Raw genomic sequence first — 60,948 nt, 5'->3', positions numbered from 1 at the left:
AAAATAGACATATTTTATGTCCTTACATTTACACTTGGGAAATGTTTCAATCTGTTTTGAAATCAAAGTGATGAAACAAATGGCTTTATTTAAAATTAATGAGAGAAATATACTTACAATTTACTAAATGAAGAAAAGCGTACATCATTTGATTATTGTTTTCTGGAAAAATAATCCATTGTTTGGTTTGTAAATCAGGAAATGATAAAATAAATATTTCTTTACTGTCAAATTACTGTAATTACCCCCAAAAGAGATGATCTCTTGTCAAACTCTTCATATGTTCTGTGTGTAAAAAGCTTAATTTTTAAAGTATTAAATAAAGATGTAGTAGTATATTGTGCTTGCAAATTGGAAATATGTTAAATTAGGGGGGGGAAACCAAACCCTTCTCTGTCCCTATAACTAAAGTGTTAGTTATTCACTGTACGTTTTTTGTATTTATTTTGTTATGGTTACAATCTTTAACAAATGATCCAGCCAGCACAGCATCCAGGGAGCTCAGCTGATCACGTGATCTCGCGGTGTTTACAGTTCACTAGATGGGGGAGCAGTCACCCTGCTCTGAAGTGCGCATGCGCAGCCGTACTTAATCTGCCGAGTTAACCATGCAACACCTTTTCTGACAGCAAAGTTCTAACAAACGTTTTTTTTAAAACAACAACATTTAGCGGATTTTACTCCAATTGGGGAACAACTCATACGATACCTGAATGCTTTGGTTGTTTTTTGTTGTTAGTTTTGTGACTTTATTCGGGTCAGAAGGTAGTTAGTGAAGCTACTTCCGCCTTGTGATGGACAGCAGCGACAAGTGTCAAAAGTAATCAGGTACGGGATAAACAACGACAAAGGAGGATAACAACACGACACTTACCTTTTGGATACACACCAACACAGGATAACCGACTATACGAAAAGGTGAGTAACTTCTGTGGACCATAATGCATACGTTTAGTTGAGATCCAACAGCAAATGTGAGCTAATTTGTGTTAGCTAACTAAGCTAATTGCTAAAGTACTGGAACAGCCCTTGAAGCTGTTTTTTACGAATGAACGTATTGGCCAAACGACGGTACTACAGCTTGCGTGACGTCGTTTTAGGTCAGAAAGACTTTTCCCCATTGATTTAGAATAGACAGAGAGACAACATAAACAATATATACATATTCTCAGTAAAAAATACGTATGTAAACCTTATAAAATATACAGAATACAATATAATACTGTCTAATATACCAATCTGCTGAACATATAAACATAGTGTACTTTATACATAAAGAGAACCTTTTACAGTAGCTTGAAATTAAAAGTAAAATACCTGTACCTTGGGAAATTAACGTTTATACATCAGCGTTTAAGACATTTGAACTACCCATTTTGAACACTTTTATAGCCCTTATTTAAATCATTATCGTCTAAAAGTCGGAGAGCAGGAGATAAGGGAAACCTCTACTGCGCATGGTCTGTGGGCCCACATCCGGGTACTTTCTTGATCTCCAGTCGCTCTATTTCTGGCTTCATGCGCCACTGAGTAACTCTCATATAAATGAATGGAGCCCCGCCTCTCTCTCTCTCTCTTTATACATCCATCAGCTACCTGTTGCTGCTCTAATTTACCCAGGCTAGCAGAGGATTAGCATTATGGCAGTGCGTCTCTATCTTTAGCTCCCACACCTAGATCTAGTGTATCACATTAGTAAGGAGAAGAGAAAACCGAGAAGGAAAATGACTGGATTCAGACTTTGGTAATAGATAACTTGTATTTACAAGTACCTGCTACCTGTATTGTATAAGCTTGCAGAGGTGGAAGAAGTAATCAGATATTGGAATTAAGTAAAAGTAGAAGTACCAGAGTGTTGGAGTACTGTGTTACAAGTAAAAGTCCTGCTTTCAAAATGTTACTAGAGTAAAAATAGAAAAGTATGAGCATTAAAATATACTTAAGGTAAAAGTAATCATTCTGCAGATTGGTCCATTTCAGAATAATATGATTATATTTCCCATCATTAATCCAAATCTGTAAAGTAACTAAAGGTATTAAATACATGTAGTGGTGTAAAAGTACACAATTTACAAAGTAGCAAAACAACAACAATCAAGTAAAGTACATGTATCTGAAAATTGTAGTTAAAGTACTTGAGTATGTACTTAGTTACTTTACACCACTGCTAGGTTGTTGGGTTACATGTAACCGTAGTTAAAGCTATGTTACAGCAACAGACATTGTACAGGAGTTAGAAAATACGGTAAACATTTGGAAATTCCTCATAGGGATTAACAAGGTCACTCTTATCATATTCAATAATTGAGTGTTATTATTAAGACTAAACTATAATTGCTAAGAGGACTTCTGATTCAACCAAATGCAACAATTTAGCAGCTTTTATTGCGAGTCTCTTGTTCAGTATTAAATATATTTAGCTTGCAGGTTAAGAACAAAAAGTGCCTGTCTCTTTAGCATTCACTGCATTCCTTTCACAGGCCCGTCTACTTGTTCCAACAAGCAGACATTTCTTTAGTACTGACTGAAAGCACTAATACGCCCTATAGGACATCACAGACTCTTTAAAAGAGGAAAGACAAAGGGAACTGCAGCTATTTGTTCTAGATAGGCCGCATTGTAATCAGGTCGGTCGTGTTATTGGGCTTTGTATTCAGATAGTGGGTCGTCACATCTGACAGAGATACAGCCTGGCGTCCATGGAATTGAAGACATGATGGTACATTTCATTTTCAATCTGAGTTATGTAAAAGCAGGTGGTATTTCAGGTTGGTGGTGATGTGGCATGTTGCAGCCGGATTGGTATTGATTTCTCAGAGGATTCGAGTGGTGACCCTTCATGGCTTAAACCGTAGTCTTTTTGTCAAATAACACCTTCTAGTGCAGCTATCCAACTTTCAATGCATGAGATACTTTATCCTCAGCTGAAGAGGTATTGCTTTTGTCTGATGGAGAGGAGCGAGTCTCAAGAACTTGAAACATTTTTACGGAGTGGCACAACAACACAAACTTTTTTCTGGTCAATTTGTTGAAATGCTAGTTGGAAAAGAAATATCCAAGACACACATTGAGGTGCTCACTAGTGTGGTCTATTTACATCTGTAGATGTATCAGCTGACAACAAGTGAGCGTTACATAATGCTATTTTAACATGTAACACTCAACATAATATGACTTAAGGTAAGTAATTAACTGGAGATATTTCATGATATTAGTACAATTTCCATGGTTACTTGGTTTTACTCTTGTAGTATCTTTCAAAATGTGTGGAGATTGACCATACATACCTTCATCGTCTTTTTTTTAATGAATATTCAAGTAATCTGTATTCTGAAGTTTGTTTTTACTGAGCCTTTTTCTTCTTACATCATTCATAGCCTGATTCAAATAACTTAAAAACCCACCAAACATCTTTTTGTATGACTTTTAACTACATCTGATTTAAGTAATACAAAGAGATATCAGAAATCACCTCGCTAAATACCTTTGACTCTAATATGTCAACAACATCCAACAAGAATTTTCAACGTGGTTGAATTCAATGTTCAGATTCCTGTTCAAACTTTGCAGAGGAACTCGTTTTTGGTGCATTTCTAGGAATATTCTTACCAACATTCTAGTTTCTGCTAGTTTTTCCTGTACTTCTGCACACCAAGGAACAATATCTGCCACATATTTTCTGAACCAAGATATTCCTAAAAGTATTACAAATCAATTTAGCGAAAATGAAGGCTATTAAAAAGTATTAAACGGCATTTCCCAAGGTATTACATTTTGTAGCTTGTTTTCAATAAGTATATAAATTGTCCAGAGAGGTTGTGTTCTACAGTCTGCCTGAATGTAATCACTGCGTAGGTGTGTCGTGTGATTCTGTGGAGTTTATTGATGGCATCCCGTTGGGTTTGACGTCACCTGAACAGGACATCGCACGCTCACTGCTTGATAGCGCACGAAGGTCCGTTTATGCCGGTTGTTAAGCAACATCGTTATGGGGAAATGCAAGTCTGCGTCCAAACGGTTGGAAGATAAGGAGGAAGGACAATCAATACTGTATATAGTCAATGTGAGGTAAAGTGTGTCGCCAAGGTAACCGGTTAAAACTCGAAGTGGCGATGAGGTCTTAAAATGTATGGAAAGGATCTTAAAAAAGGTCTTGAAAGGTCTTACATTTGACTTCAGGACTCCTGCATAGACCCTGCGAAAGGTTTTCTTTGTTAAACTAAAGCTTATAACAGACGCTCCTGCAGATGAATGCTCTGATTTCTAGTCAATTTTGCATTGTAAATAAACTGTCAAAGTTGCTAAAACAAGCTAGTTTGAATAGTCATGAATAGAAAGCAGAGATGTGTTCAGAATGGAGTTGCTTGAGTATTTGAATGTTGTGGTTGTCTGTGTGGGATGTTTGTTGTCAGCCATAGCGGCTGACAGAGGCCTCTTTGAGATGCATGCATCGTTCCCAAACAAACAGCCTCCTGGTTCTTCATTCAGTCTGAGCCAAGTGTGCAGAATGAGCCTGACGCTGATGAAACCCTCTCAGCCCTTCATCCAGAGGACTGCCAGTTCCCGACGAGCTAATTAGGAGCTCATTGTGAACAAACAGGATTGTGTCGAATGTATGAACTTTCAGAGTAAACAAAGAACAGCTGATTTTAAAATGCTAACTTTGTGAAAGGGATATTATGTCAACTATCGATTATCGAACTACCTCGGACATTTCCTACAGTCAATCATTGGAGTTATTTAGTTCCTTTGGCCTTGAGTACAATCTACATTTTTTTAGATTTGTTTACAGTTTAGATTTAGAAGGGAAAGTGTCTTGGAAAAATGCAGAATCTAAATGGTATTGTTTTGCTTCTTGCCCAGTATGAACAGTTCATCTAAACAGTATTTGGATGTCTTTGACCAAGTATTAGTTTACCTGCATGACAGTTATTATGCAAACAATGAAAGACCTACAGTAACCATTCTCTCAAAGCATTTTCTAGATGAATCAATTCATCATTTGCTGTTTAAAATGTGAGAAAATAGAGAACTACCCATAGCAGTCCAAGCGTATCTCTTTAAATGTCTTGTTTTGTCATTAAAAAAAACAAAGATATTCACTTTATCATGATATCAAATAGAGAAAAAAAGGAACTCTCCATTCTTTAGCGACTGAAACCTAACTTAACGATTTATTAAAAGAGTTTCTGCTGATTATTTTTCTGACTGTATAGACTAATCATGCACCTATAACTATCAAACACACATATGGACTAACTATAAATGGACTGTACTTATATAGCGCTTTATCCAGTCTTTAAGACCCCTCAAAGCGCTTTACATTCTCCCATTCACACCCATTCATACAGAGCAGTGTACCTTACTCGAGGACCTAACATTCACACACCGTTGGCCATCGGGAGCAACTCAGGGTTAAGTACCTTGCCCAAGGATACATCGACCTGTTGACTGCATGGGCTGGCATCGAACCCACAACCTTCTGGTTGAAAGACGACCGCACTCCCTCGACATTTTTTGTAGACTTTATTCATATTGCAATACCAACCGTTATTTTACGTCGATTTAAAGGGTTAGGGTTAGTCTTTATATGATTGCAGGCTTTTTGAATAATGCATAAGAGGCGTCGGAGCTCGACTCTATTATGGCGCGTTTCCACTGCAGCGGGTAGCTCGCTTTAAGCGTGCGGGGCCCGTTTTTGGTTGCGTTTCCACTTGGCCTCGTACCGGCTAGCGGGTCCTAATTCACAGTTTTTCTGGCCCCATAAAATCGTGGTTCTAGGGCCAGGAACAACCAGGCTGAGTCGGGCTGAGTATGCTAAACTAGAGAGAGAATCGCTGGCAAGGGGGCTACAACTACAACAAGATGAACATATTTGACCGTGATTTAATTGTAATACACGTTTCAAAATGATGCCGAAGTAACAACATACTGATACCGGTTAGTAAAAACCAGGCAGGCGAAAACCCTTTTTAAAATGCGTGTTTTCTAAATGGAGCTTGGCTAAGCTAACGTTATATATGCTCCGACCGTCCACACTCACAACAACGGCCTATACAGACATAAATAAACCAGCGACTGTATTCGCCATGACACAGACAGTCTGTGGTTTGTACTTGTTTAACTTTTGTCTAGTTTCTGAACAGATATGAAGAGCTGTGAGCTCTGAGTGCTAAGAGCTAACGGCTGTGTTGTTTTTCTGGCGCGCTCATTGAAGATGACGTCACGGCTCCGCCTACACTGCGTTACTATAGTAACTACCCCAGTTCCTAAACTGTAATGGAAGCGCAGCATTAAAGTGAGCCGGGCCTAATAAGGCCTAACTATACCGAGCGAGGCCTGCAGTGGAAACGCGCCAATAAACAACAGAATAAGGCGTTCACACTTGCACTCGTGTGAAAATACTAAAATACCGCGGATGGATCTTGTTACAAAACCTGTAAATCTGGCTGCCGATTTGCTTACAGTGATTTAAATTGTACTCTGTGATTGTGGAGATAATTGTCACAGAGACAACAAAGACTTGAAACCGGACATGAGGAAACTCAACCTTTGGATTGTGTGTGAAATGATGAGGACGGTGTGTGTGTGTATGTGTGTGTTGTGGTGTTCTCCATATTACAATGCAGGGACTGAGTGTAATAGTTGGCTGAACATTAACTCACCTGTTTGCTTTTCGCCGGCTCCCGTTTTATTTCGAGCTGGAGTGCTGTGGAGGATACTTGAGACCAGACTTTATCTCGTCAATTATTTGTGCGTTGAAGTGCGGATCAACTTCTCTCCTTATGGGCAGGTCGGAGGGGGTGAATAATGCATGGATAAAGTAGCTTTTTTTTAATGAGTCGTCAAATTTGTTGTTATTCAGCTATTTTATTGGATTGATTTTCAGGCTGAAAAAATAACTGTTCCAAAAAAAATTCTTTTACTTGTGCGTTGTTGACAATACATGGATGTGTCAGGGTTGGTATGGTATGAGATTTGTATCGGGTTAATACACTATTATTATCATTTGTTCCGTCAGTAACAATGACCCCTAAAAATAATGTATTTGCGATTTTTCTGACAGATATTGGGATTGCGATATTTGTTTTTAAGCGACCCAACGGAAGTTTATTGTAAAATGCGGCCATATCTCCGGCTAGGAAGGTCGTATCAACGTGCTCCCGTCTCTAGCACCCCCGCAGCCCGAGCTACGCGTGAAAGAACTACACTTACATGAAACTTCCGTTGGGTTGCTTTAAAGTCAAGCTTCAGTTTAAGATTCATTACATTACATTTAGCTGACGCTTTTATCCAAAGCGACTTACAGTAAGTGCATTCGACCAGGAAGACACAACCTTGAAGAAAACAGAATCATAAGTACATCAGGTTTCATAGAGCCAAGCATTTCAAGTCCTACTCAACTGGCTTTAGATAAGCCAGTCCTTTATTAGTATATAAGTGCTCTGTTAGCAGTTCTTTGTTAGTAATTCTATCGATCGAGGTGGAGTCGAAAGAGATGAGTTTTCAGTCTGCGCCGGAAGGTGTGTAAGCTTTCTGCTGTCCTGATGTCAATGGGGAGCTCATTCCACCATTTAGGAGCCAGGATAGCAAACCCACGTGTTTTTGCTGATGGGAACTTGGGTCCCCCTCGCAGTGAGGGTGCAGCGAGTCGTTTGGCTGATGCAGAGCGTAGTGCACGCGCTGGGGTGTACAGTTTAACCATGTCCTGGATGTAGGAAGGGCCAGATCCATTCACAGCATGGTACGCAAGTATCAGTGTCTTGAAGTGGATTCTAGCAGTTACCGGAAGCCAGTGGAGGGAGCGGAGGAGCGGCGTGGTGTGGGAACATTTAGGAAGGTTGAAGACCAGACGAGCCGCTGCATTCTGGATGAGCTGCAGGTCGGATGGCACATGCAGGTAGACCAGCCAGGAGGGAGTTGCAGTAGTCTCGGCGTGAGATGACGAGAGCCTGGACCAGAACCTGCGTCGCTTTCTGGGTCAGCTGGGGACGCATCCTCCTGATGTTGTAAAGCGTGTATCTGCAGCAGCGGGTTGTAGCAGCGATGTTTGCAGCGATTCACCCTGTAATAGAAACATGTGATGGAGCATTACTAACCTGACTCAGATGGTTTGTTCCTCCAAGCCATCTAGGAAAGCTCCATTGGAAGCCATTTGGAAAGGGCAGGCACTTTCAAAAATACTTGGCAGGTGATTGGATCAATCTGTCTATCACCTTCTATCATGGGCCACTTCTGATTGGTTAACAATGGCTAGTACATGTGGAGCACAGCACTTCTGATTGGTGTGGATGACTGACACACAAGAAAAACGCTGCCTTTGCGATTTGATAATCGCATCATTTCAAATCGCGATTTCGATTTAAAATCGATTAATCGTTCAGCCCTAATTCAAATATACTTTAGGTGCTCCTATTTTTACTTATGTAAGTATTTTTCAATACTGAAGATAAACACATGTACACAGTATGATAACCATCAACTTTAATACTCTGGCATGCCACGATACCATTTACCCCTAGTGTGTATTTATTGGAAATGAATGATTTGATCGTACCAGTAAGAGCTCAGTTACCTAATAAGAGTCACGTTTTCTGATTTAACCCCACTTTATTAAATACTTCCTGCTGTGAGCAGTTACATTATCTAAGTTTTAAAGTAGATCAATCTTTCAGGATTAGCTTTAAATCGCTCTTTATTTGAGTATTTCTGTGGACATGTCGTGGACAACCTGATGGACATATTGCACATTAGAGCAGTGGACGTTGTCTTTTAAAGAACCCTTTGCATGAGTTTACAGTGCAGACATGTGTCCCCGCCTACAGCTGTTGGACATGTGCTGTGTACATTACAGCAACACTTGTCAGACCGGTTGGACCGAACCAAAGCGGACCAGACAGAGGGGTGTCTGAAGTTAGCAAGCTAAAAGAAACTGCTTTGATATTGTTTTATTAATTATTTATTGCACTTATTAATTGATATCCTCTTGTTAGTGTCTGTATGATAGACCTCCGTCAGGTCACTTTTAAAAACCCACTTTTATAGTATTTCTTTGTGATTTTTATTAGGTTTCATTGCTTTCTATTTGTTTAATTTCTTTGTTTAGTTGCTGTCTTTAAGTATATTTTATTTCTTTGTTTGTTTGTATAAAATGTTTAGTTATTATGTGAAAGCACTTTGAAACTGTTCGAATGCTTCTATATAAATAAAATGTATTATTCATATTATTATAATTATTAATAATCTTTGTTTGTTTACCTTACAGGAGTTTCCTAATTGTGCTGCTACATTGTCCCACTGCCGACAGATTTCAAGGACAGCATTTCGAATCTACGATCAATGATCTCAAACAAGAGTACGTTTGTGAAACAACACAACATTTTACAACTGAATAAAGTCACGTACTGTATTGCCATTTTCTTAACACACATACATTTTAGTGCTGAATTCCCCAGAGAAACAGTGCTTTATCTTTCCATCTGAGCAAGGCCTAGTCCACCTGGTAAGGAGGTCAAATAGTTGCATTCCACTCTCCCTTTCTCTTATGCAGCACGCACGCACACACGCACGCACACGCACACAGTTTGTTGTCAGAGGTCTTTTGACACTCCAAAGGTCAGCCTGATACCGCTGAAGGACCCTCCCCTGTTAGCGTTAGCATGTAGCCACACCTGCTAATGTTGACCAATCACAGGCCGGGCTGTGATTTAAACACAGACCGTCGTTATGTTGGTCGATGCCAGCCTCTTATCTGTGCTGGTGATCCTGATATTGACACTATTGATCCTCCCTTCCCCGGCTGCTCTGCCCTGAAGCTACAGGACGTTTAGTGTTGGTGTTGGATTCATCACTTCCTCCTTCCCTGTGCTTTGACATATTGATTTCCTGTTTGAAGGCACCTAGTTAGGAACACAACAATTTAGACAGGACTGCGTAGTACATATTTAAGTGTCAAAGTGTGCATTTTTATCGCAGGAATTATTAAAATATGGACATAATAAAGATAAACAGTAAATCACAGCATAGAATTTTTCTATGTGAAATAACCAAATGTAAAGCATAGTTATATGAATTTAAATAAGGAAAACATGATATTAAGGGTGACTTTGGCTGCGAGGTAGTGTTGAATGATGACTTGATGCTGAATCAAAATGTAATATATCCTTAAAAAACTCATCAGATTTTCTGCTAAACATTATTTAAGTATGTGCTTTTTTTACTTCAGTTATGTGTATATCATATTTGTTTGTATTTTTTTCATTTGATCTTTTGGACATTTTGCGATGTGTAATATTTTAATTATATCTTTGATTTATTCATATTTGATTTAATTTCATTCTAAGACACGATTCGCCCCTGGATATGTAACGTATTCTGATTGTTTTGCTACTATTTCTGCAGCTTTGTGCACAGTTGGCCTCACTTCATCTCAGCCTTGTCACACTGTGAAATACTGAGTGTGTTTTGTTACTCATTGGATTGTGTGGGATTGATTTGGTGCTAAAACAAACTGGGGTGATTTGTCGGAAGTGTCGATTGTCCCTCAGTGTTCAGCAACAACACATCAGAGAGGCTGCTCTGCTGCATTTGTGATTCAACTTGTTCAAACGTTTCAACAGTAACTTCACTGCTGCTGACATCTTGAGGACATTTGCATTATTCACATGCTCAAGTTGTGACCGGACTTTAAATGTTTTTGTTTGTAATTTTAGATCTTGTATCACAAATAAACCCATAAACAAAAACGTGATCATAGATCAAGCTTTCTGTAAAACATGAGGATTCTAGACAAATGTGATTTATTTGATTATTTACAATTAATCTTTAAAGGGGACCTATCATGGAAAATGCACTTTTTGATGTCTTTCATACATAAATGTGTGTCAGGGAACTCACGCAGCGTCAAGAAATAAAACCCTCTCTCTTTTCCAACGGAGCTGATCCAGATTTGCGTCCGATATGACGTAATATCTGAAATGTGGACCCACGGCCCAATCAGAAACGTTGCTATCAGAAACAATGCCCGACTGTTTTGAACGTAATATGGTCGGTGTTTACATTAGCATCGCTAACACTCAGAGCTAACCTGTACTGGAGAGCATGTGCGTGAAGAAGCAGGAAGTAAAAAGGAACTCACCTTGTGGTGTAACCGGCAAGAGACAAAGCCTTTGAGCTCCAGACTGTTTCAGAGAGAATCCTTGATCTAATAATTCTTGTTTCATCACCACAGCATTTTAGACGGTATCCTTCAGGTCTCGCATGAGCCGACGTTGGCTCCGCCCCCTCTTATTTTTATACAGGTGAAAATCTCATTGAGACACGGAGGGTTTATATCAATGTCGAGGAGGCTTGCTTGGTAGCACATGTACCTCCGAGTCAGGTCCTTCCTAGCCTCGGAAAACAAAGAATGGTGGAACAGGCTAACAGGTGTGCGTCATATGCGAGGCCCCGCCTTAAATGGAGCGCGATTTCCACCAAAGATTTGAAAATCCAAGTATCCTGGACATTGGAACAGTCCTTCGGCGGGCACTCAATGACGTAGCATCCTTGAAATAGTGGCTCTGGAGCAGCCATCCTCGACATTGAGAAACAGCCAGCGTCTCATTCTCAAGAGAGACCTGTTAATACCCCAAATCAGCACTTTTGAAACAGGAAGTGGAATAGAAGGATATGAGGCATGGCTAGAATGGGTGATCCGTTTGGTTTTTTGAGCAAAACACTTCATAGACATGTTTTTTATATATTTGTATATATCTGAGACCTATTCTATTGCCTAAAAATAGCATGACAGGTGACCTTTAAATTCAGTCAAAAATGTTCCATCTATTCGAATGTTTGTATTACAATAGTATTTTAAACAAGCCCAATAAAACGATAATTAGAAAGTGCCATTATATGCTCACAATCAAATGTTAAATAGACTTATTATAATGAAGTAATACGCTGTGTTATTTAAATGTATTTTAATAAATAAATGTTTTAATGATCCCGTTGGTTAATTTGTTTCAGGAGCTGCTGACTGCTGAGTTTTGGACACGTGATGGAAAATCCTGGTGAGACGCTTTCCTACTTCTTTCATTTCGCTTGTTGCATACAAGTTCCAAAGCAAATCTATTTGAAGACCTAGAGCTGAGGTTGATAGCATTTAATCTGAATGTTGTATCCATACATTTGATCTCTATCTGTAAACCATTGCATAAAAGACTTACACAAACCTGTAGAAACATCCATGTGATTTGAGGTTGATCTGATTTGAAGGGTGTAAAATAAAACAATTTAAATCTAAAATGTTGTTTTGCCAATAGAAAATGATAAAAATAAAATATATTAAACAAATGTAAGCAAATCTTTACATCATTAGGTTTAAAAAAAGAAAGAAATACAAAACCCTACCTTTTTATTTGTATTTGTTTTATATAAATCAATTCATCAATGATCTAAATCAAATATAATATATGTTACTTGTATTTAATTTGATGGCATACCATCATAATTGTATCTAACTTAATTCATATATTTTGTCATTATTTTTACATTTTTCATATATTCTTTGAACATACCATTGCATCAGAGGTGTAAAAATACATTATGAAATAAAACAAACATTATGCCATCTCTTATAAACCCAGTGAGACTGCTGTTATCTGAGCCGTAGTATCGTGATGACGGAAAGTGGTGAGTCAACAAACAAAAGTGTGTGGTTATGAATCTGACTGTTAAAAGGGCGTCCCTGTGCTGCGATCTGATTGGCTCTCACCCAGAGGACACACCTGTAGGTTAGCAGTTTCTCTCGCTGTCACTACCTTCAGTATCATTGACAGACACACTGCACGAAACACCAGAGGATTATTAAACCCAGACTCAACTGTGTAGTGACATTACGAAAATATCTTGGATGGCTGTTCACTCTGAATATATTCGTGAGTAAAGCTGCTTTTCTATTTCAGTTAATATCTCTATTTTCAGTTAAGTGTTTACATTTTTGACTGACAACATAGCTGTGGTTGGTTTTAAATCTGACATAAAGCTGTGTTTAGTATTTAATGTTAGTTACATTTCCTTTTTAGGTGTTTTTAGCTTAGTCTGTTTTTAATGTAAGATATATTTGAAATCCTTTATATTTAGTGTCTGAGCCCTAGTGCTTTGGTACTGGGTATTTGTATCTGTTCATGAGTACAATGTGTTGAATAGTTATCAAATCAAATCAAAGTTTATTTATAAAGCACATTTAAAAGCGATTTTTGGTCGGGCCAAAGTGCTGTACATGTAATAAATACTACAATCACATACAAACACATTACTGCAATCACAATAAAAGACAATAAATAATTACAATAATATATATATATATATATATATCATTTGATTGAGACCGTATTGAAAGCAAATGATCACTCATTGCTTTGCTGTATTTAAACGCAGACAGGGCATGGCTTTAGATCCCTTCAGTCTTTCGGGTCACTGCAGGAACAGATTAAGGAAGCTCGATCTGCTCTTCCCCACCTGGACCAAAATAAACCAGACTTCCTCTTTGTCCTATCCTCTAAACAAACAGATGTGTTTTCAGACAAGAAGACATGGCAATTCAAGAACTCGACTTGTTGTGTTTTGACCAGATTTGGCAAAGTCCCCCAGTATGTTTACTCGTGAATGTTTTTTTTGGGTTGTCATTATGACACCGTGTGCTGGTATTTGTGTGAGTCATGTTTTTGTTCAGCTGGGATTCATGTTCTCATGTGGATGAAAAATGTGTTTGTCTCCATCTGCTGCTGCTTTTTGGAAACGGATTTATATGTTTGGGTTTTATCCCTTTTTGTTTACCTGAGATGTCTTGGGTTATTGGCCGATGTGCCGTCCTGTTTCCAAATATGCTGGATTTGCATTCCCGACGTTCCTCTGTCAGTGAGGCTGCAGGGGGAGCCACAGTGATGTGGCAATGCTTAACGAGTTAGCCGTTTCATGATAGACTAAACACATTCATAGCTCCTCTTTCACTTAATACTAATTTATTAATTTTACCTTTTTAGTTCTGAGATTAAAGTAAAGGAAAAAAAGTCAGAATTTAAGGAAAAAAAGTCCAGATCTTGAGGGGAAAACAATTTCCGAATGTTTAGAGGAAAAAGTCCGAATTTTGTGGGGGAAAAAAGGCTTAAGTGTTAAGAGTCCGATTTTTAAAGGAAAAAAGTAAGATTTAAAGAAAAAAAATATGATTTTCAATGAATGATGAGAAAAGTAAGACTTTATTTTAAAGAAAAAAAAGTGGGACTTTTCAGAAAAACACATTATTTCCCCCAAATTCTGACTTTCTTCACTACCACATCATTTTTCATAATACGTGACAAAAAGGTGTTTTTTTTTTACTTTTATGCAATATGAACAGTTTCAAGTAAAATCTAAAAGAAATTCCCTCCAAATATTTCAACACATTGCCTTAAAAATTAAGTTATTTGCTTTTTTTTAAATCCATTTAGACAAATTCATTGTTTGGCATGATATCTCGATAAATATATATCATTAAATGCCATCAATTATAAAATCACCCAGGCCTAAATACCGTACTCATATTTAAACTGCTCCATAAAGCCCAGCACCTTGAAAAGTCTAATTTTAAAACTCATTTCATTCTAATTTAAGACAATAATAACCTCCCAGCCTTAATCCATGCCCATATAGTGAAAGGGATCAGGTGTAGCTGTACAACACAGTTGCTATTATCTAATAAAGGTGTCATTAGTTCACATGTCAGTTGAAAAGGACAAACCCTGGGGAGTCACTGGACTCCGAGTCACTTCCTGCTCTCTGGCTTTGAGCTCCACCTTTGCTCGGCTCACCTTCCACTTCTCCGGTTACCTCCACCCTGCAGGGCCCTCCCCCCCCGCCCTATACTGTTGAGTGTGTGTGTGTGTGTGTGTGTGTGTGTGTGTGTGTGTGTGTGTGTGTGTGTGTGTGTGTGTGTGTGTGTGTGTGTGTGTGTGTGTGTGTGTGTGTGTGTGTGTGTGTGTGTGTGTGTGTGTGTGGTGTGTGTGTGTGTGTGTGTGTGTGTGTGTGTGTGTGTGTGTGTGTGTGTGTGTGTGTGTGTGTGTGTGTGTGTGTGTGTGTGTGTGTGTGTGTGTGTGTGTGTGTGTGTGTGTGTGTGTGTGTGTGTGTGTGTGTGTGTGGCACTGCATCCAAAATCCCTCGATCCCTTGATGGACTGGTGGCCAAACCTCAAAGCTCTCCGTGAACTTTGCCCCTGAAAAATGTGCTCTCAGGAATGACAGGCATGTGGCCAGATTACCATATCGGCGTACCTTATTTATGAAGTCAGCGCTCCAAGAAGGAAGGAAGGAAGGAAGGAAGGGGAGGGTTTGTGTTTTAAAGTGTAAGAAGAAGAAGAAGAAGGAGGAGGGGAGGAAACGGGAGGGAGAAAACACAGGCTGAAGGGAGAGAAGGGGTAGACTTTTAGAGAGACAGGAGAGTAAACCACGCAGTGTTCAGTTACCGGAGCTCCGATATGTCTGGTTTGAGACGAGCGAGGTGGCTTTAAGTTTTAGGACCTGCCGCCGACCTCGGGGGAGGAAGGGCCCGGCAGGCCAGTGGGGACGGGAGCCATAGCATGGGACACAGTGCTAGCAGTGAGACAGTGGCCCAGCAACAATCTACACACAACACCGGTGAGTTGAGACTCTCTGTTTGCCGTGGATTCAATTCAAGCTTCAAAGGCTTTATTGTCAAAAGCTCAGGAGCTATAGTGTTCTTATGGCAATGAAAACCTTAAGTTGTTGTTGTTTTTTTAACAAGAGGGGTTGTTGTTGTTGTTGTTGTTGTGCACAGATTCATTTATCAATTCTTATGCTTGTTTATATATTCAAACACTGTACTCTCCCCTGCTGTTTAAATATCTTATTTTTTGTTTCATCGTGCAGCACATCTTTTGGGACAGGACTTTTTTCATGTATGTCAGTTTATGCTAGTTTTCATGCTTGTTAATATTTAGGTATGGAGAGTGGAAACAATAGGACTCCATTGTACAGTGCAACAGCCTGTTTATTATGTGACGGTAAAACAGCTTGAGTCTTGAATGTTTTCGAAGGAAGGTAAACCCAACAAGGGGCGAGTGTCTCCAGGTGTTTTTGAGAGAGCGGAGTGAGAGAGAGGCGGCAGGCACAGACAGGTGGAGAAGTATGCAAGCAGATGGAATGTGGTGATTGTGAAATGTTGAAACAAACTTCTCTCTGTTTGAAACACGGCTGCACGATTTGAGAAAAATAACAAAGTTGGGATCATATTGGCTGATTTCACAATTGCGACATGATTCCAGTATTGATCGTCTTTGAAACATACGTCACATTGTGATTGAAAAACGTTGTAACAATACCAAACAAAGATGCCGTTTGTAGGCCGGGACTCATTCAGAAAGATATGTGTAGCTTTACTCTTCTATATATTCAACATGTTGCCTTCTTTTATTGCTTGCCTTTCTTCTGCCATGTCACCTTTGCTGTAACATTCCCTGCTGTAGGACTAACAAAAGGAATTCTGATATTATATATATTGCTCTTACTACAATGTGGTTACAACCCTAGTCCATATTGTGATTTCAATAGCATTAAGAATACCCTTTTCTCTGCACGTAACGCTCCTTCCCCCAGAGATTTGGGGTAGTGTTAATTTCATCAGCTATTTTTTTATTTACTTTTAGTCTTAGTCCTGTGTTAAATTTCCTTTTTAGTTTTAGTCATATTTAGTCACCTTCATCCTGTTTATATTTAGTCAAGTTTTAGTCGACTAAAAGTCTGAGCATTTTAGTCAAAGAAAACTAATTATTGTAGTCTACTTTTTGTCAATGAAAACTGTTGAGTCTTTTTTAGTCATCAGATTATATCGAACATTTCAGTCAAACTAGTCTAGCCAAAACCAATAATAAGGGGGGGGGGGCGGCCCTGTTGTTGCCATTTTATTTTCTGTTAAATAAGGTTAGTTAGACCATGAGTTAGACCCGAGTCTTCCTGACAGTTCATATTGTGCCGCTGCCCGGTGTAATTAAAATGTACTGCCGCGCGCCCCACAGACACACAGCTGCTGCTCTGCCGCAGCACCGGAAATGGAACTGCTGGGAGAAAAACTGACTATCAGAGATGTAACGTTATCTTTGATAATATTTCGTCTCCTCATTTTTCGTCAACGAAAGTAAAGAGAGATGTTGTCATAGTTTTTATTTAGTAAACTACATTTTCGTCTCGTCACTTCTCGTCAACGATATTGCATGATGATTTCGTTAGTTATTGTTTACTGCCGTCTCGTCATGGTCTCGTTTTCGTCATGGAAAAAAAGGTCGTTTACGAACATATTTCGTCATAGTTTTAGTCAACGAAATTAACACTAATTTGGGGGTACAAGGCACCGACTGACACCGGCTCAGCCCATGTGCATCACTCTGTTTTCCTACTAAAACGCCTTTCTCGTCATACTTAACTCCACCTAATGTCTCGCTGACTAAGCTAATAACAGTGCAAACTTTAAGAACCTGTTTTTGCTGTCAAAAGGAGAGTCCTCTCTCAGGTTTGCACACTTGCTCGATTCCCCCCTAATAACTCAGCACGCAGCTTAAAGAATCCTGCATCTATGTCGCATGTCTGTCACCGCTTTTCTGCCGTGCTGTTAGTTTAATTAAAGGAACTTTTTGTCGGTCAATATTAGCTCTGTTAGTTACTGAAGGGTTGAAACACTTCTCGACACTCGTGCCTGAATGAAACACGATGACATCCTCTTCGTTGCATATTGGCACTCCATGCAAACTGTATTTTTGTCTCTGGTGTGCTATTCTGTGGCGTTGGTGTTACATTGTCCTGTGATTGGGTGAGTCATATGGGCTGCGTGGAGTTACAGTCCATCAGTGCAGGTTTAAATGGCTCGACAATTACCCGAACAATTAATTGTATTCACCAACGGTTGAAAAAACAGGTAAATGCAGATATGTGGAAAGGGACACCTCAATAAGCTATCTGAAGATTGAGAATAGGGGACTGACACTAATATATCTCACTAACACATCTAGAATTGGAGATATACAGAACAAAATGATACAGAAACCCCTTCTACAAGCTAACTAAACCCCTGACAACCCTTGAAAACGCTAACCAAACACCCCAAAAACAGGACTAATCTATCAATAACTACTAAATGATTCCAAATTATATATTTGATCAGCTTTACATCGGTTTACAATAGCTACAGTTCAATAAACAAACACGTCGGCGGTTAACAAAGAATGGTTCAAGCCCATGTTGTTGCTACGGTCTTGCTTCACTTCTGTTGAAACAAGCGTTGCTGTTTGGAGTCTCTTTATAAATGCATACCTGCGGCCTGAGTGTTGGTGTTTGGTTTAAGCTTTGGAAGACTTTTCCGCTCTTGACTATCTTTTACCTCCAACACGGGTCGGTGCCTTTTTAATTCTCCTGTTGGTTCTGTGAAAAACAACCATCTCAGGTTGTCATGCAACGTCACCACATCACACTCTGCTTCTGTAGTGTTCTCCCAGTTCACCGCCATCACTCCTCCCAGTTTAACACCCACTGGGTTATGTGTCAGGAATAGCTGAGAGTTCACTGACCTCTGTTTGCCTGCATTTCAGCATGGGGTTTCACACATACATGCAACAGCCTGCATTGTTTCTTACACTGGGTTGATACCAAAGCATGTTAGCATTTTGCAGAGGGACGTCATAAAACTGGAGATGTAGTACACATTAATCTTGAGACCGAAGTTCAAACAACTCAAAATGCACTCCTTTTGCACCATTTGCAAACTTGTTATTGTTGATAAGTTGAACAGGTCATATTCCCTCTTTAATATGCATATTGCTGTGAAAGCACTTTCATCAGCTAACTGTATTTTTCCAAGTTTCCCGCCAAAAATGACATTTTGAATTTTCTTAGTTTTTGTAAAGATCTTGATACATTTTTTTATGTGTTCTTTTTTTATCTACATCATGATTTATAAATGACCAATAATCTTTTTTAACTGAATAAAGCTTGAACGCACCATTATGTAAAACAATGCAACCACCGTAAGCGTTAGCTTTGTTATTTACCTAAGGATTGTGCTGCCGTCTAGCTGCTAACAGTTAACAAGTATGATCAGTGTTTTAACACCGTTTGGTACTAAAGTATAGTTTTTTTTTTAACGTTAGTAGTTGCAACTAAATAGCATTAATCAAGCACTTAGATATTTCTGTGACTAAACTGTCGGTGTCTTGGTAAAAACAATCAGCAATATGTTTGATATGTGTAGCTAAACAGCCTCAGCTCATTAGCATTAATGCGATGTATGCAAACGAAACTAAAACTAAACCCAGAAAAAACAGTTATCCCACATAAAAGATCACAAACGGGGCATAAACTAAAGCCGACAGACACACAGCCTAATTTAAACCTTACTTTGTGAAGCTGTGACATGTTATCAGCTCCCAGTAGTGTAAAGACAAAGAGTCAATAATAAAAAGGTCAAGGCTGAAGAGTAAACATCTTTCTTGTGATATATGTCTCACTGCAGCATTGCAATCGTTTGGAAATATCTCGTGTCAGGTTTGTACCTCGAGTAGTAATTTATCTGCCAGTTTATTGACGTGTTGAGCTCTCGAGAGATGCCTCTATTGCCAAAGTGATGGTGTTTACAGTGTCAGGGACAGTACGGATGTTTTGGATTGGTCAGCAGTATGCTCTCACACATTTAGGCATCCTATACTACTATACTGACGGGGGATTTCTAAATTGGTTATGTCACCAGTTTAGCCCCGAGCCTGTTTTTCAGGCCTCAGGCTCGAAAATGACATTCCCAGAACAAATGACTGCATCTTCCCTTCTAAAAGGGGAACATTAATAATCTTTTTTCTCAAAGCAATGATAAACCTGTGAGTTGGATGTAGAAAAGTCAGAATCAATATAGAATTTTTTTATTTTAAAGTAAATTCAGATTGAACATAGTAAAAAAAAATGTAAATTATAGTGTCCGTCCAAAGAAATAATATATTTAATTTATATAGCGCTTCTCATCTGCCAAGACAAATCTCGAACATAACAAAACACATTACTTATAGTGAAAACCACCCTTGAATGATGGGATGGTAGACTAAAAGCTTTAGGAATCCACACTATAACAAACAATAAGTATCCTGTATCAAGATTGATGCAAAACATTTTTAGATTTAGAAAAAATAAACCACTTCTGGGGTCATTTGGGTGGATTTTCCATATGTCTGGCCCCCCTCTGTCGATTTTGATGATTGACATCTCTTTTGAACCGTTAGAGCCAATAGAATCGAGGGGAGGTTCCTAAAATTCATCTAAACATTACCCATTGGTGAATGAGTGATGCGTAGCCAGAATGCCCCGGAACCGGAAGCTGTCATACACTCTGGTAGCTATCGTAGCAGCTAATATGAAATCTTCGTTATTGACATAAAAATGGAATGATGGATTATCAGTAATAATTTCAAAGTGACACAGACACGTAAGGGATAATGTGCTGCGACCTTCATGCCGATCTAGATCCCTCCGCTTCGCGTTGGGCTCCTGATCAGCCTGTCGGTGTTCTTTTCCCCATAATGACCAAGTCGCTGCACATTATCCCGCTTATTACATGGCCACATTCTCAACAAAGTAACGTTATGACTCCCAATATTAATTGAAATGCTTTTATGGATTTAGAAAATGATTTTATTGATTTAAAAAATAGTTGTATGTATTGATTTAAATTGACATGCATCCGCGAAGAAAAATAGTCCGTTGTTACTGTTTGAACTAACGTAGCAACGGCAGGCTTCGATAGCGTTTTTGAGGAGCTTTTTGATTACAGATTTGAAAACATCGCTCCTTGCTTTAAAAGTAGCACAATTCATTATGTCAAACCTTGGAAAGTATCTAGATATCCCTGCCCTAATGACAAAGTAACTGGCAAGTGAATATGTGTCGCCGTTTGATGTCTATGTCTGGACCGCTGCGTAAAAAGGAGGGTTTCTGCCCGTTACTTCTCCGCAGTTTTTCTTGTCCCAGTTCCAAAAGCAAACTGCATGCAGTTTGCTTTTCGGCCCAACTGTATACAGTTCAATCGACCGGACTTCTTTCTGAAGATGTGAGCGTCCTTAACAACGGTCAATAAGTCCTTGACAGCGGTCTGTCTGTTCGGTATTAACAACGTGTCACGTGTTCTGAATTGACCAATCAGAATCGAGTATTCAACTAAGCCATGTAATAAATTGGATTAACCTATGGATTAAGCTTCAGCAGCGTTTTTCTCGTTTTAATGCCATTGAACACAACTTTTGATCAGAAACAGCAAAAGGTAGGACAAATTGGCAATGTTTGCTCCGTAAAGGTACGTGGTGTGATGTCTGGTTTTGCTTCCCATGTCGAAAGTTCTGTTCGCTCAGTGATTATACTTATATGTCTGGAATCTGTGGAATCTCAGTTTGCTAATCGCTATATTGTTTGTGCAGATCCGAAAAGTAATAAGGGTATTTCACAGGGCTAATTCAGAGCCTTTGTTATTACCCTTTTGTTTTGTTTAGCTAAAAATGGTTAATATTGTCTGATAGCTGAGTTTCTTCCCGTTAAGTGAGTATGACACATTCATAGCTTGTTAAATGTTAAAAAGCACTCAGACGCTGTTTCTTGCAAGATGTTGTGCCCCCACCCGTGGGCCGTGGGGCTTAACTGGATAAAGCTGAACCAAAACATCTGTCCAAATGTTATTGCGGATATTTCAGTGTTGGACCTCAATATTCGACTATTCTGATAATCGTTCTTTGGGTGGATATTCAGTGTTTTTGTACTAAATGTAGGCTATCAATTAAGGGGAACTGCAAAATAAGTCTCGTGCTTTTATTTGAATAGTTAAAATCTGGAAATATGTACCTTTTCATTTTTGGTGTTCCCATTGTTGGCAATACAGGAAGAATCATTTCTGGAAGAGACCTTCATGAATCATGCTCAGACTTTGTATTTTCTTTTTAAAAACTAAAGCATATCTTGGTCGGAGACGTATTAAAGATATTGCGATTATGTAATGGTAATAGGAGAACTACACAACATGACTTTGTGACGTTTTGACCACCACACGGTTGTGTCCACAGGATGTGGTGAGATTAAGGTTGACCACCAAACATTAAGCACATTAATCTTAACTGTTTGGAAACTGCCAGTAACAAGAACACAAAGACACTAACCCTGCTCTTATATTCCTGACTGATCAAATTGTAGTGATGGAAAAATACATAATGCATTAATCATCATGCCTCCATTCAAAATGCAATAATGTCCTCATTGTGTGACCTTTGAAAACTCATCGGCAGGGTTTATTGTGATGATTAAAGGTAGAAATCCACTTTAATCCCTCAGTCTAACATATGTGGGACAAACCTGAAGCCTTTAATATCTTCAGTGTTTGGTAAGGCAGGTAAATCCCAGCTGTCAGATTTCATTCAGCTGAAATCAGTCGGTCATAGTGTTGCTGAAAAGAAACCCAACGTCACTTTTTTTTATCATTGCTTTCCATTGTTTCTCACGTCCGCTCCAAACACAATATTTCTCCCCGGTTCATATTGGCTGTCCACAATGATTTATATTATTTTATTCTTTATACATCGTTTTTACTAAAACGTATAGAACTCTGTTTCATTCAGTAATGTAAGAATATAAGTTCATATAACATAGAATACAAATATTTATAAAAACATAGGAAGTTGAAGTAAAACTGTGCATATTGTACAGGTGACATCAATTATTACAGGTATATTTCATCATGGATGTTTTATTAGCATTAATAAGGTATTAATGCTGAATTGCACAGTTTAAATTGGCACATACATAATAGCTGAATGATATCATTAGTATTTAAAAACAGGTAATTTAGTTCCAACTCAATATAGCTTACCTTTCCACTGCAACAGCACTCACATGGAGTTTGTTTCTGAGAAATGTTTAAGGAATCCAATTTCAAATCAGTCACTTATTATGGGCGCAACACATATTCACGTTTTATCAAGGATGCGTGTGTTTAATTTACTTTACCCTCATTTTTCTTTTGATGTCCTTCTTCTGCATTTCAATGTGCATTTCAGTGTGCAGACTATGACAGTGTAACGGCTGCCGTGAGACTCATCACTGAAGAATTATTATTATGTTTCACACCCACTTATTTCTGTTTTTTTTTTTTCAATGGCAGAAGACTTCAATGGGAACTTTGAGTCACGGTTTCTGTAATAATAATAATAATAATAATAATAATAATAATACACTTTATTTGTATAGCACCTTTCATGCACAAAGCAAAGTGAATTGAAAGTTAACCCACATTAAAAGCCATATTAAAAAGATAGGTTTTTAATAATAACTCTGTATAACAAGTTTTTGACTTTGTTTCATTATTACTTTGGTTTTATTGATGGTGAACCTGACACCTGTAGATAATGTGCTGTACTATGGCATACATCACATGAATTCACACCACAGTGTAAGTAGTACCAGAATAAGCTGTGGCCATATTTCACTCTCTGGCTCTCCTATGACAGCTAAGGCAGTGAGAAAAGATTTGGATCGTTTTTTGTTTAAAGTTTTATTATTATTATTATTCAGGTCACCCTTGAAAAAGATATATTTTGATCTCAAGGGGCTTTCACCTGGTTAAATAAAGGCTACAAACATTATAAGAAAATTTAAAAAGACGTTTAAAGCCGAGAAATCTGATCTGTTGCCAGAAAAGAGGGACAGTTTTGGTTTGGTTTTAGATGATTTTTGTGGATATGTAATTAGCACTTTTTAAATTGCATTCTTCATACACGTTTATATTGGCAATTATAACATATGATGTATTGGACATAATCTAGTTTGTTTATATCCTATAATACAGTCATGCTCAATTGTATTCTATAGAAATCCTTTAACCTGTTTTTTTTTTTCTTTCACGAAACTGTCTCAGGGCTTCTTAACATTTAAAAACCTATCAATGTGTCATACCCACTTAACGGGAAGAAACTCAGCTAACTGAAGATATGAACCATTTTTACCGAAACAAAACACAAGTCTCACAAGAACCGTCTAAATGAGCCCTGAGCGAAAAAATGCTAACGCTCTTAGCACAGAACTCACGGTAGAAATACTTTATCGAATCTGCACAAACAAGATATCAGCTAGCAAGCTAGAAATATAAGTATCATCACTGAGCGATCAAAACTCGCGGCAGGGGAAGCAAACCCAGACATCACACGACGTAGCTTTACGGAGCAAACACGGAAAATAGTCTTACCTTTGCTATTGTTCTGATCAAAAGTTGTGTTCAATGGCATTCAAACGATAAAAACGCTGCTGAAGGAAGCTGAAGCTACAACCCAGCTTCCGGTATTGGGCACTCTGGCTGCGCAGCACTCATTCACCAATGGGTAATGTTTGGATGGATTTTAGGAACCTCCCCTCGATTCTATTGGCTCTAACGGTTAAAAAGAGATGTCAGTCATCAAAATCGACCGAGGGGGGCCAGAGATAGGTCAAATCCACCCAAATGACCCCAGAAGTGTTTTTTCTTCTTCTAAATCTCTCTAAAAAGGTCAAATTTAACTTGTTTGGCATCAATCTTGATACAGGGTACTTATTATATGTTGTAGTTTGGATTCCTAAAGCTTTTAGTCTACTAACCCATCATTCAAGGGTGGTTTTCACTATAAGTAATGTTTTTTCTTTGGACGGACACTATGATTTACATTTTTTTTACTATGTTCAATCTGAACTTACTTTAAAATAAAAAAAATTCTATATTGATTCTGACTTTTCTACATCCAACTCACAGGTTTATCATTGCTTTGAGAAAAAAGATTATTAATGTACCCCTTTTAGAAGGGAAGATGCAGTCATTTGTTCTGGGAATGTCATTTTCGAGCCTGAGGCCTGAAAACGGGCTCGGGGTTAACAGGTTAAGCAATTGTGGTTTTCATTTTAGATGTTGTCCTTATTTACCCCTTCCCTGGCCAATGACAATTTGTTCAGTAATTTGGGCATGGAAACAGATCATTTCCTGATCTGTAGTGTTTGCTGTCCTCAAAGAACACAGCAGTTGTTATCCGGATGTGAGCATTTAGCGGGAGTAGAGATAACATTCCAATGTGCCCAATTTTGTAAAGGATGCATGCCAAGAATTTTGCGAAACCTTAATAATATCTAGGATTTTAAATGACAACATAGCAGGGACTTGACATCGACACAAACCCACAATGAACTATTCTACGTGTGATTGTTCAAATAACTTATTGATCTATTTATGTTTTTCTTTGTTTACATTGATTGCGTTGGCCTTCTTGTGATCATGGCTATACATTATGGCAAAACAAGGCCTGGTTAATAGAACTATTTTAAAGGTTCCCTATTATACTGTTTTTCATCCATATATTATAGCTCTCAGATATATACAAAACATGTCTCTGAAGTGTTTGGCTCCAAACACCAAACGGATCATTGCAGCATTACCCATAATGCTCTCTGTTTCAGCCCTGTTTCCAAAGTGCTGATTCTCTGTCTGTTACTTTAGATGAAAACAAGGAGCCCCTCCCCACGCCCCTCTGAGAGACATTTGGTTACAAAGAACACAATGTGCTCTAGGAGGAGATTCAGGTGATAAGGTGGGGTTACCCTGGTTGCTGATTGGCTAATGGTTACACAAGACAAAACATCGTTATGACATCATAAAGTGACCAAAATCTGATCAGCTCATTTTCAGACAGGTTTTTATAGAAATGGATCAGGACAAAAAGAGAGAGAATCGTTTTTCCTGAAACTTTCAGAGTCTCTTTACGCAGAGGGGACACATGTTGATGTAGAGGAGACATGAAGAAGAGGAGACACATGTTGATGTAGAGGAGACATGAAGAAGAGGAGACACATGTTGATGTAGAAGAGACATGAAGAAGAGGGGACACATGTTGATGTAGAGGAGACATGAAGATGAGGGGACACATGTTGATGTAGAAGAGACATGAAGAAGAGGAGACACATGTTGATGTAGAAGAGACATGAAGATGAGGGGACACATGTTGATGTAGAAAAGACAGGAAAAAGTGTTTTTTGCACAATAGGTGACCTTTAAATATTTTAAAATATATTAAAGATTCATTTACCGTTTGTCCTGTTCATGCAGACGATGAGGTCGACCTGCAACAAGGCAATAAAGGAAGCGAAGAAGGAAGCTCTAGTGGGGGATCGCCACAAACCAAACGCAAAGGAAAGTTCTCCAAGATGGGACGGATCTTCAAACCCTGGAAATGGAGAAAGAAGAAGCCGAGTGACAAGTTTACTGAAACATCAATAGGTATGTTGGGTTTAAAGGTGTTGTAATGACTTGTTGTGTGCATCACTCGACGCTTTCATTAGACACAAACGTTTATTACTTAGAAAAAACTATCAAATCTTTTGATATTGGCAAAACACTTGAAGAATCCACATTTAAATATGACAGTCTGTGTTAGGGAATCTACTCTGAGTGTTGGGGCATTCATCCTTTTTGTGCACAGTGAAAATTGTTTCATAGTTTTCCCTTTTGTATATTCTCTATTTTCAGTCTTGGAAAGAAGGATTTCTGTCCGAAAAAGCCGCCAAGAGCTGATTGCCAGAGGGGTCTTAAAGGATAATCCAGAAAGTGGTAGGTCGAGCCTTTTCTGAGGATATTCTATGCGTGCATATTCATATTTATATTTTTGTGTAAATATTGGCATTATTTTTCATTTGTTACAATAGTTTTTAAATAGCTTTTATAATAGAACTATTCTTTGCTAATTTATTTTAAAGAAACAACACATTTTTCTCTCCGTGTCTCTGTATGCACCATTTACACCAAAGCAAATTCCTCGCATGCGTAAAACTACTCGGTAAAAAACGATTCTGATTATTTGGCTCCCTTTGACTGTATTTCACTGATTGTGTCTTCAGAAAACAATGATGTCAACCACTCCAAAGGTCCACCAGTCAAAAACGGACACCCGGTGGACGTGGACAGGATGTCTCGAGGGGAATCCGAAGCCAAGTTGAATTCCCTCCGGGTTCCTCAAGCCGAGGAACGTCGAGGCAGAGCGCCGTCCGATGCCTCCCGGAGTAACAGAGCACCTCTGGACGTGGACTCTCACGCTCGACTTCCTGTGGAGCTAGACAGGAGAAGCCGACTCCCATCCGATGTTGATAAGAGAGGAGGATCGTTACCCCGAGGACCTCCACAGGACGATAGGTACCGTAGAGAAGAGAGGAGGGACGGGAAAGACGACCGGGAAGACAGGGGGAGGAAGAACCGCGAAGACGTAGAAAGAAGGGAGTGGCGAGATGAAAAGGAAAGAGATGGTGGAGTCGACCGGAGGGATAGGCGAGATGACAGGCGAGATGACAGGCGAGATGACAGGCGAGATGACCGGACAGAAAGAGACAATAGGGAAAGGAAAGATCGTGAGGAGAAGGAAAGAAAGGATAGGGATGAGCGGGAACGCCGGGATCGGGACGAGAAAGAACGCAGAGATCGTGACGAGAGGGAAAGGAAAGACAAGGACGAAAGAGAAAGGAAAGACCGGGATGAAAGAGAACGGAAAGACCGGGACGAGCGGGATAAGGATAGGGATCGGCGGGCTGAGAGGGAAAAGAGAGAACATAGAGACGACAGAAAAGACGACAGAAAAGACGACAAGGAGAGGAAAGACGATAGGGATAGGACGGAGAACCGAGAGAGGCGGGAGGATCGGGACAAAAGGGACGACTGGGCCAAGAGGAACGATAGAGAGCGAAGGGACGAGCGGGATAAGAGGGAAAAGCCGGAGCCTCAGCGCTCGGTGGACGACCCTCGGCCCATCGCCAAGCCCTCCTCTGAGATGGACTTGCGGCCTCCTCTGCAAAAAAGTTCCTCGGAGGAAAACAAGAAGATCCGCTCCTCCTCGGAGGCCGATAAGAGGTTCACTCTGCCCAGACACTCACCGGCTGCAGAGTTCAGGGAACGCTCAGGTAAGATTTTCCCTTGTGTTGGAGAAAACTGGCTTACCTCGCGCTAGGTGTGTTTTTATACTTTACTTCGACACCCGCATCCAAAGTTACTTGGGGGATTTTTAAGTCATGTTTTTTGTTGGAGCCAGGTGCTTCTTATTTTTTTAATCTGGTTGTGTCTTCCTGGTCGAATGTACTTATTGTAAGTCGCTTTGGATAAAAGCGTCGGCTAAATGCAATGTAATGTAATGTAATCTAGTTTAAAACCAAAATATTTTGTTATTGACGGTGAGCTTGACAAATCCATATTGAAATATAAGAGTCTAGGTCAGGGCTATTCAATTGGCGGCCCGCGGGCCAAATCCGGCCCCGGGGTGATATTTACTGGCCCATCGAGTATAATGTTAAAAAGTAATCTACTTGAGTTTTTTCTGGGCCAGAGTGCCTTTATTCCAGAGAGGGTGTTAAATTGAGAGATAGAGGGGAAGACATTGCCTGAAAACTTCGGCGGGCTCGGGTTTCGAACCCAGCTACTACTACCGTAGTGACAACTCCTGTCATTTATTGCAGCTCTGCGTGAACGATTAGATAATTTCACCTAAATTAAATGAAATGATGTTGATGGTTAAATTAGCTTCACATGTAGGCCTACTGAGTTCTGAACTTGCCATTTAGAACTATAAAGGCCTTGGGGTTATGTTGATTTAATTAAACACAATATATGCACTCCACCATGCTGTTGTAGTATTTACTGTATCTGAAGCTCTTCATATGCTCATATTTCAAGCCATCTTTTTCCCGGCCCCTTGCTTTGGATCATTTTCATCAACCGGCCCCATTCCAAACTAATTGAATAGCCCTAGTCAATTAAATAACTAGAAGGAAAGTTGACAGTCAAAGTTTTCCCACACGAAATCCAGAAAGAACCCTTTTTGAAAGTAGATTGCAACTGGATGACGCACAGAAAGTCTCCATATAGGACATCTTGGTAAGATTGAGCAGTGATGCAGAATGCATACTGTTTTGTTTATCTCCAAAATCTCACAATTTGAAAGCAAGATCTGATGTGTATTTCTAAAAGGGAGCTTATCTGATCCAATTGCAAAGCCTGTCTCGCTGTGGCAGAGGCTTTGACACTGAAGTAATAACTACGTGTGGTTATATCCAAGACGTTTTACTTGACTAATAGTTTGTTTGGTTAATGTTTCACAATCTTTCCTTTATGTACGCCATACTTGGTCATACAAAATAACCTTAGCCTGGAGTTTGAGATGTTATGATTCAGCCGTCAACAAACTAATTATGTCTAACATGTTTGCACGTGCCTTCGTTATGTCAGGTTGACATGTGAGCTAACATGCAGACGTCCCGTTTCCTCAGTCCTGCCAACCATTTCCTAGTAAATAAATAGTGGGCTAGTAAATGTTTTGCTGATGATTAAATACCTACAGTGTTTGCAGACCAAAGTCTCCTGATGGTACTGTGAATGATTTAACTGTAATTCTGACCGAGTTATGAAGTGTCTTTACTGTAGGCTATCTTTATTTTCTGTACAGCACTTTGGCTCGACCAAAAATGGTTTATAAATGTGCTATATAAATAAAACTTGATTTGATTTGAAGCCAACAAGCTCCGTCTGAAAGCTTCCTCAAAGTGAAACGGTGACCATCAAGCTTTGATTTGATAGATTAAGGAGAACATGAGAAGAGAGAAGGAACAAAGCATGAGGCCGTTTTCCTACATTATCTTTGGATCATTAACATCTCGTTTTTTAAAGTAGAGTTTTCTAATTTCCTAAAACATGTCTAGATAGTATCTTTCAGTCTTTTACTGTGAAATCGCTGTACAGAATAGTACATAGCTTCATTCATTCGGCAGGTATTTCTGCACAATTGCACATCAAGATTAGGCTAAAGCAACATTATTAGTATCGTACTATTAGTAGAATTGGCTTCCCTTTGATTGGTGGCTGTTTAGGATTGTTTCTGACATGTGAGATGTCAAATTTTATTGGAAAAAGATTCATGTTATAATTTATTTAATTTAATTTATTGCTTGAAATCATATTTGTTGGCGTTTAAACTTTCCCAAAAACACCTTTTCACCGTGCTTGAAACACACTTTGATCTCCCGCTTGCTGTACGAGGAGAGGGGGGGGGGGCACCCACTGAAGAGTTATATTATTAAATAAAAGTCTATTTAAATTGAGAATTATGTAAGTTACTTTTTAATAACTTTTTAGCGTGATGACTTTATTAAAATATAGCGACAGAAAATCAAATTTCATGCAAAAAGCTGAAATAAAAGCTCCTAATGAAGAAAAAACAAGTTATTTTATTGTAAATGTTTCTGTTTTTCCTTGTGTTGAGTTTTCAAAAGTAGGAACTGTTTTTGTGTTCTTTCCTTTAACATCTGTTCGTGTGTTTCCTCGCTTCAGAGTCCGCTGGTGTCCGCTTCGCCTCAGAACCTCGTCCAGAACCTCGTCCAGTAGCAGACCCTCACCCGGACCCTTTCCCGACCCGACAGGCTCTTCTTCCCCCGAAGTTCCTCACAGACTCGGGCAGGAGTCCAACACCTTCCTCCACTTCATCATCCTCCTCCTCCACCTCTTCCAATTCCTCTGCTGCTGTAGCTGTGGCCAAGCCCCCGAGGACGGTCTCCCTGTTGATTGAAGATCCTCCGAGACTTCCTGACTCCGAGACTCCGCCCCCCGTCCCCCCCCACGCCAAACAGCCGCCCGTCCCTCCACCCAAACCCACCAACCGCAACAGCACCCTGCTCGGTGAGTTCATCAACTCTGTTTTATGGGTCGTCTTTTTATAAAATCAACAGCTGGTCTTAGTTTATCTGTCTTTCTTCTTTTAATCAAATTACCTCCAAAAAGGCTTTCAATTACTGTAGCTCCCGGGAATACAATCTTTGAGATAAAGTAGTAAATGGTACAAATTGAGCTAGTAAAAACAAGTTGGACCTCACAAGACTAACGATAAAAGAGTTTGACTTCAATATTTACACATGGAACACATTTGTGTTGACAGACTGCATCCGTTTACATTAAAGAACACACTGACTTAGTTACACCCATGTGAAACAAACAGGTGACGCAAACATCGCATTGAGCATTGACGTATTTCCCAGTTTTGCTTTAGTGTAGCTGGATTACTGTTCAATTATCCTCGGCAGCGGTTCCGCCAGGGGGGCGTCTTGCCGTCATTTGACACAAAATGAATAATTTGAGAGAAGATCGAGAGTTTTTATCGCTTGAAAAGCCTCGCAGCGGCGAAACTGTGACTCCGTGGTAAACTGTGGTAGCATGAAGAGCCGTTTAGGAGCCGAAAGAGCCGGCTCTTCTCAGTGAGCCGAGCCAAATGATCCGGCTCACTGAAAAGAGCCGGATTTCCCATCACTAATGCGTAAAGAGATAGGATCTATAAAGGGACGGCTCAATTCAAAATTCAAGTCACGTGACACAACGTGACGTTACATCCGCCCTCTCAGCCCTGGTCTGGCGGAAACACTGATCTTCGGTTCAATTCATTAATAAAGATTGCTCATCTGTTATATTATCTATTTAATCAAAATGCCTTATATATCTGATTGCTGTAGGTGTGTTCCTGAGCGTTGTTATAGGTGTGTTCCTGCGCGTTGCTATAGGTGTTTTCCTGAGCGTTGCTATAGGTGTTTTCCTGCGCGTTGCTATAGGTGTTTTCCTGCACGTTGCTATAGGTGTTTTCCTGCACGTTGCTATAGGTGTTTTCCTGCGCGTTGCTAAAGCTGTTTTCCTGCGCGTTGCTATAGGTGTTTTCCTGCGCGTTGCTAAAGCTGTTTTCCTGCGCGTTGCTATAGCGTCTCCTCGGAGCGGACACGCAGCGGCTTGTCTCTGCAGATTTCTGCTGAGCCAGCAGTTCTCTGGAGGTTTGATAGAAACCGCTCTTAGTATATCGGTGATTTGTCCCAGCGTACCTCAGCTGCTGTTGTTTACAGCCCGGTGCTGTCTCTCTGAAACTGAGTCTCTGTGACACATTCCTCCGCTGTCCGTCAGCCAGGTTTCTCTACGTGCTACATAATCGGATTACATGGATTGTGTCGTTAAAGTGTCTGTTTCAGTGTATTGGACTTCTGATACACACCTTAAATGCATTGAAATCCTGGTGGATACATGTTTTTCTATTTCTCTGTTTTTTTCAATACCTAGAAATACACACTTTAAATATGACATATTTTCAGTTTTCATATTAAAAACATCACAGGGATTAGAGCCTATCCATATCTGAGGCCAACACTGGTACTTTTAAGTTTATATACTTTCATTTAATATCTCATAAATAGGACATTAGTTACAAGATGTTTGCAAATACAAAGAAAATTCACAAATTGTTGAGAAATAAGCAACAACGTTAATAATAACCTTTTCTTTTTCAAATAAAAATGTTAATATTAAAAACACATGTCAACACACGATGCTAAATATTATATATTTAAAAACGATTGTTTAGTGACTTATTATAAACATAATACATAAATAAATGCACATGTTGTCTTTTCTACCCAAAGGCCTACTCTAACATAACTGATTTAATAAATTAATTAAATGAAATATTTCCTTAATTTGTAAACAGAAAAAACAGAAAATGTTCCTTTACAATTTTAGATTAAAGCTGAAATTAGAGGAGACTTTTTGAGTGCTGTAAAAGTGACACTGTATTTAAATAACTTTTAAACTTAATTTTGTATTTATATACAGAACGGAGAATTACGTAACTTACTGATGTATTCATGGGTTACTAAATATCTGCAATAATCAGATTCTGGTTTTACTGTTGGAGCTCCAAGGGAAAGGAAACCGATGAGTTCTCCTGCGATTCATTCCTGGAGGAACTATTTTACTGTAAATAATGAAATAAATATCCCAAATCAACCAAACTCATCTTGTGCTCAGAGTTATTCGTCCACAGCGCTTGGTTTTAACGTCTCTGGGTGGAGGCAATTAAAGTGTTTCATTTCTATTCTGCAAGTTCATATAAACTGATAGAAAATATATGCAATAATCTGATTTATAGGTTTAGCTCTAATAGGGATTGACAAGATCAGACGAGTGCAGATGGGTTTCTCTGTGATTCATCCCCTGGAGGAACTATTTTACGAGAAACAAAGAAAGTGAACAAACGGTTAAAACAAAACTGAGCCAACGATAAATATCCCAAATCTCATACTTTATTTTGAATTCTTTAGTTAGAATAAAGCAAAGACATATACAGTAAGTAGGTACCCGAAACCTTTACATGGCGTACAAGAGGGAAAGCTGGGTATTACGTTGACTAAAGCTGACGGCATCGTAGACCCCAAGTCTCAGCTTGTGTTCAGAGTTATTCCTCCACAGCGGTTTGTTTTTAAACGGATGTTCGCTCTGCTTCTGGACAGTGTCAAACCCAGAAAATCGTTATCAGCCCTCCCTCCCCCTCCTCTTGTATCCCCCCCCTCTCATACTGGAATGTAAACCTGGCTCTCTCCCTGCCTCTCGCTGGTTGTGTGCAGCCTCGTCCCTGAGCACAGTCTGCCAGGCTGAGCCCTCCTGCAGATCCTGGAGCAGCCTCTACCTCTCGCTGCCCGTCTACCTGAGACACAGAGGGGCTCACACCTGCTCAGGTACCCAGCGGGGGGGGGCGCCCCTCCATGCATCCTAACAGAGTCTGCAGACTGGATTCAACACATGCAAAACCTCCCCTCATGTAATCGCCATTGCATGTGTTCTGCAGCTACGGGAGTTGTTTACAATAGAGATGTAATGGGGCCAATGTAGGGGAAGAGAATGAAAGATACAGAGCGGGGGGGGGGGGGGTTATATTCTGAGAAAATAATCAGGATTTCCAAGATTTAAAGACGTATCCTCTGAGTTTCAGTGGTGCATTTGAGGAGAATAGAAACACAAATCTCACACTTAAAACTCAAAATGTAAGAGAACAACATTTGATGAGATTTAAGTAAAAACCACACATTTCAAAATATTGTCTTTTTATTAATATTATAATACAAATATTACATTTAAAAACAACACTGTTTTTCCTTTTAAATGTTTTACTTCAAATTCAGAAAGAAATTTAGTTTATTTAACTTTTTTACATCAGAGAATATTTGACTCTTAAGCCAAATTGTGTGATTCCTATCTCTTTAATTTAAGGGTTTATTTATTTTTTCTTCACAGTTTTTTATAATTTCTCTGAAGTTGAATCTTGGAATCTCATATTTATTTCTCAGAATATTACCAACTCCCTCGCCTACGTTATTCCTTTCTCTACCTACATAACCCTTTTACACGGTTCACTTTCATCTTAACCAACTTAACGCTCCATGCGGACGAGAAACAATGCATGGAAGTCTAGATGTGCATTGAATGTGTGTGTTGATAACAATGGATGTTCAACCAATGGATGTCATCACCCTTCACTGACTCCAGATCACCAGTAACACTAACGTCATCTTTTCTCCCCCATTTAATCTGTTGTTATTGACAATTTGCTTGTTTTTGTTCACGGCACTAACTTCATTTCAATCCAGACCGACGTGCATCCTCATGCTCTGCCTGTACATTATATTTAATGTGAATTATTCTTTCCAACTTGTATTAATTCCTGCTGTTTTTCTTTCTTCTACCAGCCGAGCACTCGCAGCCTGGCAGTGCTTTCATCACAGTGCCAGCCCCCGCTAAGCGCTCGCCCCCGACGCCGCCAAAGAGGATGACCCCCGTCACAAAGCGCCATTCTGTGGACCCCTCGGCCCCCGATAATGACCCCTCTCCCCCCGTCGCTGACCCAGCCTCTGCACCGCCGCCCCCTGCTGTCCATAGAGGAGAACACACAGAGGAGGTCTCAAACACTCCCCTCAGCCCCTCTGAAACGCTGCCTTTCCCGCCCTCCCACATCCCTCCATCTCCCCCCAGGGTTCATTCCCTTCAGCACCCCCCCTCCACCGTTCCCACGGTGCAGACTGACCCCCCCAGCCCCACTACGAAGCCCCCCAGCCAGCCTCCAGCCATCCCCCTGCACATCCTGATCCAGAGAGCGCTGAACAGCCCCGGCCTGTCCCAGCCCCACCCTGAGGGGTCCCAGAGGGCCCACTCCCTGCTGTTTGAGTCTCCCCCAGACTTCCTCTCGGAGGCGGGGCCCACCAGGAACTCCCTGCCCATCACCATCGAGCCCCTCAGGCTGTAAGTGTAACACAAACTGTAGATTTCACGATTATACAACCAATCAGAAACAGGTTTATTACCAGGTAGGTTTACACGTATGAGGAATTTGACTTGGTGTCGTGGTGTATAAACACAAGAATTAAAAACACAGGTAGAGAACTAGAAAAATATTTACATTGCAGTGGAATGGAATAAGAAGGAATAAAATATGGAACAAAAATCGGCAGTAATACAAAATATTGTTGTACAATCCAATCCAACTTTATTTATATAGCACATTTAAAAACAACAGAGCTGACCAAAGTGCTGTACATCAATAAATATATAAAAAAGCAGCATAAATACATTTAGACAAAACCCTATCGGACAAAAAGAAACAAATGTAAAAGCAGGAGACAATAAAACCATACTTACTGTATAGCCACAGACTGAACACATAACACAGGGTGAGGATTGTTTAGTCATTAAAGAGGCCCTGTTGTGCTGCATGGGGTTTTCCCTTTCCTGCAGTGTGTTCTAGGTTTGTGTGCATGTCAATGGTCTGCAAAGCTTAAAATCCCTGCCATACAATTAGCAGAATATGTCGTTTTTAAGAAGTTTTGATTTGGTCGAAGGAGTACGTCTTCAACCCCACCACATTTTATATCGATGACATTTCTTGTGTGACCTTGAATTCCTAAAGAGAGTTGTTCTCCAATGCTTCCCAAACACATCTTGATGGATTGGATAAACACCTTGCTTAAAAAGTTAATTGTGTACAGCCCAACAAATGTGACTATTAGCTATTTTTATTTGCCTTCCATAAAAGCTAATAAATGTATTTGGGTTCTCATAATTTATTTGAGAAAAAGAAGACATTTCATGGCATTCCCTTGTGTTCTTGAAAATTGCCTTTTTTTTTTACAATTTTATGAGATTTTAGACTCCAGATAAAAATGTATCAATCAAAAGAAACAAATGTATATGAATAATAAGTATTTAAAATAATTGTTAGTTGTAGCCTTATAGCCAGTCATCTTTTAGCCTTGGTTCCTACATAAATACATCTGGACTAAATAATATGTTTGGGAGTTTTTATGCATGTTCAAGGATTCAAGGCTTTTATTGTCATGTGTGCAAACTGTAGCTACTGTAGCTACAGTGCAGTGTAGTTATGGCAATGAAAATCTTAGGTCACAGGCTCCTCCAACAGTGCAACACAAATAAACAGATAATAGTGCAAGTAAATAAAATATAATATAATAGAAATAATGCAGAATAGTCTTTATACAAGTAATTGGAATATTGATATATCCTTGATATTAATTAATAATAAATCTGATGACTTAATTCAAAATAATTGTTAGTTGTGCCCCTACAGCCAGTCATCTTTTAGCCTTGCTTCCTACATCGATACATCTGGAATAAATCATATTTTTGTGAGTTTTTATACATTTTCCTTGTTTATTAAAGACTAATAATAAACCTGTGGTTGTTCACAGGCAAGACGACGATGACTTCGACCTGGAGGAGGAGATGAGGAAGCTGCACCCCACCCGGCCCCCCCGCCAGCCGGAGCTGGAGCCTCGCAGCCGGAGGGGCTTGGTGGACCTGAGGGTCAGCGTGATCCCGGAGGGGGGGGGCCCCGACAGCGAGGAGGAGAGCGACTCCGACGGCCCCATCCTGTACCGAGAAGACGACGGCGAAGAGGACGACGACGACGATGAGGAAGGGCCTCCAAGTACGTTTGACTAGTTATACTAGTATAGGAGATCAACCCGAAAGACTTTTTAAGAAGTTGAAAAAGCAGTTCTTTAAATATACTGCTTTTTTACGTTCTTTAAAACTGATCATAATAAGTATTTTCAGTCGCTTAATGTGCGACTGAAAAAGTTTGATGCAACCATTTAGTAGTTTTATAATATCGGATAGTTTTAAACCTTCAGCTTGTGAAATCTGAAGATCTCTCACTGCTTTGCTTTGTCTTCCTAAGAGGAGATGAATCATCTTTGAGGGTTTGGCCAGAACAAGATTTTCCTGCATGTAAACGGTCTGCAGAGTCACAAACCCTCAAAGTACACCCTGTAGCGAGAACACAGAACAGACCTGTCCAGCTGCCCCAGAACGCCTCGTTGGGGGTTTCTCTTTTTCCATTGTTTACGTCTTGGGTATAGAGACGTGTTTCGGGTATAGTGACGTAACGTAACGGCTCCGCGGATTGGTCCACTCCAAATGGCAGGAGCGGCAACAAGCCGTTTTGGACAGAGAGTGAATACACACACTTTACAGAGATGCTGTGAGAAACCAATGTGAGTTTGGAACATGTAAATCTATTCTAGTCGACCTCAACAATGGAATTATGATCAGTAGAAACGGCCATGCCGTGGGACCTTTAAGAGCATCTTCATTTTTTCATTTTATTCAAATGTTTAAGTCTATACTTTTATCATGAACACTGCTGTTCTTTTTTTAAGAGATGCTTGATTTCAAATGTGTGATCGTAGCAATGGAAGACATGTCAATTATTCTGGGCCCCAAAGCAGCTTTTTTATATATAACTGTTAATAATAATGCCAGATCATAGTCTCTTACACTCTTTTAAGAGCATTTAAGTGTTAGACTTAGTTTGTTGTCTATACTCATGAACCAGGGTTTCCGTTAGCCGGTAATTACCGGTTTTTAGCTGGTAAAATTTATAAAAAACCGGTAAATTCAAAACCTGACGGTCAAAATGTCTGGTAATAATTAGGGAGGCTCCGATCGATCGGCCGCCGGTCATTATCGGCCGATATTCACTCTTAATAGTTTGATCGGTGCTCTCTATAAAGGCCGATCAGGAGAGCTGGATCTGATCCATATGGACATGAACGCGAGTGAAGTGTAACCGGAGCGAGAGAGAGATCAGATCAGCTGCTGAGTCTGACGGAGACACGCAGCTCTGCAGAATCACCTGAAGCCCCGCCCTCTATTTAGTGCGCTGCAGGAGCTGCTTAAGAAACTGACTGCTGTGAGAGAGAGGGAGGGAGAGGGGAAAAGAGAGGCTCCGTTTCTCCCGTGTTATTATTCAAAGTTGATGTAAACTTCTGAATTATGTACGTTATCTACTACAAGTAGTTTGTTTGAATGTAATAATTATGTTGTTTGTTGTTTGTGGAATCATTTATTGAAAAATGTATCTGAATTTTTTTCGATCTGTTACGATTATAAACTGAAGCAATATAAAAATGAGCCCCGTGAACTGAGTTTTAAACATCAGCATATCTGCTCATAGTCCGGTAATTACCTGCTAACGGAAACTCTGCTACACAACTATTATTATTATTATTGAAATATGACCGGTAAGTTTCAAATTTGTCCGGTAAAATAAAATCTGCCCGGACATTTGACCGTCGAGAAAAAATCCTAGCGGAAACCCTGTCATGAACACTGACATTCTTTGTCAGGTGATGCAGGATTTTAACTTATCGTTTAATGTTTGGATTGCAAAATGTATAGTACTATGTAGTATACATAACTCGTAGTATATCAACTGTGTGTTGTGTGATCCAGGTGGTCTGGCGAGTCGTGTGAAGAGGAAGGACACGTTGGCGCTGAGGCTGGAGCGGCAGGAGCGGCAGGAGCGAGAGGAGAACCAGGAGAACCAGGACATAAGCTGGCAGAACCGAGAGCAGTGGATGGCCGTCAGGAACAAGATCGGATCCGCACTCACACGGTAAATACATCATATATATACTGAATATACTTATAGTTTAATAGGATGTGAGAAGTCAGCCATTATTTAGACAATGATTATTGTTGGAGGAAGTATTCAGATCCTTTGCTGGAGTAAAAGTGCACTTTAAAAATACACTCTGTTAAGTGTTTCTTAAAGGTGGGGTCGGTAATTCACTTCAGAAACACTGTTTGTTATATTCCATGGAATGCTCTTAACGTCCCGATAGCAATGAATATATTAAAAGCTTTGACAATAAATACATACAAACATTTCATCTGTGGAAGCCGTGGCGCTGTAAAAAGCACGACCAATCATCTGAGCCGGCTAAAGTAACTGGATGGCCTACCTGCCTGTCAGCCTTCCATCTGGGCACAAACTTATCTCGTGCCCTCATTGGTCATGTGCGCGTTCGTGTGTGTTGGAGGAGGGGCTCTGTGAGGAAGTGGCAGATTTTTTTCCGGCTGCGTACTTTCAAATTCTAGCTCACTCGAGCTGGTTTCTCCATCCTTACCTACCCTACCTTTTAAGTGAAAACAAGTCATTATAATCAACTTAAGTATTACCTTTAAAAGAAACGTATTATTAAAAATATATATAAAAACATTTCAAAAACTAAGTTAAATAAATAAAAGTCATATTTTTCATAAATTAAAGTGAAACAGCTCTTTTTATGCAAACGTCTAAATTAGTATAAAGTATAAAGTGGCATGAAAATTAAATATTAAAGTGAAGTCCAAGTACCTCGAATACACACTTACAGTACTTCAATACCTCGCACCCCGGAGAGGGACAGATTCCACCCGCTCTTCATGCTGTACATCATGTGTCTGAGAGGCGCTCCTCTGACGGGTCAATGTGAGCCTTTCTAAAGCGCCGACTCAACAGTGTTTCCTTCATGCAGGCGGCTGAGTCAGAGGCCGTCAGCCGACGAGCTGGAGCAGAGGAACATCCTTCAAGGTAACACACTGCATCACACACTGCATCACACACTCCTCCATCACACACTGCGTCACACACTCATCACACACTCCTCCATCACACACTGCATCACACACTCCTCCATCACACACTGCATCACACACTGCATCACACACTCCTCCATCACACACTGCGTCACACACTCATCACACACTCCTCCATCACACACTGCATCACACACTCCTGCGTCACACACTGCGTCACACACTGCATCACACACTGCATCACACACTGCATCACACACTGCATCACACACTCCATCACACACTCCTCCACTCACACACTCCTCCACACTCCTCCATCCCACACTGTGTCACACACTCATCACACACTCCTCCATCCCACACTGCATCACACACTCCTCCACTCACACACTCCTCCACACTCCTCCATCCCACACTGCATCACACACTCCTCCGTCACACACTGCGTCACACACTCATCACACACTCCATCACACACTCCTCCATCACACACTCCTCCATCCCACACTCCTCCATCACACACTCCTCCGTCACACACTGCATCACACACTCCATCACACACTCCATCACACACTCCTCCATCACACACTCCTCCATCCCACACTGCATCACACACTCCTCCGTCACACACTGCATCACACACTCCATCACACACTCCATCACACACTCCTCCATCACACACTCCTCCATCCCACACTGCATCACACACTCCTCCGTCACACACTGCGTCACACACTCCTCCATCCCACACTGCATCACACACTCCTCCGTCACACACTGCGTCACACACTCCTCCATCACACACTCATCACACACTCCTCCACACACTCCTCCACTCACACACACCTCCACACACTCCTCCACTCACACACTGCGTCACACACTCCTCCACACACTCCTCCACTCACACACTCCTCCACCCACACACTGCATCACACACTCCTCCACTCACACACTGCGTCACACACTCCTCCACTCACACACTGCGTCACACACTCCTCCACTCACACACTGCATCACACACTCCTCCACTCACACACTCACACACTCCTCCACTCACATACTCATCACTCACTCCATCACACACTCGTGTGTGTGTGTGTGTGTGTGTGTGTGTGTGTGTGTGTGTGTGTGTGTGTGTGTGTGTGTGTGTGTGTGTGTGTGTGTGTGTGTGTGTGTGTGTGTGTGTGTGTGTGTGTGTGTGTGTGTGTGTGTGTGTGTGTGTGTGTGTGTGTGTGTGTGTGTGTGTGTGTGTGTGTGTGTGTGTGTGTGTGTGTGTGTGTGTGTGTGTGTGTGTGTGTGTGTGTGTGTGTGTGTGTGTGTGTGTGTGTGTGTGTGTTCACTCAGTCCATCCACAAAGTCAATCCTCACTCACTTCAAATCGATATTCTCAATACGCCGCTCGTCCAGCCGCTAATGTGTTTCCGTCCTCCTCCGAAGGCCTCAGGCCTACGGACTCAGCACGGCACGGTGTAGAATAGTGAAGGTGATTTAGAGGTTATTCTAGATGCTACCCCCCCCCCCACATTAAGTGCTCCTTATAAAGAAAGCTGTGCAGTCACGTCGTTGTGACCTCATGCATATTTTCACTTGTTCTTAATGTGATGTGAGGAAGATTTATTTTCCTTATACATGTGATGTTTTGCTGTTTTGTTTCTTTCCGTTAACCGTCAAGTGGGAAATAAGTTGTTTTTTTGTGTGTTTCTCTTAGTATCCTAAGATACTATTATGTTTGGCTGTGAAAATAAATAAATAATAATATTATTTTTATGAAGGGCAGACCATCTATTTGTATTTATTTGTTTTTTTTAGAAAGGGGCGGGTCACATAAGATTGTATTCTTCTCCCTGCTCCTTTTCGCTCAATGGTAGAGTCATGTTTTGTGGCAATTATCGTACATTTGGTTTTGCGTACCATGAGCGGGACAAATAAAAATTAAATTAAATTAAATGAAAGATGGAAAACCAAATGATAGACTTATTAACTAATTAATTATACAAATCAATCGAGCATTCTTTGATTGATCGTTGGTCTCTTTCACGGAGTGTGTGATTATAGTTGTTTAAGAATCCTGTATGCCTGAATTCGGTTAGATATCAAGGAAGTGAGTGAGTTTTTTGTCTTTTACAAATGCATATATATATTTTGTGATTTTTATATCGTCTAATATTGCCTGGACTTAAGGTCCATATTAACCTTACTGCCTGTCACACTAATATGACTGTTCTCAGGTGCCCTAAAGGTTACATTCTGATATGTTTTTGAACTCAAGTGGTGTCTCTTGTGAGGCAAATTCAAGAGGACATTAATCAAATAAGATAGAGTGCAGTATAGTTATTTTAAACATGACTTAATTGAGTTTACAGAACAATACTGTGTCGGGATATAAACTGTTTCCTTAATAAGATCTTGGCCGTATTTACCACGAAAACACGTTTACACACATCCGTTTGCTGGAACCATCGAGAGCGTGACGGGAATATTTCACCCAGGAAAATAACCATGTGTTGCCCGTGTTCGTTCAAATGATTGAATATCTTCTCTCATGCCTCCTGGGGGAAAACAGAAACAGAGAACTGAGTTAAGTTTTGATAAATCAAAATATGTTTAATTCAGGGGTGTCCAAACTACGGCCCGGGGGCCAAATGCGGTCCACGGGCCATTTTTTAGCAAATTCAAAAGGTATAATGAAATATGGCCCACAAATGAAACTTGTGCTTGTCTTAGATTGTACTTCTTAAATATATATGTACACATATATTACACAGTATTCATGTGTTAATGAGACTACTTTTGAAATACATTCAGTCAATTCAAGTTGAAAACCATTTCTATCAAATCTTAGTTGATAAGAAAATATCCCAATAACTTATTTCCATAAAAATCTTGAAATATTTCATTTCAAACCTTTCTTTACCCAGGTGTATCCCATTGAGATCATTGATCTCTTTTTCGAGGGAGACCTGCTAAAGTAGGTTCCACATGAAACATAAACAAAACAACAAAAGGGACTTCTTACAGCATCATTACAGGGATTACAATTTACATTAACTATCCACATGACAATATACCCTTCCTATGTCCTCTTATCATGAGCAATCTGCATTTGATTGATTTTGCTAACTTATTAACTTAATAGCAAAATACCTCTAGTGAGTGGCCCAGCCCTTCGTGTACAGAGGCGAAGCCCCGCTCATCTACTTCCGACCCATTTAGGAACAATTATGTATTGAAGTCAATGGAGAGAGAAAACGTATCTTTCGATCCTGTTTGAATTGTGCCACGAATTACACATATGATGTTTGTCAATCTTAACAAATAATTTCCATGTCAAAAAAGTCACAGTTTGTTGTAAAACTGTTGAAATCTAAGACTATGAAAAATACGCAACTAGAAAGACTACAAATCCCAGAGTCCCGGTCCCGCATGCTGGCTCTCAGGAACCGACTAACTCCCCTTGTGTGTGTGTACAGCTCTCAACGTGCCCAGACTTGGAGTGATTTTCACCTCTTTTAATACTTTCCGCCTCATTCTGAAAGAAAGAAGTGAAATGTTTCAACGTGACGGCCTCTTGGTGTGTGGTGCGAGACGGGAGATGCAGTTCATTGAGCGTTTCACACAAAAAAAAGTGTTACTTCACAGTTTTACGACACATTTAAAAAGAAATGTACTTGTAAAATTATCTTTTAAATTGACAAACATCATATGTGTAATTCGTGGCACAATTCAAACGGGATCGAAAGATAATCTTTCTCTCTCCATTGACTTCAATACATAATTCTTCCGAAATAAGGTCCCATGGAGGAAGGGGAGGGACTTCGCCTCTCTGGAGCGTTCTGTATGTGGCCCTCGGTTAAATAAGTGTGGACACCCCTGGTTGAATTGGTTAAAAACAGTGATTGCACTAAAGATGTGCAGTCGAGACTCGTGAAGCATCACTTCTCACAGTTGGCTCCAGAACGTGACGTGTTATCGTGATTCCTCAGGATCTGTCCACACGTTTCGATCTCGTTTTCCTCCACGGCGCCGCTCTGCTGTCCTGAAACGACTCGACGCGGCCACGCTTCGTACAAAGCAGCGTTTTGTCCGCAGCTCGCCGTGATTAAAGCTTCCCGTTACGGCGTCTCGGTGAAGCGGCCGACTGCCTGCGGTGTTTCCTCCTCTCATGGAATGTGTTTTTTCTTCCTGCAGCCAAGAACGAAGACGACCGGCGATTAGAGCGATGTGAGATCAAACGGAGGCTCACCAGAAAGGTCAGGATGAACACGAGACCGGAATCACACACTTTATTTAAACTGATCCTTTCATCCATGTGTTTAGATGTATATGTACAACCGATGTAATGTAACACTTCTTCTCGGCCCCCAGCTCTCTCAGAGACCCACGGTGGCCGAGCTCGAGGCGAGGAAGATCCTCCGTTTCCATCAGAACGTGGAGAGCACGCACGCACACGAGTACGACCGGAGAGCCGATAAACCGTGGACCAAGCTCACTCCTGCCGACAAGGTGGGAACACACACACACACACACACACACACACACACTTTCATTTACACACAAACACACACCTTCATCTACACACTCACTCCTACTGACAAGGTGAGACACACACACACACACACACACACACACACACACACACACACACACACACACACACACACACACACACACACACACACACACACACACACACACACACACACACACACACACACACACACACACACACACACCTTCATCTACACACACACACACACACACACACACACACACACACACACGCACACACACACACACCATCATCTACACACACACACACACACACACACACACACACACACACACACACACACACACACACACACACACACACACACACACCTTCATCTACACACTCACTCCTGCTGACAAGGTGAGACACACACACACACACACACACACACACACACACACACACACCTTCATCTACACACACACACACACACACACACACACACACACACACACACACACACACACACACACACACACACCTTCACACACACACCTTCACACACACACACACACACACACACACACACACACACACACACACACACACACACACACACACAGACACACAGACACACACACACACACACACACACACACACACACACACACACACACACACACACACTTCTGATCCTTGAGAGGTTTTACCAGCGATGGAGGAGTTGCATTCCAAGCAGATTCAGTATCGAGCAGGAATCCCAGGAATCCAATACAAACACACACACACACACACACACACACACACACACACACACACACACACACACACACACACACACACACACACACACACACACACACACACACACACACACACACACACACACACACACACACACACACACACACACACACACACACACACACACGCACGTTGTTCACACTGCTTAATGTCTGAGCTGAGTTGTACCCAGTGAACGACCTGGTTCTGTAAGGCTCAGGAAACATGAAGGAACTGGGCTGTTTTTGCAAATGGCCTAAGCTTATTGTGCTTTATTTTGTCATGTATTAAGTTGAAACTCTTCCCCTATAATATGTCTTTATAAAGTAAGGACTAAAATGTCCCGTTTGAAAACCATAAAGCATATTTCTTTTATCTTATAGCCATTATAGCAGAAACTCTTATATCATTTGAGGCTTTTTATTTAACTTTGTGCTATTGTCCACTAGATTAACGTATTTTCTCTATCTATCTTTAGCTGTTTCTTTATCCTAGTTTAGGATAAAATAATGAATAAAACAAAAATATATATATTCAAATAATTAAACATAACAAAATAAAAAATAATTAGGTGTTCGTCAGCAGTGCTCTAAACATCTTCAGCTGCCTTTGTTCCTCTGTGCCTCGCTGTGAATGAATCAAAGCTGACTTGGCGTTTCTCTCTGTCCGCCCTCAGGCCGCCATCCGTAAAGAGCTCAACGAATTCAAGAGCTCCGAGATGGAGGTTCACGAAGAAAGCAGGATCTACACCCGGTCAGCATCCTACCTGCTCCACATCCATTATTCACCTGAACACCAGAAGATCATCCTCAGATCTCTTTGGAAGGTTATTAGAAAGACGTCCGCAGCTGCAATAACCTTCTCCCCTCTTTGTCTTCCAGGTTTCATCGGCCTTAGCTGCTAATGCTAGCCAGTAAAGCACTTAGACGGAGGAGTAAAACGCCTGTGGTCCGTTAATAACTGACTCATGCTAACCTGCTAACAGCTGGAGACACTACTGTCGCTGATCTGAAGCTAAAGGAGCCTCAGATCGGTTCCCCTCCTCAGACGTTCTCCGTGGAGTTCAGGACTGGAGGAGTTAGTTTGTCGGTGCGTCCATGATGGAGGTACCTGGTGCCAACACTGAATGAAAGAGTGGGAACACACCCCACACACACACCTCCCGAAACACACCCCAGAAAGACTGACCGCTGGAGGGTGATCACCTCCGGGGAAACGCCTCCCCACGCCTTCACCTGCCTTCCACTTCCTTCTGAGGGAAGACTATGCACATAGAGATCTTTGTAGCGCCTATTAAAGGAATCATTCACCCACAAAATGATTATCAATCACTCACCTTTAAGTTGTTGAAGAAATCACATGCTTTACGGTGAACGAAGACAACGAGACAATGAGAAATGGACGGTTTCCCAACACTAAAATTATACCGAAACATCCAAACTCTCATTCATATTTTTTGCAGTTTAAACCAAGTCTCGTTTATTTTTTTGTATTGATGTTTTCGTACATTTAAGCTGTTATTAAACCACTTTCTTTTACTTCAATGTATCAATAATTCTCCTAGTTGTTTAACTCTTCGATTCAATATCCCATTATCGATATTGCTGCTTCACTATAAGATTCTTGATGAACAAGAATACATGATGTTGAAAAATGGATAAAGGCAAACAATCAAGAGCTCGAACCGTGATACATTTATTATACAGCCAATTTAAAACCAATACATTTACAACATATTATAAAATACAGATTGATATATTCCCCAGCCTTATGAAAAGTAACTCCAAGAATTCAAGGTTTAGAGGGGAATTAATTGATAATATTTTGTGGGCGAATACATCCTTTAACACCATTAATGATGCCACTAAACGAATGTGTTTGAAACTGGCTATAAGTGCGTGTTCGATACTACAAATACCTGCCTTACTCCTCACAGGATCTCATGCAATGTGAACCACAGCAGTGCGTTTCTTATTTAAACTCTTTGAATCCACGTGTGTGTGTGAGTAGACCCTCAGAGCGCTGATTCCTAATTAATATGTGTGCATTTTGTACTGTATTGTTGTCATGTAAATGATTCTCATGGAGCACATGTCACTAGGTTTTTTTTTTCTTTCTAACAAGGCACTTTATGTTCCTTAAATTGGGTGTATAGGAAAAAGAAAAAAAAAAGTCTATAAATCGATGTTTATATAATTGAATTATCCGAGCGGGAAAATGTACATATTTTTATTTTCCTGTCTGTTTTATGGGTACTTTATTATGCAAGTCCCCTGTAGGCTGCAGTGTATAGATCACCTCTCGAGATTGTACATCCTCAGTAATGCTGACATGTTTTAATTGTAAAGTATTTCTCTAATGTTATTTCCAAGTAGTAATGGGACAACATGTTTTTTTTTTTTATACAGACAGAGATCTTTAAAATGTTTTTTTTCTTTGCAAAGCACACTGTCTAAATGAACAATCCACTCAGTCATTAAAATAGCCTGTGATTTTCATTTCAATATGCTCTCATTATTCATTATGTTAGTGGACTCTGGAAATCACCAGATGAGGGCAGTGTTATATAATATGATCAGGATTCAGAATAAATCCAATAACGTGCTTCACGAAAAAGAATGCCCTATTATGCTTTTCCCCTTTCCTGTAGAGTGTTATAGGTTTTGGTGCATGTCAATGGTCTGTAGAGGGAGTTTCTCTGCTACACGTATCGTCATCACTATGTAACACTCTCGCTCCTATTGGCCAGTGCTCCAACACATTGTACTGTACGTGACATCTCTAAGCGTTTAACCAATCACTACAGAGCCAGCCAGCTAACCAATCAGAGCAGACTGGGCTCTGGTTTCAGATGGAGGGTGAAAAGAGGTGCTGCAGCACAGGCAGTATGAGAAGTAGAGCCACTACATACTGATATACACCTGAACATCAGCTGGAGAGGACTCTTTAAAGGAGAGACACTACATACTGATATACACCTGAACATCAGCAGGAGAGGACTCTTTAAAGTAGAGACACTACATACTGATATACACCTGAACATCAGCAGGAGAGGACTCTTTAAAGTAGAGACACTACATACTGATATACACCTGAACTTCAGCAGGAGAGGACTCTTTAAAGTAGAGACACTAACTGATATACACCTGAACATCAGCAGGAGAGGACTCTTTAAAGTAGAGACACTACATACTGATATACACCTGAACTTCAGCAGGAGAGGACTCTTTAAAGTAGAGACACTAACTGATATACACCTGAACATCAGCAGGAGAGGACTCTTTAAAGTAGAGACACTACATACTGATATAAACCTGAACATCAACAGGAGAGGACTCTTTAAAGTAGAGACTCTACATACTGATATACACCTGAACATCAGCAGGAGAGGACTCTTTAAAGTAGAGACACTACATACTGATATACACCTGAACATCAGCAGGAGAGGACTCTTTAAAGTAGAGGCACTACATACTGATATACACCTGAACATCAGCAGGAGAGGACTCTTTAAAGTAGAGACACTACATACTGATATACACCTGAACATCAGCAGGAGAGGACTCTTTAAAGTAGAGGCACTACATACTGATATACACCTTAACATCAGCAGGAGAGGACTCTTTAAAGTAGAGGCACTACATACTGATATACACCTGAACATCAGCAGGAGAGGACTCTTTAAAGTAGAGACACTACATACTGATATACACCTGAACTTCAGCAGGAGAGGACTCTTTAAAGTAGAGACACTAACTGATATACACCTGAACATCAGCAGGAGAGGACTCTTTAACGTAGAGACACTACATACTGATATACACCTGAACTTCAGCAGGAGAGGACTCTTTAAAGTAGAGACACTAACTGATATACACCTGAACATCAGCAGGAGAGGACTCTTTAAAGTATAGACACTACATACTGATATACACCTGAACTTCAGCAGGAGAGGACTCTTTAAAGTAGAGACACTAACTGATATACACCTGAACATCAGCAGGAGAGGACTCTTTAAAGTAGAGACACTACATACTGATATACACCTGAACATCAGCAGGAGAGGACTCTTTAAAGTAGAGGCACTACATACTGATATACACCTGAACATCAGCAGGAGAGGACTCTTTAAAGTAGAGACACTACATACTGATATACACCTGAACATCAGCAGGAGAGGACTCTTTAAAGTAGAGGCACTACATACTGATATACACCTGAACATCAGCAGGAGAGGACTCTTTAAAGTAGATGCACTACATACTGATATACACCTTAACATCAGCAGGAGAGGACTCTTTAAAGTAGAGGCACTACATACTGATATACACCTGAACATCAGCAGAAGAGGACTCTTTAAAGTAGAGGCACTACATACTGATATACACCTGAACATCAGCAGGAGAGGACTCTTTAAAGAAGAGACACTAACTGATATACACCTGAACATCAGCAGGAGAGGACTCTTTAAAGTAGAGGCACTACATACTGATATACACCTGCACATCAGCAGGAGAGGACTCTTTAAAGTAGAGACACTACATACTGATATACACCTAAACATCAGCAGGAGAGGACTCTTTAAAGTAGAGACACTACATACTGATATACACCTGAACATCAGCAGGAGAGGACTCTTTAAAGTAGAGACACTACATACTGATATACACCTGAACATCAGCAGGAGAGGACTCTTTAAAGTAGAGACACTACATACTGATATACACCTGAACATCAGCAAGAGACTCTTGAAATACTTTGATATCACCGGATACTGGACCTGTGTAACTAACTGACATATTGTAGTGTTTTTCTCTTTAACCTTCCCCATGACACTTATTAGCAGATAATAGCTCCTTTAAATATCAAATGATACAATGAGCTGATATAGAGGCACCTTTTAAGCTGATATGTTGAACATCCAGTGTTTTATGTCTACTGATAATACGACATTTCCAGGTTCAGAAAGTCCTTTATTGCTTTTTATTTCCCAAAAAGCAATAAATGTGCTCTTTTTTCACATTTTGAAGGATGAGTCTAAAGACATCATTAGTCGTGCAGCCCAGAAAGAGCAACAACTATTCAGATAGAGATGATAGTATCAACAATTATTGATTAAATCAAGCATTTCGACTATTTTCTTTGTTATTTCACAGTCATTTGTTCATCATAGATATTTTTTTGGTCGCTCTCAATTTTCAAATTCATTAATTGGCACGATGCTCTATATGTGTTGCCAAATCACAACTGGGAAAAGAAAATGAATTAAATCAATCAAGTGAATAACAACGTTAGTTAGAAACATTTAAATGAAAACAAGCTATATGTTTTTTTTGATGTACTAAGTATTACGAAAGTGTGAAAACAATGTGCTTATGAACTGATAATACTATAGAGACATGTAAGCAATGTTAGTAATAGATTTTATAATACAATTAAGAGATAGTATTGTAAGGATAATAAAAGCAGCCCTTAATCTATACATGTCCATATAACAAGGATGCTATAGGTATAATCTGGTACCTGTCACACACACCATCGTTTGTACGCAATTTACACATCGATTGATTATTAGCACACTGACCAACGTATCCATTACTGTCTTGTTATCATTGTAACAAGGAAGGAAGGAAACACTGTCACACGGTACTGCGTCTGAGTGATCTGATGGAGCAAAACCATCTAAATGTTCCTTCATTATCTAAACATGACATGACTCTGAGACAACAGACATAATATATATCATCTTCATCCTTGTGTCGGGTAATTCACAGTCAAATTCAATAGCTTTAATGGCATGACCATAATAAAATACAGTTCTGCCAAAAGCACTGTGTTGACAATTACAATACCTTCCCTTAACTCCAAAAATAAGGAATCACATAAACAGCTTGTCCATGCCTACTGATTCCGCATTATTGAGTTTTGATGCATGTGCAGGATAATCAATTATTTATACATACAATAGATTGAAACATGGACATGCAGTCCAACAGGCAATTTTGCAAAGAAGTGGTTCATGAACAGGTTTACAGTACATTGTTGGCAGTGTGTGGAAAGTGTTGCTGTCTTTACTGCAGTTCCTCCTCACTTTTGGCACATCCACGTCAATAAGTGTCAAACAGGAGAAGACCTCACCTGCTATGTGCCAACCCAGTCTCACAGCATTTCGTGTTATAGTCACGAAATTAATTAATCTATTGTTTCGTGTTCACCAACACGATTTTAGCATTTTTCTTTCGTGTCACAGAACAATTTTAAAAGCAATGTATTTCTATTGGTCGTGTGTTTCGTGCCTGCAGCACGTCTTTGTCCGGTCGGGTCTTGGAATACCAGAAGCTGTGAGGTTCATAAAAAAAACTACTTACTCAATATCTTACCCTAAGCCTAACCCTGACCCTTTTATTTTAATTTTTTTTTATTTACATTGCTTTTAAAATCGTTCTGTGTGACACGATTTTTTTTTAAATCGTGTTGGTGAACACGAATCAATAGATTAATTTCATGACTATAACACGAAATGCCGTGAGATTGTGTTGCAACCGACACTTTCTCGATTAAAACTTCTGAAAAAGTTTACTATCAGAGTTGTATCTTGACATTGTAAACAGAATTTCATTACAGTTTTAAGTTCTCTAATATGTAAAAAACGTTTTACTGACAGCAAAGGGTTAATTGTTTAGTAGTATTGTGCATTGCCCAGGTAAAAACTGAATTTATATGAGCTTGCTATAGCTTATGTTAACAAAAGCTGCAATTAAACTAAACCTACTAACCACTCCAGCATTAGCTAACACTTTCAGAGAATAAACTGGCTTCCAGTCACGCTTCACCCGCAAAGGGAGAAACCCTGCCATCTTGTAGCACATATGAAAATCTGTGTCAGTTATCATTAGTAATAATGTCAAAATATAAAATACCCATCCATAAAGCCGCATTTGCTTAATTTCTTACACGTCTGAGTTTAAGATGTTGTTTTTTTTATTTTACTTTTGACAGTGCAGTGCCCAGGTAAACATTGATATGTTAGCTACCAAGCTTATGTTAGCCAAAGATGCAATGAAACAAATCCTACTAGCTTGTGTTAGCTAATGTTTTCAGAGAATAATTCTGCCTGAAGCCACTCTATCCACAACAAATGTTATCATGTTTTAAAAACAGAAAAGCGGTTTAATAAAGCTACAAAGTCTACGACAAAAATCATATTAAACCACTGTCTTTACATGCTTTCAGCAACTCAACTCTAAAGAGAGGAATCAGTGACAGAGTGATACATCCTGTCTTGCTGGAGCAAATATTGAATTTCACTGTCAGGTTTAATTTGTAATAAATGTTAAAAGAAAAAATACAAATTCATAAGCTTCCCATTTTCTTCCTCGTCTGAGTTGTGGATGTTGTCATTTATTTTTAATCTTTTGAGGACTCAGTAGTTGATATAACATGTTTAATGTTCATGTTAGGGTCTTATGCAACTTTGGGTGGTAGGCTATAGTGCCCAGTTAACAACGGAATAGATTAATATGACGTTACATTAGCTAGCTTGCTTACTTTAGCCATAGTACGAAAACCTAGTACTGTAACGTTGAGTTATTGAGCTTCTAGCTGAACTCCACCTACACAAAATGTAATCATGTTTTACTAACAATAAGCGATTAAAAATACAAAGTCTCTCTTTAGGCAAGGCAAGGCAAGGCAAGTTTATTTATATAGCACCTTTCAACACAAGGCAATTCAAAGTGCTTTACAAAAAACGAAAGACATTAAGACAATGGCATTTAAAATCAGTCATTAAAAAGAAAAGATAATAAAAGAAACATTAAAAGAAAAAATACATGGATAAAAGTTACAGTGCAGTTTAAGATGTGAATAGTTCAATTACATGCTTTCAGCAACTCAACTCTAAAAATAGGAATCGGTAACAGAGAGATAAATCCTGCTGCAGCTAAAATGATGGATGTAATCTAAGAGATGGAGATGGTGTCGTCGCTGCTTTAAATTGAAGATGTCTCCGTGTGCCTGATAAACTCCAACCTAAGGTAAGATAAGGTGTCTCAGCTCCGTCACAGCTTGGCTTTAAGTACTCCTATAATCACATTAACTCTGAGCATGTGGATCCTCATCATCAGGTTGTCAGACACTTCTAAATTGGTTCGCCTGTAATCACTCTGCCAGACTGTTTGCACATGTAAACACAATTAAGTCAAAGTAATAACTGAATCCTCGGCTACAAGCCAAAGACACTAAGACACACGTGTCAAACTCAAGGCCCGGGGGCCAAGTCAGGCCCTTGGTGGATTTAATTTCGGCCCGCAGGATCATTTTTAATTACTGGGTCATTCCAGAATTGGAGGACAATTTAGACACCAATATTTTAGAAAAATTAACCTTTTATTTTTTTATTTTTTTTTAATGTATTTAGGAAAAACAGATAATAAACCATCAAAAAAAGTGATTTGCCCAGCTAGGCATCAAATGTATATTCCCCTGTTACTCTAATTATAGTAACGGTTGAAAGTAACAGGGTTGAAAATCAATGCTAATTTGAGCTTTAACCTCAGGAATTATTGCTAGATGTAGCATGTAATGCTACTTTCAAGGCAAGGACAAACTTGGATATCTAATGCAAGAAAGATAACTTTGAAATTAATATGCTTTATTCTGATAATATCAGTAACAGGGTTGAGTGGGTCAGAGTGCCACACTCTTTTAAGACTGAAAAGATTGTAAACATAAGAAAAATAAAAGAGGACTTAGTTTTGGTACTAGCACATGCTGCTGATGTCCTTCCCACTGTGTCATCTGACTTACAGTTTTTTCACTTCCTGTGCCAATCTAAAAAGGTTTGGGTAACAGGGTTGAACGCATGTTGAGGGACACATCTTCTGTGCAAAATTACTGTTATTTAAAATATGTTTATGATTTAACAAATTGATTTTACCATTTCAAGAGACATATATCAATAGAATAATACCAAAAAAAGTAAATAAAATCCCTATTTTAAATGTTATATTTGACATGCAAGTTGGTCACCAAGAAGCGGGAACAAGAGAAAAATGCCATTTTAGGGGATGTTCGAGAGCTATTTGATCATTTAAATAATATTTTGAAACCACTTTTTCTACAACTTTATAAGAAAAGTATGTTTAACACAACATGTGCATGTTTTAGCATTTTGGGCATGGATTATTAGATTTTTTATATGGGGGACATGAAATGTCCTCCAATTCTGGAATGACCCAACTATTAGATCTGGCCCGCCGGTATATTACACGCACACCTTCACTCAATCCTGAGGGTCTCCTCAGCTCAGAGCCTGAGCCCACACATTGATGACCTTGCACCCAAGATGAGTATCTGCTTGAACTAGCATCACAGAGCAGCACACTGAGTTTACATGGATGTTTCCTTCTGCACTTTTTCTCTCACGACAACAGGGCATGTTTGGTTTTTTGGTTTTTTTCTTTGAGGGAAATTGTTTTTGTGAAGCTGTTGTTGGCCTGTGGGAAAATGTAATCATAAGAAATGATTCTGGAAAAGCTGCGGATAGAGCCATAAGAAATGAATGCAACTGATAATTTAATATTTAATGTTGTTTTTATAGGCAATCATTTAAGCTTTGTTAGTTCCAGGTTTAATGTGTGCAATAAGTTCATTTCAATACGTTATGCATTAAACATTGAACCAGTCCGGCCCTCGACTAGTAGCCTACAGATTTTTTTATTTTGGCCCACTGTGTATTTGAGTTTGACACCCCCCTGCACTAAGGGATGAAGAATAGCCAGAGCCGTCTTTATTATGTTGCAGCCACGGTAGCAAAATGGCATTAGTGAGTAGCTACTATTCATGGTCCAAGAAGATGAAGCCTAATGACCTTCGTGACCAATCTTAAGCAGGTTTAGTATTTATTTGTTTTGATATCTATGCATTTTAAATTAGATTTGTATTGTGTTGAGATGACTGAATGACTTTAAAGTGCACCACCATCTAGTCAAAGTGTCACCTTCCCTGATACATATTGTAAAATCTACTATTTGTTAAGACATCCATACATCATAACAGATATCTATATATGAATGCAGATTCAGGACAACATTTTGGTTTCAGTTTGTAGTTTGAATTCAGCAAAATAGCCTGAGCTGGATTTGGTGTTATACAGGTTAGCTTTGAGACTAGCAAGAGTCGGAAGGCATCAGCCTCAATGTAAAATCATTTAGCTTCTAATTTAATCCATTCTTGCGTTTTAGGTTGCTGATCGAACTTTAAACGCTACGTGGCGCAAGAAGAAGGAGGTCTTGGCCTGGATATCTCCTGGCTGCACTCAAACCCCCTGAAATAGTGGCATCACAGGCTGGATCTTTGTCAGATATCCAATGGGTTTCGAGCAGTGGCGAGCCGTCAGGGCCCTCTAGGCCCTCTGTGAGGGCCTAAGATATTCTAAGAAATAATATTTGAAAACATTAAAAAAACATTAAAAAAATTTGTTTTTGTTGTTATATTTTTCATTAGTTTTACCAAAATAACTTGATTTAATTGTATGTAAAATAATATTTCCAAAGAAATAAATCCTTCGAATCTGCCTGTTCAGTTTCTGTTGGAATGTGAAGGGTTAAATGCCGTCTCTGCGAGTGACGGCCCGTCTGCACTACAGCGTCGACAGCGTCGAAAACTCCAATCTGCCCATTCACTTTCAATGGGGTGACGTCACGTAGCCTCGCTTTTTCGCCGAACTGAATTGTGGGTAGCAGAGCGGTCCGTCTCCGGCGTCAGAAGTTGAACAATGTTCAACTTCTGACGCCGGAGACGCCGGAGTAGCCAGCGCCAGCCAATCAAATCCCGTTTCCCAAAATCTGACAGCTGAAGCCGTAGCCAATCAAACCGCGTCTAAGCTGGGAGAGATATCCCGCCGTTCATTTCTATATTTCAAAAAAAGTCGGAGGAGAAACTAACTATCGCCGTAGCAAATCACCCGGTTTTGTATGACCAGACCCTCTTCACCTACCGGGATACAAACCGGAGGAGTCAGGCATGGAGGGAGGTGGCAGAGACAGTGGGTGAAACTGGTAGGTTTTCGCCTGTTTGGGGAGTTTATATATATATTGCTCCCATACAATCCCCGGGGTTTTTTGCTTTGTATGTCGGGGGCGGGAGATTCATGTGATTGGTTGTTGGCCGTGTTGCTTGAATAAAATCCCCAAGCTCCAGACACGCCCAGCTCCAAGCTATTTTTGAAGCTGTAGTGTGGACGCTCCGTTACTGTGAAGACGGGAGAGCTTGTTGGTCCCTCTCTACATTCACAGAGGGCCAGCTATAGTAACTCAACGAGAGAGTAATGTCAAATGACAGTACAATTGACCAATCATATCTTCCCTCTAAATGGGCGGGCTTCCTTTTCGCGGACTTTATGACAAGTTCCGCCCGCTGTGAGGTCTGTGCAAGTGGTGCAGTGACGCGTCCTAAAACCCGGAAGTAAGCTGCGCTCGGATTCCCTCGACAGAAAGCAACGGGATTTCTCCATAGGGTTTTGGAAAATAGCTTGAAATAAGGTCTGTGGAAAACGAACCTGTTAGATAAATGCACGTTTTGTTCAGACGGATAATATCCACATGTCTACCCTACTTTTATTATTTTCGAATCATAAATCTAAACGATAGATTTATGATCGATAGATTTATGATTAGCATCAGTTCGTTCATGATGGCTCACTTCAGTGATAGTGATGACATCGTTGCGAAATTATTAACCGAGTCATTTTCAAGATTTAGTTCCAATGATAAACTGGAGTGGCAAAGGATCAGCTGCATGACCCCGCCATCAAGTGCTTCATCCAAAAGGACAGGAGGATGGACTTTGTGTTTCAGTGATTTGATCATCAAAGGTAGGCCTAAGTCATTTTCAATGCGGGCTGCCGTGCCGACTTAATTCATTTGTAATTGTTACTTGGCTGTGGGTGCCCTGTCAGGATAGGTGTTTATATAAATGGTGTTGTTCTGTGTGGTAGAGGGTCGCTGTCATTGATGCGTTTTGCACCCCGGGCCACTGTTTTGATATTCCGCTGAAGTCGACGTTGAGACGTAATATCTCTTCTTTTTTTTCGAGGGAAGGGGGGTCAGAGGGCCTAGGTATGAAAGTCACGGCTCGCCACTGGTTTCGAGAATGCCCAAATTGTGTCTCGCAATGTCTTTGGATTTTCCCTCTAGCTCCACCATGTGGCGGATTTTTAAATGTCCTCACAACTATTGGGGGATTCAATTAAAGGTCCCCTATCATACTGTTTTTCATCAATATATTATAGCTCTCAGATATATACAAAACATGTATCTGAAGTGTTTGGCTCCAAACACCAAACAGATCATTGCAGCATTACCCATAATCCCCTCTGTTTCAGCCCTGTTTCCAAAGTGCTGATTCTCTGTCTGTTACTTTAGATGAAAGTAAGGAGCCCCTCCCCACGCCCCTCTGAGAGAGATTTGGTTACAAAGAACACAATGGTGCTCTAGGAGGAGATTCAGGTGATAAGGGGGGGGGGGGGGGGGGGGTTACCTTGGTTGCTGATTGGCTAATGGTTGCACAAGCCACACATGTTGATGTAGAAGAGACATGAACAAGTGGATTTTGCATAATAAGTCCCCTTTAAGTTGTATGTCCCCTTCAGAATAAATAGTTATAACTTTGATGATCCCTAAACGTTCCTCTGCTGCCATCATCAGATCATTTGAGTGTCTCCAGTGCTTTGGATTAAATCAAAAACCTGCAAATCTTTAGTCACCGTCCCCAACTCCAACCGAGTGCTGTGATGCAATGACATTTATCTGGGTTTTTTAAGAAAGCGCTGTTAGTTGTGTTTAAAAGGTTTCTTTTTAGAGTCAGTCGCTGTCCGTAAAACTAAAACTGAGCGGAGGAAATCGATAGAAAAGTGGAAGCTTCAAAAAGCTGTTTCTCTGTTCCACTGCCTGATCATTTTTGACAATCATTTATAAACTCCTAATATATTTACTGATAGTGATTCGTTTTTCAGAATCAGAAACAGAAACAGGTTTATTGCCAGGTAGGTTCGCACATACTAGGAATTTGACTTGATGTCATGCATACATAAAATATAAAAAACAACAAATCTAATATGAAACAAAAAATATTTGACACCGTAATAAAATATAGTTAAATAGCAATACAAATTAAATAAAGCAGTAATTTACATGGAAACAGAATTGTATTAAACGAATTTTAGAATATAAACTATGAATTGTGAAATATGAATATGTGCAGAAAGGAGTATGAACATTGTGTTCATTCATGTAATGCATAGAGTCTATGATGTGGCAGAGGTAAAGTGTCAGTGGGGGGGCCGGGCCTTGAGGCCGGAAGCGGAGGGGAAGAAACTGTTCAGGTGGCGAGAGGTTTTGGTCTTGATGGAGCGCAGTCTCCTGCCAGAGGGGAGGGGGGTGAACAGTTTGTGTCCAGGGTGGCAGGGGTCGGCCACTATCTTCCCTGCCCGCCTCAGGGTCCTGGAGGCGTGCAGGTCGTGGAGGGATGGCAGATTACAGCCGATCACCCTCTCTGCAGAGCGGATGACTCGCTGCAGCCTGCCCTTATCCTTGGCTGTGGCTGCGGCGTACCAGATGGTGACGGAGGAGGTGAGGATGGACTCGATCATGGAGGTGTAGAAGTTCACCATCATTGTCTTTGGCAGGTTGAATTTCTTCAGCTGCCTCAGGAAGAACATCCTCTGCTGTGCTTTTTTGATGAGGGAGCAGATGTTCTGCTCCCATTTGAGATCCTGGGTGATGGTGCTGCCCAGGAAGCGGAAAGACTCCACAGCAGTTACTAGGGCAACACACTCTCACTCCCTAAGCGTCCAATAGCGACGTTTGGTCAGTGTCCGTGGCGTCCAATTTTGACGCTCCTAGTCTCCTTCAGCGTCATAAAGGGACGCAAATAGCTTTCAACTGATTGCAATGTATTCCCATCTGCGTCGCGATTTGACACTCATGGAAGCACGGCATTCGTTTATGCCGGCTGCCCTTAAAGGCAATGTGAGCATCCATTCCCATTGGATAACGGAGAATTTTACACCCGGAAGTAAGTACTCCTCTTACTGTCGATTGATTTTACAGTGATATCTGCACTACTCATCGACTAAAAAACACCAGATTATCCTTGTTAATTACACAACATTGATTGGTTTAAATTGTGTGCAATGCTTTTGTATTTTTCCCCTTCGATTCGGAGAAACAAATATGTTTTCTGAGTAAAGGATGGCAGAAGACACTACACTACCCAGAATCCCCAGCTATCGTTTGGCCTACACCATGTGCTCTGTTTGACAAACCCCGTTTTTTTCACCATTCATTCCGATGGCTGGCGTCTATGTCACGTGATCTTCAAATGTCTCCCTGCAGAAAAAGAAAACATGGCCGAACTTCGTTTTATTCTTTGGAAAATGCCTATTTTAAAGTTAGTTTGGCCATTAAAATGCGTTTTGATGTCATTTGATGCGAGAAATATGAGTTGTTATTTCAGATTATGTGTGCAGTGGATGTACATGATCTTTAGTTTGCTAGTTATTACGAAGATTACTTCAGGAAATCGCGACGTTTTCATTGTTACCAAGGTGGTTGCTATGGACGCTGCTATCGATATTATTTCTGTTATGTTGTGTACCTGTTTAATGGTGTTATCTTTATTGCTACCCCCTTCCCCGTCAATGTATAGTGTTGGTCCACAGCCTAAACATATTAGTTTAACAAAATCCGCATCTAAAGATAGCCTACGTTATTTCCCCCCTGTGCAATTCCAGTCTCACATCTCAGAGCACATCGTCATTAACAAATACCGGAAACAGACCAAAATAATAATAATACCTTATTCCGAGTGTGCTTGCTTTTCTCTTTGAAAGTCATCACATAACGGCATTGTAATACACGGTTCGGCTGCATTACATATTACATATCTGCCGTAGTTCTGTATTTATAGAGCCCTGATGAGAAGACAAACATGAGGAACTGAAAACGTGACGTGGATCATAAATATATCAGCCATTAAACAACATCTTACATTTCTTTTCACACAATACGTCTCCTTGCAGTATCAACACTAATTCGGCTCACTTTTATATTTGATCCAATTGGTAGATAGGCTGTATTTACACCATAAAGGTGCACAGCTGATATAACGGGACACCTGGTGGTTAAAGCATGTTATTGAATTTCAATATTTTTATTATTAGATATTAATACGATCCCTATAAAGTATATTCATTACTCGTTATTCTCTACTACGCTTAGGGAGTGAGAGTGTGTTGACTAGGGAGCCCACCTGCAGGTGGAGTCGGGCACCACGGATAAATATATTAACTATTAGATTCTTTTTAAACAGTAATATCTCGCTCATCAATCAATACTCCCTTTTAATGCCTTCAAATACTGCCCCCCTTCTTTTATTTAGCTGTACTGCATATCCTGCAAGCATCTATAAAGGTCCCTTCTGTTGTAAAACCACAGCAATTAATTCATGAATAAGTAACATTTCCTCTGACAGTGGATATGATTTATATCTTTAATTTAGATCAGGACGCAAGTCAAGGACACAACTTAATACATTATCATGCAATATTATTAAGGCATTGATCGATAATGTCACTTAAATGTGCATTAGTAAAACTCCCTGCAAGAAAAACCAAAGAAAGCATGTGTTGTCTTGCAAAAACAAGAGCCCTTCATGAATGAATTATGAACTCATGTTCTAGCAGGAAAAGAAGAAACCATGAGCATACTTCATCTTGTATGAGCATTGAATATTTAAGACTGCATCGGGGGGGATGAAAATTCTATGTTCAATTTGTCTTTATGGGGACT

General features: G+C 40.1%; 1 protein-coding gene across 5 annotated transcripts; it reads left to right on the top strand.

Annotated features, from left to right (window-relative positions):
- The first annotated feature begins 584 nt into the window (after window positions 1-584).
- phactr4a (phosphatase and actin regulator 4a) lies at window positions 585-47,601 on the top strand. 5 transcript variants are annotated; one of them, XM_034094230.1, is made up of 16 exons: window positions 585-918; window positions 9,266-9,355; window positions 12,010-12,053; window positions 26,161-26,331; window positions 26,581-26,661; window positions 26,949-27,998; window positions 30,415-30,759; window positions 33,513-33,623; window positions 34,632-35,181; window positions 36,645-36,883; window positions 38,692-38,854; window positions 39,759-39,814; window positions 44,011-44,072; window positions 44,188-44,325; window positions 45,774-45,850; window positions 45,979-47,601. In XM_034094230.1, exons 3-16 carry the CDS (start codon window positions 12,041-12,043, stop codon window positions 45,992-45,994), a joined length of 3,072 nt encoding a protein of 1,023 aa, XP_033950121.1. In that variant the 5' UTR covers window positions 585-918; window positions 9,266-9,355; window positions 12,010-12,040; the 3' UTR covers window positions 45,995-47,601. The 5 variants fall into 5 exon arrangements, with proteins under 5 accessions (XP_033950121.1, XP_033950122.1, XP_033950120.1 ...); XM_034094231.1 differs by lacking the exon at window positions 9,266-9,355; XM_034094229.1 differs by lacking the exons at window positions 585-918; window positions 9,266-9,355; window positions 12,010-12,053 and adding an exon at window positions 12,825-12,920.
- Window positions 47,602-60,948: the final 13,347 nt, after the last annotated feature.

The sequence above is a fragment of the Pseudochaenichthys georgianus genome, chromosome 11, assembly GCF_902827115.2.
Source record: "Pseudochaenichthys georgianus chromosome 11, fPseGeo1.2, whole genome shotgun sequence".
Lineage (NCBI taxonomy): Eukaryota > Metazoa > Chordata > Actinopteri > Perciformes > Channichthyidae > Pseudochaenichthys > Pseudochaenichthys georgianus.
Note: the sequence above shows the minus strand (reverse complement) of the source record. Positions and strands in the feature narration are given on the sequence as shown.

Bases quoted from the DNA above. Each gene is read 5' to 3' on its own strand.
- phactr4a (XM_034094228.2), top strand. From the start codon at position 15,596: ATGGGACACAGTGCTAGCAGTGAGACAGTGGCCCAGCAACAATCTACA. The intron at 30,760-33,512 runs GTGAGTTCATCA...GGTTGTGTGCAG, and splicing joins CCGCAACAGCACCCTGCTCG to CCTCGTCCCTGAGCACAGTC. The intron at 38,855-39,758 runs GTAAATACATCA...TCCTTCATGCAG, and splicing joins ATCGGATCCGCACTCACACG to GCGGCTGAGTCAGAGGCCGT.